A 72,089-nucleotide genomic window follows, 5' to 3' on the forward strand; every position below is an offset into this window, starting at 1 on the left:
CCATGACCCCCTTGGAGTGGGGTCTCGCAACTAGCTTGGGGGTAGCCTAGCGCGATCCTTCCTTTTATGCTGCTTGTTAATATTTTCAATTAGAGATCTAGATTCTAGCAAACACAAACGATCCTTTCAAATATATATCAAATGATGTAATTACAATCACACCATCATGCAATTCACAACTTCCATAGCCAAGGTAGACCTCTTATCCTAAGGTAACCTTACATTCTAATGAGAATTCTTCTCCCCATAAATAAGTATTGAGTACATCTCTTATGACATGTTGAGCAATGTATGAATTTTCCATTTGGGCTATCTTACCCAACATAAGTGAAATTCCTTAAAGAAATATATTGTGCCAATAACTTAATGAGATAACTTACAGATCCTTTAAATAGAGTTTCACTTTTTAAATGTTAGTCAATACTTAACCTTATCACATTTGACAATAATTATATCGAGTTATTTTACTAATCTCGAGTACATACAAAGTCATATGTGCAATAACCTCTTGTAACTATTTTCATCATGATTCCACGATTTCGAATCTCGATTAATCTAACTACAAATCATAGCAATTAATTGTTTATGCATATACTAGTATGCTTTCTATATGAAATTGTCAATTTGTGTAAGTGTAAAATATAGAATCTAATATTTTATATAATTATTTTATGTGGCAAAATAATAACCTAGTAATGAGTAACCTCAATTGGTACGACAACATTGGAAATTTCGTCTTTGCTCACGCTTGCATTCGCCACACTTGATATTCCATTGGCAGTGGTAACTCTGGCAACCTCGGGCACTCCCGTATCTCTGGCAACTCCCGTTCCTTGATCGATTTGCGGTGGTTCCCGTGGTCATTCCACCTCGTCGCTTTGGATCCATCCTTCACAAGTGGATTCGAGAGATAAAGGAGGAATGAATTTGAGATGGGAGAGCATAAGAGAAGATGGGTTAGTCAAAGACCGAGACAGGGGGATTGAGCTAACTCTTTCCCTTGCAGCCTCTTGCAATAACTCCTCTCTCTCTCTCTCTCTCTCTCTCTCTCTCTCTCTCTCTCTCTCTCTCTCTCTCTCTCTCTCTCTCTCTCTCTCTCTCTCTCTCTCAAGCACCTTCTTGGAGCCTCTTGGAGGGGTATCCTTCTACCTCCCTCTCTCTGGCAGCCTCTCAGGGTCTCCTTATGATTTTCTAAACTGCTCCCCATGCCTCATATTTAGAGGTGAATTAGAGAAGAAGGGTTTTGGATGAGAAGAAGAGCTCTTTGTGGAGGGGATCTTGGAAAAATCAGTGATCTGAAACTTCTAAGATTCAATCTGATGCTCAAATCACAAATCTGATAGTTCCATTAGCTCCAAAAGGGGGGTAAAACCCTAGGACACTTGATCAAGACACTTGGTTAGAAATCTTCCAGATCACTCCTTCTTCTCCATGTTCGAAGTGTTGTTTTCTGCCTGTGAACTGTGATCACGATACGCACAATTTCGCCAATCATTCTTTTTCTTCATTAAATCTTCAAAACTGACTAAAAAAAGTACTTGCTTTTTTTATATAACATCCTGTTCTAGAAATCTTCCATAGATTTTAGGATATTTACAACAGTAGCATATAACCTCTATAAACTGTGCAAATCAGTGCTCAATCCAAGCTCAAATCCATAAGCAAACCATAGGCATACATTCCCGTATGTATAGGCACCAACCGAGCATAATCGGGCATCAAATGCCAAGACTTGTAAGCATAAAATTGAAGTAATAGGTGGCTGCCCTATTTTGGACAGATCTGGGATTGTTCAAAACAGTCAATGACTGAGCTAAATCAGCTCCAAATGTGTCTCACATAAGAGGCATAACATCCACAAGTGATCCGGTATCAATAGACATTAGTAGAAACGTCACATAAGCCATAGGCATACAAGTACACGATGTCTCAGACATAAAATTTGTTGCAAAATATTTTTTCATCAGAATTTGGAAAATCTGGCATCACCATTGCGTCCAGAGCATGCCAAAACCCCAACTTAGACTCTTACCTTGCCTAAATCGGGTTCCAAATGCCCGAGATATGACAGAAAGAGTGATTTTTGGGCTAGATTTTAAAACAGACGTAAAAAAAACGTGAGCTAGCTGGGGGAGTCTGCTGTCCCACGTGTCAACAATGGGGCCCAAAGGGGGAACAAATGGGGGCCAAAGAAGGCCTACACCAAGCCTCAGCAAGCCTTGATAGGCTCGAAGCAAGATCCAGGTGAAGGAAGCTCCAAGAGGTGTGAGCTATGACTGCCCGCAACCTGTGAGAACCCTGTTTACCTAGACCTATGGACTGAGATAAATCTCTAAAATAATGAAGCAATACCTCAATGTGAATGCTCTGATGGTGCCTCAATAGGCCGGGAAGAAGCTCGGGAAGTTGGGGAGTGACGGGAGCTCAAGAGAATGAGCTATGGCTGTCGGAAAGGAGACCCAGTGCGAGTGGGGAGTCGATGGGAAGCTGAGAATGCCACAAGCCAAGCTCAAGAGTCGGAAGCTGTGCTCTGATACCAGTTGAAAGGTGAGAAGGATCGAAGCTTGCACTCGAGAGCTATGTCGGGAGAGCAAGAGCAAGAAAGAGAGAGACAAGAAATGGGAACTCCAACAGTTACAATGTGTGACCGGGCCTTCCTTTATTCAAACTGTCACTAAAAGAGTAAAGAATAAAGTGACGGTGACGGGCACCCGCCACCTGCAATGTGCAGTGGTGGTGATTGTCAGTGTAGTAATACACGGGCGGCTAGGCGGAGGCGCCTTTACCCCCAACACTTTATCATTGCACTTATCCTTGTGTGTTTTATGGCATTGGGAATGAATATGGCCTACCTTCCCATAGTAATGACAAGTCAATGAGGATTTATGGCCATGGGACTTACTATGAGACTATCCATGTGACTGAGAATGAGATTGTTGAAAGTCTGTCCCATGACAGTCATTACTGCTCCTACCATTATAGCCTCTAACTATCAAAGCATGAGAGCGAGAAGCATCAACATTGTTTTTGTTAACCTCTTCATTCAAGAGTGCATCCTCTACATCCTGTAACATTAACTCTTCAGTAGGCATGTTTACACATAGAGCAATACAAAATACAGCCCATAATTCAAGCAGTGTAACTAAGAGGAACAAGGGAGGAAGATTACCCTTAAATTCAGTCCCTTGTGAAGAAAAATGGCTGGGAATGGAATGAAATGCATTTAAGTGGGCTGACATGGAAGTGCCCTCCATGTGAAGGTCCATGAGTTGCTTCAACCAATACATCTAAGAAGTGCGGCTTTGCTTATTATAGACATTGTGAATCTTATCCCATAAGTCCCATGCAAACTACCCATCAGAGACAACATTATAGAAAATGTAGAAAACCTACTTAGAAAGGGGCAAAATGATTGTGGGCTTACATAGCTCATCCAATTCAGCCCAATCATTAACATCAATATGTTTGGGCTTGACATCCTCATGTTTCAAAGGCTTAATCTACATTTTCTTTGCACTAAAACTTGTCAAATTTGGGCCTTCTAATAGCTGTAGCTGGTGCCATCCAACTTGTTAATATTAAAGATAGCACTATTATTAGAACCACTAGCCATAATGGGACTAAGCAAGTGCATTTGATCCTTTTGATAATTTTTTGAAGATAGGCAAGTGGGTCAACACATTGATGAAATAGTAGACTCCACTTCGCATCCATAGACACTCCTAATATAGCAGTGAGGGATTATATATATGCTCCAATATTCTCATGAAGCGATCCCACCAATTAAAATCAAGGGAATGCATAGTGGAGATAAACATTGCTCAGAATACCAAGAATTTTCACCAATCTTCATTATTATAAAAGAGATTCCACTAATTGTTAGACAATGAATCATATTTGTATCAAACTTTTTCTTAAATAAGGTTGCAAACAATTCTTTCTATGCATTAATTTAGTTTTTCCTCTGATACCGCATGTGATGTACCCACTTTTAGATGTCCTCAGTGGTATGATGTAGTAGTTCATTGAGTTGATTTCCTAGCTGACACCGCTCGGTACTGTTTTGAATAACACGAGGTTTGTTGCCTAGACTCTCTCAAGTCCACTTTGCAATGGAAGGTGTTGGCTCCATTCCCATGAGAATCGATCTAAATTTTGGATTCTAAGTGCAAATTAACCAACATCGGTCTTTGAGTATCTACTTATACAAGATTGCTTGTCTCCTATTGCACTTGGTTTAAGGAGAGTGAGAAATGAGGGGGAGTATAGATACATCGACCCCTCTGACCGTAGGGAAAAAGTTTCATTCCATTCTCCTAAAACAATACGGTGTCAAGGTGCTAACTATGGTCAATGTTCTTTATATTATAATGCATTAAGATGTAGAGAAAATCTCAGCTTACCAAGACCACCCTATCTTAGAGTGGATTCATCAGGAATCTCGCCATTGCACTTTCCTCAATTGGATAGTTTTAGTTGCCTACTTACCTAACACATTTATTGCTATACAAATAAAATCATTTCTTAATTAATCATTTTAGTCATGGTGTTTGTTCACATAACTTAGGTCACAACACACAAATAATGAAAATAATCCTTTGGAGTACAACTTCTTTATTTTTTAAAGAATCTTATACAAGTGTTCACCTTCCATCCATATGGAATAATGATCTAAAGGCCTTTATTTTACCAAGATTTCTCCTTTAAGTAGTAACAAGACCCTTAGAAGTCCTTATGGAGTGACCTCTCACCATCGGGGCTAGTCTGAACCCTCTCAGGTGAAAAACCCCTCTTGGTGAAGGATTTCATAGCTAGCCTTAGGGGAGGTCTAGCATGCTTTCCTTTTATCCTATTGTAAATTTGGTATATTAAGATTTTGACCAATTCAATCAAACTTTCTAAGTGCATCAAGTCAGCTTGTATGCACCATTCACAAGCACAAGAAATTCTTTTTTAAGTGATATTTCTACACAATAGGGAGGCAATCAAAGTAATATTTTAACCTAACTCGATCTTCTCCCCTTCTTAGATTTTTTTAAGTTTCTCTTTGGATTTTTCTAAGTTTCCTTTGAATTCTCAATTCGAACTAGTCTTCTTCATTGGATCTTTTCTTGGTTATTATTCATTTGTGTAACTTTTTTTAACCTTTGCTCGCAACCTTTCTGAGTCTGAAGATTGGTCGATTGATCTTAGTATGAGTCTTGACTATCTTCCTAGACTTCTATGAGCTAGAATATGGTAAGGATTTATGGAAACCTTGGAATCTTGAATTCTACCTCAGAAGCTATGTAAGTCGACAAGTCAAGTATTTTTCGTGGAAATTTCACGCTTCTATTTTCTTGAAAGAGGATCATATTAGCTTTTTAGTTACTTCATGAACTAGGGTTCGTACTTTACTTTGTTATGTTGGTAAAGCAAGTCGATTGGAATATCCTAGGCTTCTAATGGCTACGTATGCAATTCAATACTTCATGATGGCTATGTATGCAATTTAATTTTTTTTACTTAACTAATAACAATGAGATTTTCTCTATTTAAGAGGGTACTTATACTCAATGAATTTAATGACCTACTTTTAACTAAACAAATTCTATTTTTTCTATATTTACATGATTCATAAATGCCAAGAAAAATATTCTTAATGCAATTACTTGATTCTTAATTCTTTCTAAAATTTATTGTGGATTTTTCTAATGAACCTTTCTGATGTGAAATATTAAATTTTCTTTTAAAATTTGGAAGAAACCTAAGATATTGTCGCATGAGATGGTGTATTATCCATGCTCAAATAGAATGCATAGAATTGAAATGACATGTTGTTGTAATAAAGTGCATCAATATGCAAACAATCAATTGTAAGAAACCAAGAAAATAAAAGCCAAGAAAAATCAACATTGAATACTTTCACAATTGCAGTGTGTCAATAACCATACATATGAGAGGCATAGACATCATACACACGGTAGGTCTCAAGATAAATGAAGAGAACATTTAGATGCGTAACCCACTAAGTAAGGCTCAATACATAACCCAAAGGCATATTTAAATACCACTGATGACACTCTAATAGACATAAGTATCATGTCCAAGATAAAAGATCAAATCAACCCATGATAGGGTAATTGCATCCAATGAGTATTAAGAGAGCATGTACATGTCACAGCGAGTCCGACACTCTCACTATAATGAGCTCAAGCTCAACTGTATAAGCAAGTTCTCTATAGTACATCCAAGTGTCAAGTAGCAACTCCCATTGGAACAAAATTAAAATACTAGATGAGGAAGCAAATCTCAAAAGCTCATGTGAGTAGTATCCATTCATCCTAGTTTCAAGTAACATACATTGAGAGCATCAAACCCAATGTAGTACGGCAAAGCACTTACTATAGCATCCAAAGAGGTAAATGACAACCAATGTCAAGTATCTAAGCTCCAAGATAGCTCAAGTGTTAGTCAGATGCAAAGCTCGATGTCTGTTATAACACAACCAAAAATGTATCATCCATATCAAAATACATCTAACAAATGTCTCATGTACCATCCAATGATAAGAAACATGAAGTGTCTCGAATGAATGCTTGCATGAGAAATGATAGTCAAATTCAAACAGACCGAGCTTCAATCTCAGCCCAAGAGCATTCCAAGAAGTATAACCAAGTATGTGGCATCAACCATAGACATTAGTCCCTCATGCATACCTTCACTCATCCTCCTAGCAATGCTCCCATCCACTACATAGGGGAGTCAACCAAAGAAGAGGAGTATTCAAACCTATATGTGACCTTTGATACACACATATATTCATGAATACCAAGAATTTTCACCAATCTTCATTATTATAAAAGAGATTCCACTAATTGTTAGACAATGAATCATATTTGTATCAAACTTTTTCTTAAATAAGGTTGCAAACAATTCTTTCTATGCATTAATTTAGTTTTTCCTCTGATACCGCATGTGATGTACCCACTTTTAGATGTCCTCAGTGGTATGATGTAGTAGTTCATTGAGTTGATTTCCTAGCTGACACCGCTCGGTACTGTTTTGAATAACACGAGGTTTGTTGCCTAGACTCTCTCAAGTCCACTTTGCAATGGAAGGTGTTGGCTCCATTCCCATGAGAATCGATCTAAATTTTGGATTCTAAGTGCAAATTAACCAACATCGGTCTTTGAGTATCTACTTATACAAGATTGCTTGTCTCCTATTGCACTTGGTTTAAGGAGAGTGAGAAATGAGGGGGAGTATAGATACATCGACCCCTCTGACCGTAGGGAAAAAGTTTCATTCCATTCTCCTAAAACAATACGGTGTCAAGGTGCTAACTATGGTCAATGTTCTTTATATTATAATGCATTAAGATGTAGAGAAAATCTCAGCTTACCAAGACCACCCTATCTTAGAGTGGATTCATCAGGAATCTCGCCATTGCACTTTCCTCAATTGGATAGTTTTAGTTGCCTACTTACCTAACACATTTATTGCTATACAAATAAAATCATTTCTTAATTAATCCTTTTAGTCATAGTGTTCGTTCACATAACTTAGGTCACAACACACAAATAATGAAAATAATCCTTTGGAGTACAACTTCTTTATTTTTTAGAGAATCTTATACAAGTGTTCACCTTCCATCCATATGGAAGAATGATCTGATGGCCTTTATTTTACCAAGATTTCTCCTTTGAGTAGTAACAAGACCCTTAGAAGTCCTTATGGAGTGACCTCTCACCATCGGGGCTAGTTTAAACCCTCTGAGGTGAAAAACCCCTCTTGGTGAAGGATTTCATAGCTAGCCTTAGGGGAGGTCTAGCATGCTTTTCTTTTATCCTATTGAAAATTTGGTATATTAAGATTTTGACCAATTCAATCAAACTTTCTAAGTGCATCAAGTCAACTTGTATGCACCATTCACAAGCACAAGTAATTCTTTTTTAAGTGATATTTCTACACAATAAGGAGGCAATCAAAGTAATATTTTAACCTAACTCTGTCTTCTCCCCTTCTTAGATTTTTTTAGTTTCTCTTTGGATTTTTCTAGGTTTCCTTTGAATTCTCAATTCGAACTATTCTTCATTGGATCTTTTATTGGTTATTATTCATTTGTGTAACTTTTTTTAACCTTTGCTCGCAACCTTTCTAAGAATGAAGATTGGTCGATTGACCTTAGTATGAGTCTTGACTATCTTCCTAGACTTCTATGAGCTAGAATGTGGTAAGGATTTATGGAAACCTTGGAATCTTGAATTCTATCTCAGAAGCTATGTAAGTCGACAAGTCAAGTATTTTTCGTGGAAATTTCAGGCTTCTATTTTCTTGAAAGAGGATCATATTAGATTTTTAGTTACTTCATGAACTAGGGTTCGTACTTCACTTTGTTATGTTGGTAAAGCAAGTCGATTGGAATATCCTAGGCTTCTAATGGCTACGTATGCAATTCAATACTTCATGATGGCTATGTATGCAATTTAAATTTTTTTACTTAACTAATAACAATGAGATTTTGTCTATTTAAGAGGGTACTTATCCTCAATGAATTTAATGACCTACTTTTAACTAAATTAATTCACTTTTTTCTATATTTACATGATTCATAAATGCCAAGAAAAATATTCTTAATGCAATTACTTAATTCTTAATTCTTACTAAAATTTATTGTGGATTTTTCTAATGAACCTTTCTAAATTAAAAATTTGTTTATTTGATGCACTTTTGCTTATATGTAGCTAAAGTGAGATTTAATTCAATGCATTGTGATGTTGTGAAATTTATCTTACCTTTTAATATTAAAAATGTTAAATTAGTTGTTCCTACTTCATTCTAACATTTTTGTCTTATCAAGGTTTTTAACTTACCTAAGTTGTGAAATATTAAATTTTCTTCTAAAATTTGGAAGAAACCTAAGATGTTGTCGCATGGGATGGTGTATTATCCATTCTCAAATAGAATGCATAGAATTGAAATGACATGTTGTTGTAATAAAGTGCATCAATATGCAAACAATCAATTGTAAGAAACCAAGAAAATAAAAGCCAAGAACAATCAACATTGAAGACTTTCACAATTGCAGTGTGTCAATAACCATACATATAAGAGGCATAGACATCATGCATAGGGTAGGTCTCAAGATAAATGAAGAGAACAGTTAGATGCATAACCCACTGAGCAAGGCTCAATACATAACCCAAAGGCATATTTAAATACCACTAATGACACTCTAATAGACATAAGTATCACGTCCAATATAAAAGATCAAATCAACCCATGATAGGGTAATTGCATCCAATGAGTATTAAGAGAGCATGTACATGTCACAGTGAGTTCGACACTCTCACTATAATGAGCTCAAGCTCAACTGTATAAGCAAATTCTCTATAGTACATCCAAGTGTCAAGTAGCAACTCCCATTGGAACAAAATTAAAATACTAGATGAGGAAGCAAATCTCAAAAGCTCATGTGAGTAGTATCCATACATCCTAGTTTCAAGTAACATACAATTTTGGAGCATCAAACCCAATGTAGTATGGCAAAGCACTTACTATAGCATCCAAAGAGGTAAATGACAACCAATGTCAAGTATCTAAGCTCCAAGATAGCTCAAGTGTTAGTCAGATGCAAAGCTCGACGTCTGTTATAGCACAACCAAAAATGTATCATCCATATCAGAATACATCTAACAAATGTCTCATGTACCATCCAATGATAAGAGACATGAAGTGTCTCGAATGAATGCTTGCATGAGAAATGATAGTCAAATTCAAATAGACCGAGCTTCAATCTCAGCCAAGAGCATTCCAAGAAGTATAACCAAGTATGTGGCATCAACCATAGACATTAGTGTAGCATGCCAAGTAGTCGGTAAGCATCAACAAGCACTAGGCATGAAGTTTCTCTAACAAAATAGCATTCAAACCTGCTTATTACAAGAGTGAAAAACCTCTTAAAACTAAGTGAATGGGTGCTCAAATCAGTCCAGTAGCATTCCAAGACATTGACATAGCATCCCCAAATGATCTAGCATCAAATAGACATCTTGGGAAGCATAATTGACCTCCAGACAATGAGTGAAGGGCTATCCAGAAGTGTATTATTACAAACTATCATAAACTGTGAGCTAATGGATGAACCCATGAGCTCCAATTGATGCCCAAAGTCATGCCAAAGGTGTCAAGTATGATGCCAAGTGATTTTGCAAGTCCAAAAGCAAATGCTAAAAGCTGGAGCCGAGGTGGGATGGACCAAGTCTAATAAAAAACGAGGGCTATCCAAGCAGTGCAAATTGCATCTACTATCCTGGGAGCTCTGCTAGTTGTGTTGAAGACAATGGGACTCAAGGGGAACTCAAGGGAAGGTTAATGAAGCTCTGGAACATGCCTTGACAAGTTGGAAAGCAAGTGAACCATAATACATACCACGTCAAGCTGAGCAATGGTTGCCATAAAAACTATGAACTATAAGTATTCTCCACAAGCTATGTCCGGTTGGTGCTCGTGCTCTTCAAGGAAGATGGATCTGATACCAGTTGAAGGGAGTGAGTCCTAAAGTGGAAGTAGGAGCAGAAGTAAGAGCTATGGTGGAAGAAGCAAAAGAGAGAGAGAGAGAGAGAGAGAGAGAGAGAGAGAGAGAGAGAGAGAGACGCAAGATGTGGGAACTCCAATAGTCACAATATGTGACACGGCCTTTCCTTTATTCAAATGTCATTGAAAGAATAAAGAATGAAGTGATAGTATTGAATGTTAATAGATCAACTCAGCAACTTGTTGATCATGGTTGATAAATGTATCTCTGTTGAGATTGTCAAATGTCAACCTATTAAACCACAACTCGTCAACTCGTCAATTGCCAATTGGTCAATCATCAGCTCATCAATTGTCAACTCATCAATCAAAAACTTCTCAACATGTTGGTTGAACATTGATCATCCCATCAATTTGTAGCTTCTCAATACATCAATTCCTTGACATGCCATTGACAACTTTTGACATCCAAAATTGTCAATTGTCAACCTATCAATTGTGTGACTCATCAATTTTGTCAACTTATTAATCAGCAACTCATCAACCTGTCAACTTGTCAATCAATAACTTATCAAATTGACAACTTCTTAACTCATCGATTTGAAAACTTTTCAAAAACTTCTCAATTCATCAAGTGATAACATCTCAGCTCATCAAATCTTAATATATCTAACCATAGCTTGTCAAGTGCTAACTCATCATTTTTTGACTATCAATGTTTCAATTGATAGCATCTTAATTCATCAATCGATCAATCCACAACTTGCTCAATAGTTGTTCCACTCAATCAAGGGTGCCTCACTTGGGTTTTAAAAATGACATTCTTGATCGTATCATTAGAACCTAATCGTAAGAATTTGTGTGATGTTAGTAAAAGAGAGAATTTTATTTATAAGTGCTATGGTATGAGTTGAGAGTGAAAGAAGAAGTTAATTACTCACTTTAAAAATCACAAGTTCACCTTGGAAGAAAGCATATAATAGGCTAATTGAACACAATGCACTGTTAGATTTTAAAATTGTTAATTGAAGTCAAATAGAACTCCTATAATTGAAACTAAAATTTTTGAAAGAACCCTCAATGATAAACCAAACAAGAAACCTTAAGGGTAGGTCTTAAAATTTTTGGTCAATAATGAATCAATTTTTTAACTAGGCTTGAGAACCTAGTCAAATAGCATTGCTAGAGTACAACACAATAGAGAAGGAAACATTATTAAGGGACATGCCAAAAGAATTGAGGTTAGCACTAGAAAGTTTATGAGATACTATCAATAAGGAAATTAGTGAGGTGTAATCGATAGGCTTGCAAGATCAATATAGTACCTTAGCTCACACAAAGCAAAGATATGTTGGATGAATTATTAGATCTATCATGAGAAAGAAAGCATGTAGCGAGAGATGGACAACATAAGGAGGCCATTCCAAAACACGAATGTTTTTGGATCCTCTATTGATTCATTGACCAACTTAATACAGTAGATGCTATTAGATAACTTGTATACCCTCCATATTCGGACACACATGGCCAACTCATTATTGGTAGTACTTGGCACGGTGCTAGGTTCTACAGACCAATAAAAAATCCCATTAGTCTCCAAGCAAATAGAAAGTATAGAGTTTGGACTAGTCACTATAGCTTTGTAGACCAATTTGAGCAGGATGTGAGGCCTATAACCTCATCACTGATGATGACAAGAAGACTTGAGCCTTTGGACTTTTCTTGAGCGATTAAAAAAAAATCTAGTACACATGACTAGACTTAAATGAGAAAGTGTGCATATCCAACCTCAAAGACTCGTTTATCATGTGATTTCAAGAAGTTGGTATGGGGGAAATCTCATCATATGACTCAAAAAGGATAGGTCTAAAAACAATGATGGATCATCAAAAAGCAGCACAACGCTTATCGTAGAACAAGATCTCCTCACAACATTCAAGTAACATCAAGCCAAGCTAGCTAGACTCATTGATGCCTTGAAAGAACTACGATTCTATCAGCAAAACATCCAATGCATGCATGTGGAGGTGACTGTCTCCCATCCAAGTGTTCTAGACCTCCTTAAGTTTGCATGAACTATGGATATATTGGACATGGTGCAGCCTATTGCCACGCTTCTAAATGCTAACCTTATGCAAACCATTTCAATAATAACTCATACTACTTGCAAAAGAATATCATGTAATACTATCCTAGGCCTCCACATCTAGCTTTGCTAACTTCTGTTAAATAAAAATCAGTCACACAAAGAGTTAAAATTAATCCCTCATGCATACCTTCACTCATCCTCCTAGCAATGCTCCCATCCACTACATAGAGGAGTCAACCAAAGAAGAGGAGTATTCAAACCTATATGTGACCTTTGACAAAGATGGCAGCATTGTCCTTATGGACTATCAACCCATATTAGTCATGATGCCAAGGTGAGGAAGAGGAAGAGCTCCAACTCAATTCAAAGACCCTATTAAATGCTAGGACAATGGATAGCTAGGACATCTATCCTCAAGATATCTATGGAAAACCAAACCCTCCAAGGACAGGCAACTTGACCAACAACTCAGGGAAGTTACTATATGTATATCCTCTACATCATGTGCATTCAAGGCCTATTTATAAATATCATTATCTGTGAATTTTTCCCGATTAAAGCATAACCCTTTTCTATTCAATATGTAAATAACGCCTTTAAATTACACCCCTCTATATGTAAAAAATGTATAAAAATGGTATTTTTAAAATACCTTATTTTGAACCCACGTGATGCACACATATATTCATGAGTAACTTACCTGAGACCTTGAGTGTGGAATAACACACATGTACCTTAACTATCCTAGGGGAAAAGATAGCATAAGCAAGGCCATTGTCCCATCAATGGCCCTCATGCTCTTTGGGGTAGAGATGATCTGTTATGAGGACACCATACCAATACCTATTAATGCCATTACAAGCACTCAAAGCAAGAAAGCATGTGTTAGTATCCTTGGACCATCCATTACTCATGGATCCATCATATTAAGGAAGCAAAATGCAAATAAAAGAAAAAAGAGAGAAGTTGAGAAACTTTTTTTGCAAAGCTAAACCAACTAACAAAGCCATACTAGTATCGAAAGCACCACTACTAATTGACAAGGTTGTGGCTCAAACGTAAGGGAGTATCCCAACATTGAACAATAGTTGGAAATAATTGACAAAGGCAAGAAAAAGATTCAAGAATCCCAAGAAGCTAAGGAAAAACCAAACTTTGAATTTGATATGAGTGTTGTTGACTTGTCAAGCACCATGCCATTGCCTTACACCCAAGATAAGAACTTGAAGTTGAAAAAGCCTCCAACCCACCTGGAATCAGGACAAGCCAAAGTCTTACAATCCAAGGGTAAAATTGCAACTAATCAAATCATGAGTTTCAATCTAAATATGTGAAACATGATCTTGTCACCACATTGGTTTTGACTAGTCTACTACTGCCATTTGGGTTATTGTTGCACAGTAATTCTAATCTTTGGGAAGCATTTAAACCATGGATAGAGGATGGGGCAAAACCCCAAGAATAATTATTACATGTAATTCAAGGGCACAAGGCAAACATTGAAGCAACTAACCTTTTGCTAAGAGCTCTTGGAGTCAACAATTTTTTAAAAGGAGATGAACATCATGCCATCCTACCTATGGAAGCTTTAGGAGAACTGTTGAGAAGAGAAATCATTGATACATCTACCAAAGCTAACTGTCAATCAATCAATGCTAGAAGCTTTGGGAGATTTGTCCATTGAAAATGTTCAATTTTACTAATAGTGGTTGTTGATAGCTACAAAGTCTAAGGATTGGGTGTATTGAAAGATTGACTAGTTAAAATTGCAAGAATCAGCTTCGTAATGAATTTTCTGGCTGTAAAAGAAATGGATTACAGCTTGCTTCTAGGCCTCCCTTGGATGCAAAACACCCAACTCATTGGGATAATGGACAAGTCTTCTTAGGGAACATGCAAGATGCAATATCTCAACACTCCCCCTCGAGCTCAATCCCAATTCCTGCACACCAAGCAGGTCTCTGAACTTGCGCAGCTTCTCTGCGCCCAATGCTTTCGTGAATATGTCAGCTACCTGATCCTCTGTACTGACATAAACTAGATCAATAAGACCTAGTAAAACCCTTTCCCGCACATAGTGATAATGCACCTTAATGTGCTTTGTTCTAGCATGATAGACTGGGTTATTTGCCAAGTGTATACTCCTCATGTTGTCACAATAAATGACAACTGGCCCATCTATAGGCTGATGCATATCATAAAGTAGCTTAAGCAACCAAGCTACCTCACATGCAGCCATTGCTACACCCCTATACTCAGTCTCTATGCTCGACAAGGCAACTGTAGGTTGTTTCTTGCTGCTCCAAGTGACTGCAGCACTCCCAAAAGAGAACGCATATCCATTGGTAGATCGTCTATCAGAAATACTACCATCCCAATCAGCATCAGTGTATCCATGCAACTGTATCTGAACCCCATTCTTATAAAGTAGTCCATACTGCAATGTGGACTTCACATACCTGAGTATGCGTCTAGCTGCATCCAAATGCGGTTTCCTTGGAGCCTGCATAAACTGACTTACCAATCCAACAGCATAGCTCAAATCTGGCCTGGTAATAGTCATATAAATCAAGCTTCCTACTATGCGTCTATACATACTAGGGTCTTTGAGAAGCTCACATGCATCTCCGCTCAGCTTCACATTCTGCTCTAAAGGAACTGAAATAGGCTTACAGCCTATCATCCCATATTTGGACAGCATGTCCAATCCATACTGCCTCTGAGCCGTATCCCACTTGGTGATCTAATCACCTCAATGCCCAAGAAATAACGCAGCTCTCCCAAATCCTTCATCTCAAATTTTTGCTTCAATAGCATTTTCACATGAATGATATCTTCATCACTATCACCTGTGATAATCAAATCATCAACATAAATGACAAGCAGCATAATGCATTTCTCTGTTTTTCTCACATAAAGTGAGAAATCTGCCTTCGAAATCTGAAAGCCAATAGTGACAAGATACTGTCCTATCTTGTCAGACCATGCTCTAGGTGCTTGCTTCAAGCCATACAAGGCTTTCTTCAACCTGCAAACAAACTCAAGATGAACAGCATGCACATAACCTGGTGGCTGCTCCATATAGACCTCTTCTTGCAAATCACCATGCAAGAAGGCATTCTTTACATCCATCTGATGTAAAGACCATCCCTTTGATGCAGCCATAGCAACGACTGCTCTTACGGTTGCCATCCTTGCAACTGGACTGAATGTTTCTTCATAATCAATGCCAAATGTTTATGCATACCCCTTGACTCCTAATCTTGCCTTGTATCTGTTCACAGAACCATCTGCATTGTGCTTCACCTTATAAACCCACTTACAGCCAATTGCATTCTTACCTTTAGGCAAAGGTACCAATTCCCATGTAGCATTTGCTTCCAAGGCATCCATTTCTTCATCCATGGCTTTCTCCCATTTTTCTTTTCCCATGGCTTGCTCAAAAGAAGTGGGTTCTGGTTCTTGTATCACTTTGACTATATATGCATAGTGAATGGCTGTAAATCCATCATATTTCAGCCTACCCACAGGATACCTAGCTCTGGTAGACCTGCGCAAAGTAGGTTCACTCCCAGGTGCTCTCAAAACATCCCTGGTCTTCCTTACTCCAGGTGTAACAATAGAAGGAATACCCAACTCATCATCAATGCTCTGTTCTGAGCCACTGGATTCACCATCCACATAAGAGTGACATGCATTCACATCAAACATGGGCTGATCTACCTTCTCTTTTCCTTTTCGTGATACTTGCATACCACTATCTGCATTGCTTTGAGAAGATTCTCCTGATCTCAATCTGCCTGTCCATGGCGAGGAATGTGAACCACTGCTAGAGGACGCTCCAGGTCCACTAATATTTTGTGACTGCTGCTGTGAATTCTGTGCAGCATTACCATTTTGTGCATCTACATTATCAATCACATTCACTAGTTTATACCAGCTACTCATCTCATCAAAAACATCTCTGCTCACTATAAACTTACGAGTAGAAGGGTTATAGCATCTATACCCTTTTTGCTGCAGAGAATAACCAATAAAGATGCACTTTTCAGCTTTTGGATCCAACTTGGATCTCAACTCATCTGGCACATGAACATAGACAATGCAACCAAAAATTTTCAAATGAGAAATATCTGGTTTCCTACCAGTATACCTCTCCTCTGGAGTCATGCCATGTATTGTTGCAGTGGGAGTCCTGTTCATTATGTAGACTGCTGTAGCAACTGCCTCAGCCCAGTAAAAGCAGTAAAAGTCTGGCAGGTCTTTTTCATTGAGCATGGCACGAGATACCTCTCCAGTATGCCTGTTTTTTCTTTCTGTAATTCCATTTTGCTGTGGGGTATGACTGCATGAATATTGCTGCTTTATGCCATGCTCCTGCAAGAACCTTGCAAACTCATTTGAGAGGTACTCTCCCCCTCCATCTGATCTTAGGTATTTTATTTGCAGGCCTGTTTCTTTTTCAACCACAGCTTTAAGAGTTTTGAAATGCCCAAAAACTTCACTTTTCTTTTTCATAAAATACACCCAAACTTTTCTGCTATAGTCATCAATAAAAGTGACAAAATAATGATAGCCTCCAAGAGATGCAGCTTTAGTAGTCCACACATCAGAGTGGATTAATTCCAATGGCTTCTTACTCTCTTGAACATGTCTAGGAAATGGTTTCCTTGCCTGTTTTCCAAACTGACAGGCTTCACATACCTTATGCATTTCTGCAACCTTGAATTTAGGTAATCCTGCAACAATATTTTGGGCCTGCATTGATTTAAGTCGTTGTACATTAACATGACCAATGCCTTTATGCTAGATATCAATATCTGCAACTACACAGGTCCCATGTGTAAACATTGCTGCACTCAATTCAGGCATGTCTGCATCCAATGTAAACATTCTGCCCTTCTTCTTTCCTTTTGCTATCAAGCGACCTTTATTCTTCATATCCTCAACAAAGCATCCATGAGGATTAAATCTGACCTGCAAGCCCTGCTCAACCATTTGACCAACAGAAATCAGATTCTTGGTGATATTCAGGACATGAAATACATCAGACAGGTATTTCTTTTTCCCATCCTGCATAGACAAAGGAATATTTCCAATCTGCACAATAGGATATGCAGTATCATCACCAATCTCCACAAATCCTGGTTTTTCCATTTTTCTTGCATCCTGCATCCATTCTGCATGACCTGTCATGTGGTTTGATGCACCTGAGTCAACATACCACACATCGCTACTTTCTTCTGCACTTGTCACAGAATTGGTCATGTGCTGCACCATAAACAAATGCTCATTTCTGTCATCACCCTGTCTACTAGAATATGCATAATTCCCTTGTTGCAGTTTTCCATTCATGATGTCATTCTGCTTTTTATAGCAGTCTTTAGCCATATGATCCATTTTACCACAGTAGTAGTATTCAACATTGCTGTTAGCATTTTGCCCTCTTTGCCATCCACCACGACCTCTTTGGCTCCCTCTGCCTCTAGAGTTACCACGTCCTCCTCCATAGGACTGGTTTTCTTGAGTTTGCTGCATATTCTGATTTCTATCACGGCCTCCAGATCGGCCTCCTCTACCTCTGCCTCTACCTCTTTCAGCATTTGAGTAGAAGACAGCTTCTTTTGAAGTTCCTCCTGAAGAAGATGCACTGCCATTTCTCTGCTCCTCAGAAATTAGAAGAGCAATCAACTCCTCAAAATCAGAAAATCTTTCACGGACGGAAATGGATGTTCGGAACTGTGCATAATCCTTTCCTAGACCATTCAAGGTCACAAAAACTAAATCATCATCTTCCACTGGCGACCCAATGGAAGCAAGTGCATCTGCAATCTTCTTCACCTTCATGTGATAGTCATTGATGCTCATACTTTCTCTTTGCACATTATGCAACTCTTGCTTGAGCTGCATTTTCCTGGCTTGCGTATTTGTGCTATACATTTTTGACAAAGTATCCCATGCCTCCTTTGGCGTACTTGCATCCTGAATATGCACAATCATAGAGTCTGAAATACTGATAGACAGCCAGTACATAACTTTTCTGGCTCTCTCATGCCATGCTTTCAATGCCTGCATTTGTTGTTGATTGGGAACATCAGGAAGAACTGGTTCTTTTTCATTTCCTGCAACAAATTCCCAGTATCCTTTTCCCATAAGGAAATTTGTCATTCTAAACTTCCATGCTTGGAAGTTGTTCTTGTCAAGCTTTTCAGTTACAACTTGTGAAAGAGAATCAGACGCCATTACAGAACACTGCAAAAAATTCTGTCACTGCAAAAAACACAGCTTCAGCCTCACAAGGGCAAATCTGCAAAACTGACGAAAGTGGTATTTGACCACACAGTCACTTCCTAGTGACGATTTTGCATCAACAGGCAACAAGGATGATTATGTAACTCCCAATGTCTCTGCGCACAGGCATACGATGTAATTTCTACAGTAACTTTTCACCGACCTGTAGAACAGTGGTCGCACAGCATAAAACTGGGCCTTTTTGTGAGTGCGTGCAGAAAACTTCCGTCTCCAAAACAGGCCCCGAAATGGCCTCAAATAAAAAAAACAGGGTCACCGAGGGCTAAAGCCCCATCCCGCAGCATGTACTTCCCTCTTGCTTCACCGCGAAGGGCGTCTCAACCTGAGACAATGCACTCTTGCACTTTCCGGCTGTGCTACCTGTAGAGACTTGCTCCCAAAACAGAAAAATGAAAGCAACACTGGTCCTCTTACCAGAACACCGTGAACTTGGCTTGCTTTCTTGAGCTCCTTACCACGAACAAGGCTCTGATACCATTTCAAGATTGTGGGAGAGAAGGAAGGAGTCTCACTTGTAGCTTTCTTGCTTGCACAATGGGGGAATACACACAAAGGTGGAGACTGAAAACAGTTTTCCTCTTCTTAGTTGTGTAAGCCAAAAAAAACTCAAGTACATAGAAATACAAGAACCCTATATATGGGTCTTAAACCAAACTCAACTAACTAAGGTGGCATACTAACTGAGCCATGAACTAGAGTGGATAAGGATAGCTGTCATCTAGCTATTATTCATGGGCGGTGTACCAACCGCATCTGCAACTGACAAGTCGGTGACATAAATGCACAATGGTCACCCTGGCATATCACGAGTGGAGCTCGATATCTCAACAATACTATCCTAATAAATTCCAAATGTCAAACCCATGAAACAAAGATCTATGCACTGAACCCAAGATATGCACATCTTGTATGAGAATAATTGGACAAGCTTCTCAAAGTAGGATTCATCTATGAAATAGGGCATATAGACTGAGTATCACCAATTGTAGTAGTATTCAAGAAAAATGGAAAAATCTGACTATGCATAAATTGCAAGTAAATGTAGCTACCAAAGGAGATCACTACCCCTATTACCCTACACAAAAGTGGGCAAGGAGACTTATAGCTTCCTCAATGGCTTCTTAGGGTATAATCAATCACAGGTTTACATTAACAACTAACACAAAACAACTTGAAATTAGGGATGTTTTCATATATCGTCATATGCTTTGGATTTAAAACGTGCATGCAACCTTCCACCACCTAATCTATGCAATATTTAAATATATGCTTTGCAAATAACTTAAAAGTGTTTGTCAATTAGCTTTGCATCAATTCCTCATGGAATGAATACTTAGAGAAACTTTGAGCTATCTTCCAATGGTGTACAATCTTTAAAGATATGCTTTGCAAATATCTTGAAGTATTTGTAGATTATCTCTACATTAATTCCTCATGGAATGAACACTTAGAGAAACTTCAAGTGGTCTTATAATGGTTCATGAAATATAAGTTATCTTCAAATCCATTGAAATGTCAATTTTGAATTAAACATGGAATCATTTTAAGATACTTGTATATCAAAAAATGGAATCACAATAGACACGTTAAAAATTTGGGTTATCTGGGAGCTACAACTACTAAAAAACACAAAGTTGCAATGCTTTCTTGATGTAATGTCCCTATTACTTAGTTTATTTTAATAAATAATAAAATTTGATTTATTTTGAAAACAAAATGGTAAAGATTGCACATTTTTAAAACTAGCTCTAACTATGAAGATAATTGATGAGGTATTATATGCAAGTTCATGGAAGGAAGGCTTGGAAAACCCTCCCAAGACAAGCTTATTAAAACTATGTTTGTAGTATAGAACAACAAAAAGAACTAGCCTAGTGGATAGTCAATTGGCAGTTAAGTGCACTTGGGTGATGACACTGCCGAGATGGGTGACCTCTCAAGAAGCTTTTCCTACAACTAGTGGGAGCTTCTCATGCGCAGCCAACGGTACCAACGAAGCATTCGTAGCTTGTTGCTAAGTATGCCAAGGCCAAGATGCCAAGGTCTACACCTTAGTCACTGCCTTAATTGTGAGCCTTGGAGTCATGCTCGCCCGACGACGCAACACGCGGTGCTCGCCTATATATTCATAAAATTTTATCTTCACGCTAAAAAATAGAGCCCCCTCTCTGATATCATCAATGATGTCATTGAAAATGCTAAAATCAAGCATTCATCGATTATGTCATCAAAAATGCTAAAAGCAAGCATTCTCTCTTTACCCCCCCTCTCCCTCTCCCCTCAATTACTATACTATATAAACAAGGATAGAGTGTCACGTCAAAAGAACAACCCTTATAGAAGTCTCTCTGTTGTTGACATGACGACGAAGCTCTACTGCAATCAGCCAAGCCTCTCTCTCTCCACACCTATGCGGAAGTGCTGCTCAAATGCATCAAGCTTCTTCCATGGCCCCCAAAAGACGTTGAGATGTTAAGCGAGGCCATGCTCGAAGAGCTCCCCAATGCAAGGAAGTAGTCACTCTGCTGAAGTGCAAGCGAAAGTTACCCCTGAATCCATTCAACCTGAAGGACCGGTTATTCCATAATAAACCAAGGTTGCGGTCATAACCCATAATCATGATGGAGAGCCGAACAGAGATAATCAAGTTTAGTACATAAGAAAATGATTACTTTTAAGCTATCTACAACTTCCTAATTTTTGTATTACTTTTTTTGCATCTCATGATAAAATGAGGGATAAGTTAGTAATGTTAGAAAAGCCCAAAGGATAAGTCTGTTACATAGATTATAATTAGTTAGAACATACTTAAACTTACAAAAACATGTTAGTATTATCAATTTCTTTTTAGGAAAGAACACGGAAATTAATGAGGGGGATAGATTCTATGCATCGCATATATTGACAAGTGTGTTAAAAATATTTTATGGTTATGACTACTTTTGAATTTGTGAATGATGAAATATGTCTCTTATGATCCCGTGCTTGCACAACCAAATGAGTTGTGGGTTGTGGTGGTTCGGGACATTGGGGTCTCCAATCCAATGCTCCCTAACACTCTAGGGAGTGTGGAAAAACTCATTTGCCGGGTGGGGATCCTATGCTCTCGAGGGAGGTAGGTGTTTTTGGTTTTTGATCACTCAAGCACCTGAGAGGGCAAAGGGCCAAGTGATAAGTGCCCCTACTATGTAGGATGGCTCCTGAGGCTCAGGAAAGCTTAGAGGGGCTCTGAGCCAGTAAATTCCATGTTGACCGTGGAGGGATTACGATCGCATACAGCCCAATCCCGAGGGATTTAAAGGTCCTATCCTAGGCAATGTCTTTCTGCAGAAAAGACGGATTTTGTACCACTCTGTGGAGTGATGGTTCTGCATGTTATTATGAAATAAAGTATTTGATTTCCAAATTGTTTGTTATGTGCTAAAGATTAAGTTTAACAAATCTGGTTTAACGAAATAATAATATGAAGTTATTTTTTATATGTCCAAACAGCATGGTAATATGCTTTGCTAATTAAAAAACTAAAGCAAACCCAATCGAGGAAAGTGGGAGGCTTTAATCTTGACATTGAACACCTATGGCTAGGTGGACCCAATAAGTTGGATAACTTTTCAACACTAGACAGAGCTGATTAAATCGTGATCCTCCCAATATTGTAGGATTAGTTACTAGGTTTAACGTTGTTTTAGGAGGGCAGAACTGAGATTTTACCTTATGGGTAGGGGGATCGAGTTACACTCCCCCCGTCTCTCACTCGTGTACTTAAGTTTTTTATGGGTATCATAGTGCATACTTGAAGGTTGATACGACTATATGTGTTGGAGGTGGGTCCCAATTGTGATGCCATGTGGATGGTTTACATGTGTGCAAGTGTGTGTTTCCATATGCACTAGGTGTATGCAATAAGTGAATGCACTATGTGCACATTTGGTTCCACACAATATGTGGGTGGAAGAAAAGTGCAATAGTGGTGTGCAAGTATATGCATAGTGTGTGGTGTGCACTATGTGTTATATGGATGTGTTGTGTGCTTTCGGTAAGTCTATAGGTGGAAGCACATTATAGATGGATGCACACAATGTAAGAGAGTAGATGCAATGTAGGTCTATGGATACATAAATGCGGTATGGATGCATGGTATGTTACTACAAGTGCATTAAGTAGTGAAGATGTATGCACAGATGCATGTGTGTGACATGAATGTGTCACCAAGGTGCCCTACTTTTCTCTCACTTCTTGCTATCCTCCCTTCTAGTAGGTTGGATTTAGGTAGTAGAAAAGGAGAGGGGTTATTGACGTGCATTAGTGTAAGAGGTGCCTACGTGTGTTAATGTACCTATGGGTGCAGTCACTATATGTGTGTACGGTGTGTGCATGTGTAGGCACATGTACTATGCAAGGGAGTGGGATGCACAGTGTTGTGTATGAGTGCTATTATGTGGGGGTGAGCGGGGAGTGTGTGCAATGCGATGCACTATGGGTGTATACGGATGCACTATAGGTGTAGATGGATGCACGATACACTATGGAAGCAAGTGCACAATGTGCATGCTTGTGCATGCATGGATGCACACACCCAAGTGTATCTCTAAGGCTCCTACCTCCTATCTCACTTCCCATCATCCTTCCTGCCCTAGTAGGTTGGATTTGAGTTGTAGATAGGGAGGTGAGGCTCTTAGATGTACACTTGTGTGTGATGTTTCTAGGTATATCAATGTGCTCGTGTGTGTGTATGACAGATAGATGCACAGTGCAATAGTGGATGGATGCACTATGTGGAGGCGTATGCACACAATGGGTGAATGCACAATGTAGTGGGTATGTGGGGTGTGCCACACAAATGCCACTTCCTGCTTCACTCCCCTACAATCCCTCCTTCCACTAGGTTGGAGGTTAGTTTGTGGAGGAGGAGAAGGGTCTCCAGATGCGCTCAGATGCCAATGTGCTTTTATGTGTGTGTAGTGAATTGTAAAGCAATTATGTGTGTATGTGTGTGGGTATGTGTAATGTGTGTCACAATGGGGTGAATCATTTATAGTGTGTAGTGTGTATCATCACATGTATGTCCGTGCAATTAGTGCACATAAGATATTCAATATAATGTGTGCAATCATTAACATGGGGATTGAGACACACCACTATGATGCATATATGCTCACATGCACCTATGTGTGGTAGTGGTGTATCAAGGCTTCATCCTATCTAACCACTCTTGTACCAATCCTTCCTCCTAGTAGGTTGGATGGCTGAGTGTGCAAGAAGGTGGGCTCTATGCTCACACGGCCATACTTGGGTGCATATGGATGCACACGTCAAGTGCTATACCATAAAGAGAAAATATTTTTTTCTAATTATAAATAAAAATACTTTCAACCCAAAGAATCACACCCACAATAATTGTACCACACAAGGATAGATGCCTATACATTTAATATTTTCTATCCACCATTGCATACACCTAGTTGCAGCTATTTAGGGCCCCTACTTCTTCCCGCAGTGCACTCCTTCCCCACCAAGAGGGGATAGAGTCACGTGTGGGTTTTGTGGGGTTCTTCTTGCCAACATGTGCTCCCCTTCTCAATATGATTAATGCTCAGCATAGGTGGTTCTAGTGCATACTTGTTGTTGTGTGGCGGCCATGGTGGTTAGGACAGGGTGGCTCCTCCTGCTCTCCTCACAATCGCTTCTCCTTCTCTACGAAGGTTTTTCTTTGTTGGTGGTGTGGCGTGTGACATTGTGTGGTAGATTCCACACAGGGATGAGGAGGAAGAGGATGATGGCGGTGTTAGAGATGAAGGTGATCTGGGTGATGGCATTGTTAGAGATGAAGGTGATGCAGGTGATGGTAGTGTTAGAGATGAAGGTTATGCGGGTGATGGCGATGATGAAGGGGAACTAACAAGGTGAAGACAATATGATAAGAGAAGGAAGCACAAGCAAAGGAGATGAAGAAGAGGATAATCTTGTTGATGTAGATGGTAATCCCAAGCACAACCTATGGAGCTGATGAAGATAGAGATGGTGAAGATAATCAAGCTACCCACTATTAGCAAAAAGTAAGAAGCACAAACTAACAGAGATCGAGATGATGATAATGCTGATACACACAAGCAGCAAGAAGCTCAATCTATAGGCCGTTATGAGATGACATTTTTGTACCCATGATTATGCATCCCATAACTTGTAGATGAAGCACAATCTGTGCAGACAAATATCATGATAGAACAATCCACGAACAGCAAAAACAATTAGGCGCAAACTACAGGAGATTAGAGTGACAATTTGCTACCCCAAGATGCCCATGATTAGCAGCAATATGGTGCAATTTTGCTATCTGTGATTCACAGAAGGAGAAGTAGCAGGCCACGATGATGATGTTGCCACAACTGCAGTAGGAGAGAAGGCATAAATTTCTGTAGACGATGACGATTTGGATGCTACTTATGTTGGCTATGAATAGCAGAAGAATCAAGTGCAAACTATTGAAGAAGTAGACAATGATGATGCTGCCTATGCTGGCCATGATTTGTCAACAAGAGAAAGATTAGGCTAGAATGATAGAATGATGTCAATGTTTCCACAATTGCAGTAGACGGAGGAGAAACATGTGCAATCTACTACTAATGAAGATATTGACGATATGCAATAGGAGTAGTATAGGGAAAAATCACAATTTGCTATCCACGAAATGCATAGGAGTAGCAACAATTCCACAAGTAGCAGGAAGCACAATAGATGATGAGTGATGATGACTACAAGGTTCAAGGACAGAGAGAACTTATGCTAAACTGGGAGTGGGATTGCTAAAAGCAACTACTGCTTTTCCTCCTCTAATTTTTTTCTCTCTTACTTTTCTTCAATATTCTCTTCCCAAATGCAAAAAGCAAACCTGCAAAGCAAGCAACCCAAGCTCCTCAATCTATAATACACACAGGGTGCCTTCATCTCATTCCACAATGATAATTTACAACTATGCCTTACAATCTTGAATTGGACATTGTTACTACCATTCTACCATAATTCCGATTGTAACTCATGAACCCAAAATCTCAATGATCATAAAATCCAAATGCATGTTTGAATCATGAAATACAAATCTAACAGGAATTAAATGGCATAGGTCTTCCCTCCTATTCCACAACATGAAGCATGCAAGTGACTTTGCAGTTAATGCATCCTCAGTCCCAAACAATGAAACCAAAATGTTGGGCTACACATGCTCAACGTATTTGGGATGTTTGGACTACTATTATTTTAGGAGCTTCAACCACTTAGTCGGTGACCCTCAGTCCAAGATGCACCTCCTAGATTCTCAAACCCTCCGCGACCTTCATCATGCTAGAGGAGAGCATGGTAAGGCAATTTTCCCAATACCATTGGGCATCCTATCCATATTTTGAACCAAAAAATGGTCTTCTCCTCTTACATGTACTTAAATCCATATTCATATGTTGAGTGCTACCAAATTTGATTATAACTTCAATGAAAGGGAGCCCACCAGCTCTTGTTTATAACAAGTGATTTCTTTTCTCAAAGCATAATAATTTTCAAAAAATTGAGGCTTCCATATTTTTCTCTTTCTTCATGTCTTCGAGTCTTCAAACTAGTTAGCATAAACTACAAAGGAGATTCAAGGAACCATTTTATTTAAATCAAACACAACGAAGAATCATTGAATAATTTTATTTAGGTTATTACAAGATTTTGGTTTCTCAACTATGGAATTCCCTAACATTTATCATGTTGTAAGTAGGTGGCTCTATGAAGACATTGAGGATCCAATACTCTGTAGGTTAGTCTAGAAATCCTTCTTTGTGATAGTTGTTTTGTCGAGATCGTCCCAATATTCCAAGTATTTGAGGAGATACTACTTGAGTTAGTCACTTATAGATATGGGGCAGCTTGGCGGACTCACTGATCCCTAAAGTGCAATGTAGCATTCACACTAGCTTCTTCAAAGATGAAGACCTTCACTAACTTAAGCTCCTCCATCCAGCAGATTTGCTTGAGATTTGCTTGAGATTCCTCAAAGAGGTAGGCTAGTCAACTTACATCAATGAGATAGTAGATTGGTGTCCACAACCATTGGTGCTCTACATAGAGGGGTCATGAGTTTTAGATCTTCTCGAGGATCCATCATGAGTTGACCCCTCTATTCGTAGTTTATAAGAATATTTTGGAGTACGTAAAGGAGAATATCAAAAAATAAGACCATGAATCTATCTCACTCCACCATAGAATTGGGAAAGTTAATCCTTCATTGTTTAGGATATATCTAAAGCTATTCGCAAAAATAGAACATAAGAAAAAAACTCTTTATTTCATCATGGAATATTTTTTGCAAGCTTAGGTAGGCTTAAGTATTGTTCAAACCTATAGCAAGATTTCCTAGGTTTTATAATCTATACTTTGGTGGATACTTTGTTTACATCAATGATTGTCAAGGGCTAGTTATAGATTTAGTATAAGGAACATAGATTTAATGTGGTCAAAATAAAATTCAATTAGGTTTTACACCCTTTTAGAGTTGGGAATAAAAATATTAGTTTCAATCAACAAATTGACAATCTATCACAACAAGGGCATTGGGATCCCTTATCTCAAAAAAATAAAAGGATTGCAAGAGATGTAATTCTTTTAGTATTGTTTCTCTTATCAAATCCTAGCACAAAGTGGTATGATTTCTTAAGATCAAGAGAAGGTACTAAAATCTACAATGCCATTCATTCTATATGAATAGGTAGTGCCCTTTTGTAGTGTTCCAAATTCATGACTAATGGCAGTAAAAGAACCAGAAGTGATAAATGCATGATTTGTAAGCCAAGGTATACATGGCTTTGAACACCTTGTTACTCATGAGATGGTAAAAAAGAACCTGAAAAGAATCAAGTGCTTCGATCATTTCTCAAGAAGCGCAATTTCACTTTCGATACTAAATCAAGCAAGATCAAATAGAACGTAGGCTTTTATCTTCTATTTTGGTTTGTGCTTTGATACCACGTGAAACATCCCTGCCCTAGGGTGTTAGAGAGAGCACATCTAGTAGTGATTTGGTACAACCTAGATCTAATAGAATTTACAAGTTTGCCCAATTAGGTTGTTTCTAGGTCTACCTCATAGGAGAACCATCTGGCTTGATCCACAAGGATCAATGCCAGGTACCTCATGACTGAACTAACTAACCTAACAAAAATCTAGTTTCGAGCTAGGAGAGATCACTTGCATGGTCAATCAAAGCTTGAAATGGACTCACATCACACTTGGTTTAATGAGTGAGAGACATTGGGAAATAAACATGTCAACCCTCTACATGTAAGGCAAACTCTCACCCTGGCCCCCTAAAACAGTGCTGAGAGGAGCCTTGTTATGTAGGTCAATACATTGGCCCTACTTATTTGATTCCTAGTTGAGAAGCACTCAACTTATTGTGTCCACCCTTTTATAGGAAATTTTTTTCAAGGAAGTAGTACACCCACTTTCCATGCACGAACCCAAGGAAATCTTTAGTTTTCTAATTAGCCTGACTAATTAGTTTGGACACTTACAAATAACTTCCTTAAATATCCTTTTAGGAAGTAGGTTCATTCACGTAATCTATTGCATCAACATAAAAAACAAGGAACAAAATCCTTTGATACAATAGCCATTTCATACTAAATAAAGGATTGATACATCTTATTTTCTAGTCATACGCTATCACCACAATAGTCCATGCACAAAACCACCTACACTAGGCATCCACCATCCGTCGCCTAGCTAGTGTGAGGAATTTTTGGAAGTCAAGCTTCCAAGGCACTTTTCCCTTACTAAAAATCCTGGTTGTGTCCCCAAAACCTCATTGGTTATTACCACAGTTCTCAAGAAATAGATCACCTTTGCAGAGAGACCTCTCATTGTAGAGCTAGATCCTAGTGCCTACAAGGGTAACTAATTCCTAGTGGAGGAACTTGACGATGAAATGCTTGGGGATAGCCATTTCCATCCCCGTACTATCTATGTGGAACCATCCGGTCAATAATTAAGGCAATCAAGACCATAGCAACTAATTTGACTCAAAGTATCCTTCCTATGGAAAAACAATCCTTTGTGAAACCAATCCTTTATTAAGAAAATAATAAATTCTTAAACTATTGCTTAAGAAAACAATTAAGACTTAAAGTGCTCAATATCCATAGCTATGTAGTTAATTAACTAGGTGCTTGGATCTTTGGGGAAAAATATTCCACATCTCTTTGGTTTTGACCATGGTTTTTCCTTGTGCTATTCTTGGTCTACTTAGCACAATTTTTTCATTTTCTATGTATGTCTCCTTTTGCAAGCATATCAAGACTTGTTTAGAGATAGGAAGATGAGAAGAAGAAGAAGTATAAATTTTTCTAAGCAAGATAAAAAGAAGAAGTGGAACATGCAGAATGATGAGTATCTTCTTCCCGTTTGGATAGCAAGGTGAGAGGAAGAAGAAGTGGAGAGGAAAAATGATAAGTAGCTTCTCTTCCTTGAGTTCCCCACTCTTAGGATATGGTGAAGCAAAGCACAAAGACAAAAAAGATAGAGAAGAAGGAGCTCTCAATAGTTTGCACAAGAATAAGCTTTGTATTTGCTTTTATATGTTACGTACATTAGGGTTAGAATTTCCACTTTAGATTGGGCACGCTCTATGCCTTTTTCCACTTGTGACCCATCCTCTTTTTTAAATTCTACTTTGGGCATTATGGGCAGAGTCTTGAGGTCAAAGAAAATAGAGCTTCCTACAATCTCCTCATCCATTGTGTGAATTTTGATTTAATAGCTTGCATGGCAATCTCTCCCTTTGTTTTTGCCAAAATATAAGATTCCCATATCTATAATAAGTAATGGATGAAAAAAGTACATATTCACCTAACAAACATATGATATCTAAAGTAACATACTGAAGGTCTCAATATTTATTTAGGCCTGGTGTGATGATTTAGAGCTAAAAGATGCCCCAATTACAAGTAGTTGTAGAGTCCCTCCTATACCATTCTAGACATTTCCTTCTTTAGGAGCATTTTTTAGTAAAGGTACCACCAATGTTGGCATTCGATACCATCAAGGCTTTACTATTCAAATTTGCTATCACCAAGGCACCACTCCTCAAGTTTAATCAAATTTAGATTGTATTGATGATATTGATAGAAAGCACTACATCAAGGCTATTGCCTTAGTATTGACTCTAAACTCATATATTGATTTAGATGTCAAAAGCAACCTACCATAGTAATTTCTTTGGGAGAGCTGGAGTATAGGGCATGTTATAGTGCCAACCTCGAGCGCTTATACCTTCATTAGTTTCTTTTAGAGTTAGGGTGCTCCCAAGGATCAACCTACCATGATCTAGCTAGAGTGTCACTACTCCAATAGCTCAAAACCAATCTTCCATTCAAAGAGGCCAACCACATCGGGGCTTATTAGGATCTTGTTCATGAGTAGATTAAGTTCATGACTCTCTAATTGGAGTGTCTCTCTATTTGGGACAATATAGCAAATGTGTCCACCAATATTTTGGCCCTCATTTCATTACATAGGTTTTTAATAACCCCTAAGATCATTTGAGTTCTTTCTTAAGATGTCATTAAAAGGGGGTTGGAAAATTTGCATCAAAAGTGGCCAACCCTTTCACGTGTCACATTTTAGGTCAAACCTATTTGGTTTCCAAAGAGAACGTACACCTTTTTCCTCAATTCTAGGTGGCCCAATATCTCTTCTAATGCCTACATACATGCTACTTCAATTGTACATACCTTTAGTTTAGGTGGTTCAAAGGGTCACTGAGAGGAGGATAATTCTATCAACAAGAGGCCCAAAAAAGAGAGCCTTTTGCTCCTTCAAAAATTATAAGACTCTGGCATCACGTGTCTATATGAAGTCATTAACCTTTATCCTAACGAAGACTTGAGACAATTGCAACATTGTGACTAGTTTAAATTTGAGTTTCAAAATATTTACCTTTAAGTGCCCTTTCTTTTGGGCACTATTGGGGGACTATTTATTGAATATTATGTTTGACCTTCTATTTAACTAGTAACATTAAATAGGATGGCCACAATTAGTGCTCTTATATATCAACCATTCAAATGGATGCTTGTAATCATTACTTTTATATGGTGTCCTTTACAATCTTCTTTCTCAACTTTTTGTTCAATGCTTTTTTTCACATATTATTGCACATTACTTCTTACCTCTATAGATCATAGCTTTTGTTCATGTGACAATCTTAACTCTTTATTACTTCTTACCTTAGATCATAGCTCTTCTTCACATGACAATCTTAACCCTTTGTTTCCCTCTTGAGTCGTGGCAAGACTTGAACTTTGACTAGTTCTTTTTAGAAATATTTAACATAACAAGCTCAAGTGAAATCTCTATGCTTTGATCATTGCGAGATTACAATGAAATCCTTAAGATAACAAGCTCTTCCAAAGCAAACAAGCTATCATAATGTTTCCAAAAGATTGTTTTGATGCAATAATCATTCTAGACTTGATAGACAAAGATTGAGTTTATTATTCCTATTGTTAAAAGCTTTAATGCTCTACATATAAATATGATAGATTTTAATTGATGAATGGCTTCTTACAATATAAAATTCAAAATCAACAAACTGATATAATTTTAAAAAGATAAATATATATAATACAAAAAAGATATTTTTGATCAAGTCATATCAACTCTTTACACAGGTTACTCCAACGTACCATGCCAAAAAGTCTCGAGCAATGTTCACAAAAAACATTTTTTATAAAAAATTTAAAAACCCTTAAGCTTTTGGAGGGACTTATGATCAAATTATGTCATTTTTATAATTAAGAATTTTGTAAAATTCAAGGCTTTAAATCTTTCTTAAATTTTGATCATATTTTTTGGTAATGTATTAATGTATGATGATGAAGGTACCGTGCAACTCCTAATATGGACAAGCTAGCCTTGACCACTTCCAAAGGATTTGTCAATCAAATTACATGTGTTTGTCATTTTTATAATTAGAAATTTTGTGAAATGCAATGTTTTAAACCTTCTTTAAGTTTTGAAGGCTTTTTTTAAAATGTGCTAATGTACGATGATTAAGGTACCATGCAACACCCAATGTGGGCAAGCTATGAGCTGCCTAGGGCTTAAAGTCAAGACAACTCACACCCATTTATTTTGAAGCTTTTTTGTAAAGTTTTGCACTTCATTTTACATTAAACCTCAATTTTTCATGAACATGAACACTAGGACTCTCTGGTCCTTTTACTCATGCCCCTCAAGCTGCACGTAATAAAACCTTGGCTCGACACACACTCTCTCTCTCTCTCTCTCTCTCTCTCTCTCTCTCTCTCTCTCTAACCCTTTTCTTGTATGTTCTTCCCACTGGGTCAACACACAGATTGTTCTAAAAACTAAAGCCAGGACTTTGATCCCAGCAATGGGATGGCCTATTTATTGCAGTACAGATTAGAGGTACTGAGGACCATGCCCGACTCATCTCAACACATTCACTTCTTAGATTCAACTGCAACAAAAGAATTAGATGCATAACACACAATTAAACACCAATGCACATAGGAGATTCTGATTCAGTCGTAGAGAGATGCTGACACCAAAATAAGCAACTCATAATATCAGTTTCTAATATCCTTCTACAAACAAAGCTATAGAGCACAAACTTGGGGGTCTAAGAAGCTTGATAAGTATCTTCCAAAACTGCAGGGCACAAATGTGGGTTTTTGAAGCTTTACAAGCATCTCCTAAACATCCATGAGATCCCTCTACAACTAGGACCACATTGGCAACCCACCAAGACAGACATATTAAAAATACTAGCAGAGGCCCATGTTGGGACAATGTTGATTCAATAAATAACTTAGCAGTCAGAAGTAAACAATCCAAGGGTATGGGTGCTAGATAATGGCTAAGCCAATAGCTGGCATTGACCTAAGCCAATTCTGCTTACAGTTAACATGCAGACCATTACAGTAATAAGACCTTCCCATATGCATCCGACAGTTAGTAGTACAACGCATCAGAGGGAAAGCTGCTTCTTTTTTCAAATTTGTTAACATGCAGACCATTACAGTAATAAGACCTTCCCATATGCATCCGACAGTTAGTAGTACAACGCATCAGAGGGAAAGCTGCTTCTTTTTTCAAATTTTTCTTGCAAACCTTCCCATATGCATCAGTCAATTCGTATGATAACACACGAACAAAATTCTTTCGGTTCAAAATATGTGCACCACTTCAACATGCAAAAAATCCAGTGCTGAGACAGTTTTCGGCCTAGTATGGCTGAACATTTGTTTCCACAATCAAGGGAAATGAATAAGTCTACTAAGAAATGTTGGACAAAAGAAAATTCTTAGAAAATTGTACTTCAATCAACTTCAATCATGCAAGTGGTTGAAATACCTCAACAGCTAACGCAATCTCAATCACCTTTTGCCTTTCCTGTGTTGATGCTTCGATCCAAAGACCTTTCTCCTCGAGTCTACTTTCTGTTGCAGATTCCTTTGGCTGTTGCTATCTGAATCATCTGCATCACTATCACTCCAAGAGAATAATGTTTTTGAAGCTTGCTGGAGTCCAGGACTAGTTGCTTTCAAGTCTCTTTTCTTAGTTGCTTTGGAGGGTTTTTCATTACTCTTTCCATCTACCACACTCCCTTTTGATGGACGCTTGCCAATTGGATTAGAAGTGGAAGATGAAAGCTTGACATCCTGGATTTTTGAAACTTTACAAGATCTGGGCATGTTTTTCATTTGCTTCACCCCCTTTTGAGAGGAAGATGCATTGGCTTTTGCTTCTTCATCTTCTGACCATCTAAAAATAGCCTTAGAGTTCTTGCCTCCTTGAACTTGAAATTCCAAGCGCGAAAACGCTTCATCTTCCTCACCACTGAGATCCATGTCACTATCGCTATTCTCAAGATCCAAGAAATCAAGAGAGTCTGAATCCGTCTCCTCCTGTGAAGCCTCATAATCACTTTCTAGAACCTGCTGAATAGATACCTTTCTTCTTGAAAGGTTGAGCTTCTGTACGTTATTACAGCTCACAGATCTAGAAGACCCCTTGCACTTACCAACTTCAGGCATGCCTTCAGGGTGACTCCCAACAGAGCAGCTTGATTCGCTTCTAGAAAAATGAGGCCTCTGTACAGTTTTACAGTTCAAAAGTTCAGGAGACTCTGCATGATAATGAGCATCAGATACAGTTGCATTGTCATTCTGCCCAGTATACCTGCCCTCAGAGCTCTTCTTAGCACCATGTAACTCCGTTCTGTCCTCATCCAGACTATTTCTCTCATGATGCAGGCTGGGACCTACATCCTTCCTGGTTTTCAGACCGAGTACTGAATGAACAAGTGGACATTCAATTCCACACTCTCGGCATTGTAAGTTCCTTTCAAAGTTCACATACCTACACCTGTCCAGTTATGACTCATTACTTAGTCATTCAAGGTTTGACTGGTATACAAAGCGCACCTAAAAGAATAAGGCCAGTGAATACAAATATGCCTTACTTGGGACACTGCCACTCTCCAGAAAGCGTCTGTTGAGGTGGTCGACTAACATTGCATTCTCGACAGTTTTTGTTTTTGGCAAAGTTCATGAAGTTACAACTGTGTTCCACAAGACAGGGGCACTTTTGAGTCGAAAACCACAAACAATCCTCAAACTTGCATGCAAAGAAGGAAGGGAAGACTATAAGAAAAGCAGCCTATAAGTTGCTGTGAACACCCCAATATTCAATAGCACTTACTTTGGACAACTCCAATCACCTAGCTTCATCATCACATCATCTCTAGGTTTCTTAGCAGTAACAGGTTTTTCTTTTCTGGACTTAGAAGGGACCTCTCGAGCCTGTTGTACTTCTGGGGCCTTTTCCACAAAAGACGGATCCCTGGGAAGTGCACCGAAAGTAAGAATCTCTTGCAATATTCTACGAACTGAAGTTTCAACCTCGCCAGGATATGACATGAATGACTCTTCACTAGGCAAGGCATTTACGGCAAATCCTGTAATAATACGAACCACATCAAGTGTCCGTGGATCTGGGGACGTGTCTTTTGGAGGATCAAGAAATGCCCTAGGACATGACATCTTCAAACTGCATCTTTGACATACCTGATGGCATACAAGCAAATTACGACTAATTCCCCAGATATCCACTCAAAACACTTAATTTGTCCAGTGCTCTGACCACCCAGATAATGCTCAGACTTCATATTTGACCGGTGCAAGTGCAGTATTTTACCTCCCCTTCTGGTATCCGGAACATAGTTCTTAGACGCTTGCTTGCGTTAGATGCTTTCGTGTCCAAGCTTGGACAGCCGTAATTTGCTATCACCTTTAAATCTTTTTTTGTCAAAGACCTGGAGTTGAAGCCAGACACTGAATTACCTAACATGGCACAACTTAGCGATTGTTAACAACTACCTGCAATCACGAATGTTCAAATTGATCACACTATAAACTTATTCCGGAACCTGAAAATGTCACCACGATCACGGCTGAATGCAATACTTGCTGTCCTGACACAAGAACCAGTCTCAAACACTGACTTTCCCTCCTCGGTCCACTTTTCCATGCCTGTAAAGAAGTTTCCAGCATAGAGAAACTGCAAGAACTCAATCCATTCTGGCCACGGATGCTTAAATTCAGTAGCCAGTGTCCTATCTACTGTAATCTCTTCCAAATCCTCTTTTGATTCTGCCAAATCACCACTGCAATCCTGTGACAAACTGAAAACATAGCTGTCAGGTCTTGTATCTTCCAAAGTCCCTTCTGATTCTTCTACAGTACCACTACAATCCTCTAATAAACTGGAAACATTGCTGTGAGCTGTTTTCTCTTCGAGGCAATCCTTGGCTGCTGCTGTAGAATCACTGGATAATCTGAAATCATTGCTGTGAGATTGTTTGACAGTAATTTTTTTCATGCAAGTCTCGCCAACACGAGGAAACTTGGCACCTGCTATCTTTGCTAATATCTCAGAGGCCTCCAATGCAACCCTTTTCATCTCCTCGGGGCTGGCAGTCCTCCGCACTTGCTGTTGTAGGGGAGGCTCCGAATCCACAAGCTGGTCCAGGACTGTGCTGTCAGAATAATTTCCCTTGTCCACTTTGCTTTTGACATCCTTGACAGCGGAAGAGAAGACTTTTCCATTTTCCTTTTTGGATTCCGAATCCTTGATAGGGCCGACTCTCTTCTGCATCCGGGGACGTGTAGCTACTTTGTTATTTTTCTTGGACGTTTGAAGCTCCTCACCGTCCTCGGTAAACCCTAGGCTCGCCAGGGTAAGCTGTTGCTTAATCCCGACACAGCGCTCCCCGGAGATGCAAGTCTCGTCCTTACGGCTGCTCTTGGCATCAGCCTCGTCAAAATGTACATCCCCATAAGATTCGGCTCTTTCCAAGAGGCTGAAGCTCGCAGGAGCACTAGCTTCGCTGGGCCGGGTCTCCGCTGAAATAGGCCTGAAGAACCCTTGGCATCTCAGACAGAAATCGGCGGGCGATTGCCATTGGAAGCCATGTCCACGGAAGAGCAAGGCCAGAGGCCTCCTGCAGCGCAGCAGCACGGCCGTCTGCATCTCCGGCTTCTGCTGCAGGGGGCGAAGGTTTACGGAGGGTTTTTCCCCATCATATTAAGGCTCCAACTCCCAGTATTTTGAAATTTTTGAGCTACCAATATCAAACCACGAGGGAGATTCTCGACTCAGCCCTAACCAAGATGGCCTCGCTTCACGAGAAATACAAGGCTTAGCAATTTTATAACTAGGTTGACATGTGCAGCTCGGTAAAGGAGTTTGAAGTTCTATATGCAGTTCTTGCATGTTTGTTATGTAGTAGTTTTACTAATGGTGTTTAGACATGCATCATGTTTCGAAGCAAAGTACGTTTGTAGATAAGTTTTTGCATTGTTTAAATACGTAGAGGATGTCGAGAGGAGAATATCTAAGCATATGTAGTTCGAGTCATTGATCGTGATTTTGAACGTTCACATTTCTTTTGGTCGTATAGGCACCATGGCCAAGTGGAAATAAGAACGGAAACACTACATTTTCCAAGGTGATATTTCTAGGTAAGGTGAGGTTCTTATAGGCAAGCCGTCCATCCTTAACGTTGTTATTCTTTCAACAAGATAGTTATTATTCTATAATGTGATGCATGCAAACTCGTGATGATCGGCTCCTTGGAATGCCTGACACATCAACTTGGCTCGACTACATTTTCGAGCAAACTATAACATCTTTCATTCTCGTGATCTGCTTGGAGCATTGGGTCGAATGGAGAGCCTTCATGATGGAGCCCTATAATCCTTTTGATGGATTGCATGTTCAAGATGCAAAGCCCTGTTCTTGGATGTGGATGTTCTACTATAACCATGTACTTCTGAATCAATGGATTATGTAGCATGTTGAAAGCAAACACATCCACAATATCAGATGTAGCCAAGTCAATTCTAGTAGGTGCCTATGAAAGCAATCCATCATTCCAAGAGACTAGAGGGTTATTGAGAATATATCAACGGTCCAAGATTCTATTTGCAATCGCTCTTGTCGTTTTGTAGACCGAGATGGATGTATCAATGATGCTCAATAGCTGAAGCTATAACAGCTTTGCTCATTTTGTGTAGTCTGGTAAGAGTGACATCACATATTTCTTTCTCTCTTTCTTCGCAAGACATGGTCGGCATTTAGTTATCATCATGTTGACTGCATGTTGTCGGTATTCAAGAATGAGAATAGTGCTTGACAAAGTCGTTGTAACTTGTATTTCTTCTGTAGATGGATCGTCCTTTTATGAGTTAACAACATGATGTTGCATTATGACTGTAGCACAAGATAGGCATATTGTTAGTCTTTCAATGATGCTTTCACATTCTGTCGCCCAAGATGATTCAAATTTTTCTATGTTGTACCGAGTTGCAATAAACAGTTTTAGTGATGTTTTTGTAGAAACCATAGTTTTCCTTTTTCTAGAAGTCCTGAAGGATGCCTTGTGACTTTGTTTCTTCGTAGTGTCCATTGATGTTGATGAGAACAATACGTTTTTATCATAAAATTGCAATACCCTTGTTCACAAAAAAATATGCTATACTTCGTAATTTTATTTTATTTTAATATAGTTTATTTTTTTGACGTGCAAGGATCATAATTTTTTTCTTCTTAATAGTAATTCTAATAAAATAAATAAATAAAATTGATAAACAATAACAGTACTTCAAAAACTAAATGAAATGAGAAAACATGCTGTATAGCATGCTGAAGAGTTGGCACAAATCTCTTCGTAATTAAATAATTATGGGAGAAAGTGTCATTCCCCCATCCATTCAAAATATCCGGTTTGTTGAAGTTTTACGTTTTCTTTTTTTTTAGTACATTTGAAAGTTCGTTACGCTTTCATTTTCACCATATGTTCAAAAGAACAGTTTCTTTCATTTTCATTTCACTACTAGTTACTAATTCTAAAAGGAACAAATGATGAAGATTTGAATCTAATCTTAATAAACTAAAAAGAGAAAGGACAAAATTATTTAAATTAATCCTAAAAAGAACGAATGACAAAGATTTGGATCTAACCTTTTAGCTTACAAACACGATGACCGAGGAACTGACATACATGTCTCCACGCACTTGTGTATGACCTTCCTATCTTCTCAAATAAGAGACAAATTTCATAATGAAGAGAATAGCCCATACTACTTAAGTCTCCGGCATAAGGCTTCCCAACGTTCAAAACTTTCCTTTAAGCTTTTTAAAGCTTTTGTAGTTTACAAACTTAAAAAGCCTAAAAGCTTTTAAACATTTAAGCTTTTCTTAAAAAGCTTTTCTTCAATTTCGATGTAAGCTTATGCTTTCCTTCTTTAATCCAAAAAAATAACAAAAAAGATAATTACAAAATGTCACATAGCTACACATTGTAACTAGGGTGCACAATCATGCTCAGAAGCTGTGTTTGCAACTAGTAAGACGTGCAATCATGCTCAATGTGAGTCATACACAATGAAGGAAAAACTATCTATAAAAGTAAGTCACATACAATAGCCAAGATGGAGCATAAAGCCAAAAAGAGAAGGGTGCTCTAAGTATCCAAACTCCTCCTGCAATTGGTCGCCATCCAAAAGCTCATCTCGATGCAATGGATCATCAAAATAACTTTGCAACATAACCAAATATCAATTCGCATTAGACAATGCATAATAAGAACTATAAATTTGCTACACTATTAAAAGAGACATGATATAATGGACCACTGTGAGCATAGAGCTTATCAATGAGTGTAGTTAGACCATGTCTTTTTGCATATCTCATTTTGAGGCCATTAGAACTTCAATTTGTGATGGCGTGCTACAAAGCAAAGAAGATAAATTAGTTTTTTTAGAATTATATTAGTAATACAAGCAACATTAAAAATAAGAAAGCTTTCATAACAAATAGAAAACTTACAAAATCCTCTAAGCAAGACTTGTAGTCACCACTCCCAAGGTGATGCACGACTCTCGTCTCTAGCCATGCCCTTGCCACCTCCCATTGCTGCCACCATCACTATGGAGAGGAAGTGGCCTCCTCTCTAAGCTTTCTCCAATCCTTGTAGTCTAGCCATGTGGGCTTTCTTGTGACATTCTTTATTGCCTTCTGCGCATTTGATCACTTATGGGACATGTAAGCATGCATCTACTCCATCATCCATCCTATGGAGAAATGATTAGTGGCGGCACAAGGTACTAGAAACCCCATATGCAAGGATGCAATCGCATGGTCCTTACTATACATTGTGCCAAAAGACTTGTTGATACAACTCGCACATATTGGTGAGGTAAGTCTTATATGCATCCTCTCTCCACTTGGGAGCATGCTACTGAGCATAAGCATGAGATTTCTAGACATCAAGTGTACCTATAGGAGTGGCACATGTAGGAGTGCAATCCATAAACAATTGAGAAAAGCCATGTGCCACAAGAGTGGTGATACCTATGTCCATTCCATCAATGTGGGAGGGGGATAGTACGTTTGTGTATCTTTAGCAACCATTGAAGCCACACTCCCTAGCATCTCGACAAGGGTGAGGAGTACCAATAAGCCACAAGATCGTAGCATTTGCATCTCTACACAACATCTTTGGGAACTAATCCTAGTATGACAAGGAGACACAACCTCCAAGTCTTCATAACATCCACTGACACCACCACCTCTCCTAATTAGGCAAGGGGTACCTAAGCCTCCCTCTAGGGCCAACCTCCTAAAGTGTTGACTATACCTACTAGAGATCGATATATCGAAGCATACCAAGGCAAAACGTAAGGATGTTGACTCTGACAATTCAATATTTGCTCTATCTCTTAAGTGTGTCATCTGATCTAGAGACATGAATGAAAATCTTCTTCAACTCCTCATCTATGTACTATCGTCTTGTAATGCTCTCTAGACCAAGTTTGATAATGTTCACAACTAAAAAGAGTTATCACTTAATTCAATGTAGAGATAAAAGTGAAAAACAATAACAACATATATGTGGACTTGCATAAAACTCAAAAAACATGTAATAAAGTATCAATATAAGTAAGGGGTCAATGACTCTAATAGTAAGTTATTGTAAACATGATCAGTTCTATGACTCCATGACTTCATATTAGCATGGCTCGACACACACTAGAAGGTTTATGCAAAGATCTTCACAAAAAAAGAGCCTAATTTACTCTCAAAGAAATCTTGTACATCCATCTTCTCCACTAGTTGTGTTGGATTTCCCAAGCTTTTGTCTCCTCCATTTGTTGCAAGCCCTCCTCATCCTCCATTAGTTGCAAGTCTTTCTCCAAGTTGCCAAAGTACTATATCTTATTCACTACAATATTTGGACCTATGGTCAGTCCACCATCGACTTTCCTACTCAAACTTTACCATGACAATACAAATCATCATCAAGTGCAATTTTCATGGGGTCTACTTGAAAATATCACGCATGTGATCATGCTCCATTTTAGACTTTGTATTGTGTATTGAAGCTTTAGGGTTAGCTGTCGTTTACATGTACTGGATATAACAATGATGAAAGCATATGTTTACCTTTGGACTACATCCCTTGGAGAACTCCCACTCCTCTCCTATGTCACTAGCTCACATTCATGTGATGCACTTATTAACTACTCATGCAACCACTTCATAGGCATGAGTTGTAGATTCTCTAGGCCCTTGAGATATCGAATATGTCGTTGATGCATATTATGCTAAAGTTCTAACCGTATTGTTGCTCATTCAACTTTGGCAGCCTTGTAACTTATGAAGCTACTTCTCCATGGATGCATGGTGTAGCAAATAAAAATTATTAACCTTCTTCTCCATGGTTCTATCCATCCTCTTCTCTATCCCATTTTCAATCACCTCATCGGTAGTTACTTTGTCTTTGTCATCCTTGAAGGTTCATAGTAATATATTGTTTGTATCCACCATCACACGCCACTCAAAAATAACTTTATCTTCTTTTGTGAGATCCATTGCCTTTATTTTGACAACTTATAAATGGATAAACACATCTTCGGAGTGAGACAATCCATGATCATGATCATTAGTACGAACTATCTCAATTTGAATACATTGTCTATCTTAGATCAACACAAAAATAGAAAAATACAAATAGCACTTAATCAAATCATTGACTATGTTGGTTAGCACAAACTTTGCACATCTTGTGCTAACCATGGGATTTGAGTCTTATTAGTTGGTCATCTTTGGTAAATGCAGCCTTGAGATAGCACATCACACTTGTTATCGTGTAGATAGACTTAATGATTTGCTTCACATTGCACTTCCCTTTGGTGGATAGAACCAAAGGAGCATGAGGTAGTTGTATACAAACATCCTAGCTTTCTTGTGGGCAATACACCTCTATCTTACCTATCTCTTTCAAGTACTCACGGATGAAAAAAACATCTTTAAGCAGGATACTCGACACCCATCATACAATGGCATGGAATTCTCCTCTTTCAATGGGTCAAAGGACTCAACATCCATGAGTAGTAATGCCTCAATCATTACTTCCACTCAAGCTCCCTTATGTGAGAATGGTTTGGATGGTCCCCAAATTCTTCTCCACCACAAGACACACCTTTTTGAGTATGCATATGCTTGGATGCTTCTTGCATGGTATGCCCATGAACTCTTCTTACCAGGTGTAGGAGATTGTTACTTGTGATGTAGCATCATCACTGTAAAAGATTTTCATAGACAAACAATACATTGCAAAATATTACAATTAGAGCTTGTCTTTGCACCATAATTAGAGCACATCTTTGCACATTTTATTGAACTAGTGCACGTTACAAATTGATGTACTTGTGTTGTTTGGATGCTATACAAGCATCTTGATCGGTGGAAGATGTACTATGTTTATAAGGAGTCATGCAACTGTTTAAGATTGTAGTGAATACATAGAGCTATCATTATGACAAATGCTAAAAGGTCAGACAATATCACTCAAGTAGTGGGTGAGAAGCTGGATAATAACAACTATGCTATCTAGAAATTCCATATGGAGAGCTTTCTCATCAAAAAAGTGTTGAGAATCAGCAATCACACTCAAACAGCCTCTTTGTATGGATTCTCAGGGTCAAGGACATGCAGGGTACATTATCCCATATGCACAATGGTGCCTACTGCAGTTTCCTACTTTCCTATAAAGCATTGTACTTGCTTCCTTTCTTAATGCAATGATAGTACTCTTTTCATTTCAGTAAAGTGTCAATGTCATTGTCCACATACACAAGATTGTGTTTATGAGTCCAAGTCTCAATCTTGGAACCTAATTCACTTGTGTAACAAACAGTGTCCATTCCATCATGAGTCTACACTTCTCCTTCCATCCTCCATAGCTTCCGGTTATGTCATGCTCTAGATCCCGCATTTCTAACATGGTATCAGAGCCCAGTTGGGCATGGCATTGCTTCTCCAGCCTCTCTTGATTCTTCTGAACCTCCATCCAGCTCAATGTCAGCTCATGACTTCATCTCCCAACTCTACTCTCACTGAAGCTTCCATGGCAGCCATAGCCAGCAGCACCCTATCAGATTGAACTGCTTATATCTCACTCCACAGGTCAAATCTCTTACAGCTTCCTTCTGGAAAAGTATTCCCCAACTCATAAAGCTTCTCTGTATCACATCAATCCAGGACATTGGACCATCTGGAGCTCAGCATTGTGAAAATCCCAAATCTCTGTTCTGTGTCTGCCATAGCCAGACAGGACCTACCTTGCTTGGAGCTTCCATAACTCTTCAACCAGGCCATTTTAGCCCACGATTTCTTCTGGAGAGTTGTTCCTCTGCTCAAGGCGTTTCATCTTGGCACAACAATCAATGACATTGATGCTCCCTGGCTCCAGCATTGCAGAAATTCGACCACGCTGTCCAGATCTGCGCCGAATCTGTTCGCGGCACCTGCGCGCCTTATACTGACCACGATCTGCACAATCTTCATGGGGCTTTGGTAGCCCATGACATAAGCTTCCTAGATATGTAAAAAGTTTTAAAAATGATGCACTGTAGCTCCTGCAATAAGCAAAAAACCAGGCCCCTGTCTCAGAAACCCTAAATCCACCATAGCCAAAAGCTTCAAAATTTTGACATTTTTCACTGTTTCTCTCACTGAAGTTATCAACAGTGATTTTAATCACTGAGCAATACTCTCTGAAGTTCGTTAAAGTACTGTCACTCAGATCTGACGACATCAGCATCAAATCAAGAAGGGGAAGATCACTTGGAGTAAAAGACTTTTGCAGATTTGGTATTCATTGACACTCAGTTAGTGCTTTTTAGCACTTGTGTCTCTCAATCAATTCTTCTGTTGCTCAAATCTAATAAAGTCTGAAGTTGATTTGCTACTGTTCCCGTAAATCTAACATGGGCAAAGACTCGCCAAATGCTCGATTCAAAGGAGTCGGATTCCACACTTGGCAAACCCGCATCAAGCTCATCCTGATGAAGAAGGGTCTCTGGGCCATCACAAATGGCAAAGAGAAGAAACCGAGGGACGCGGACCTTGCAACTACTTGGCAAAAGAATGATGACAGAGCCCAGGCCATTATCAAATTGGAGCTAGACGACAGTTATATCCATCATGTGGATAACTGTGAGACCTCACAGGATACATGGAAAAGACTTGACACCCTGTTCGGTGCACAATCTAAATCATCAAAGTATGGTCTCCTGATTGAATTCTTCAGGCTTGAAATGAAGTCCAGCACATCACTTGCCACACATCTCAATTACATGGAAGGACTCCTAACCCAACTTGCAGGAATAAACATTAAAATGGATGAAGATGTTTGCATCGGTGTTCTACTTAAGAGCTTGCCTCCTGAATATAATAACGTATCAACAACTTTAATCAACATGCCAAATCTTGAACTTGTTGATATCCAGGCATCACTGTTAGAAGAAGAAAAGAAGCTAAAAACTAAAGAAGAACCAAGTACCTCTAGAGATGAGCATGCATTATATGTTGGCAACAGGTACAAAGGCAAGAAAGATCAGCTCTTTTGTGACTTCTGCAAAAGGACCGGACACACCGAGAAGTTCTGCCACGCAAGAAAGAGATCCCAAAAGGCATATCTAGTCGCAGTCAAAGAAGAAGAAGAAAATGAAGCAAAGGAAGAAGATGAAGATGAAGACCACCAGGATCGGAAGGACAAGACTCATCAGTCCTTGTACTCTCATAATTCTGATAGACTGTTTTAATAGCCTTGTATTTTCCTTGCCCTAATGCTTCCTGCCATAAGCTTTGTAAACTCCTTATGTAACTTGGCATTACAGTCCCTGTACACTTTGTGAGGCCCCTGTTACAGCCTCTGGATGTCCACCATGTTTATGGTACCCACACTTAGCTTTTTTTTTTTTTTTGCAACAGCCTCTGGTGTTTTGCCATGTCTGTGGTATGCCCACACTTTGCAGGTGGTTCTCATTACAGCCTCTACACACTTTGTGCCTTTCCTAGTTGTGATTGAGGAGGGGTGTTGAGAATCAGCAATCACACTCAAACAGCCTCTTTGTATGGATTCTCAGGGTCAAGGACATGCAGGGTACATTATCCCATATGCACAATGGTACCTACTGCAGTTTCCTACTTTCCTATAAAGCATTGTACTTGCTTCCTTTCTTAATGCAATGATAGTACTCTTTTCATTTCAGTAAAGTGTCAATGTCATTGTCCACATACACAAGATTGTGTTTATGAGTCCAAGTCTCAATCTTGGAACCTAATTCACTTGTGTAACAAACAGTGTCCATTCCATCATGAGTCTACACTTCTCCTTCCATCCTCCATAGCTTCCGGTTATGTCATGCTCTAGATCCCGCATTTCTAACAAAAAGACTATTGGGATTTAGTGGTAGGTGCTGAAGTTGAGCCCAAGCTTCCTGAAAAGAATCAGCAAACTCTGCTAAACAATTGAGGGCACATCATGCTTGGATGGAAAGAGCCTGCAAAGTTTTACATTGACTATCACTATGTATTTCATATGCCATGGTAATGTAGATTATGAACTACAAAACACCAAAAGATGCTTGGAATATCCTAATGAGATATTATGGTACTACTACAAGCACAAGGAAGATACATCTAAAATAAAAGTTCAACACCATGGACAGGAAAGGACGTTCTATTCAAGAGTATGCAACAAAAATCAAAACCATTGTAGATCAATTGGCAATTATCAAAATTGAAGCAGAGGATGAGGATTTGGTTGCAGTGACATTGAATGGTTTAGGACATGAATACAAGTCATTTGACACATCTATCTTAGTGAGATCTAAAATGCTATGTTGAAATGTCAAGATTGTGGGAGAGAAGGAAGGAGTCTCACTTGAAGCTTTCTTGCTTGCACAATGGGGGAATATACACAAGGGTGGAGGCTGAAAACAGTTTTCCTCTTCTTAGTTGTGTAAGCCAAAAGAACTCACTTACAAAGAAATAGAAGAACCCTATATATGGGTCTCAAACCAAACTCAACTAACTAAGGTGGCATACTAACTGAGCCACGAACTAGAGTAGATAAGGATAGCTATCATGTAGCTATTATTCATGGGCGGTGTACCAACCGCGTCTGCAACTAACACGTCGGTGACATAAATGCACAACGGTCACCCTGGCGTATCACGAGTGGAGCTCGATATCTCAACACTCCCCCTCGAGCTCAATCCCAATTCCTGCACACCAAGCAGGTCTCTGAACTTGCGCAGCTTCTCTGCACCCAATGCCTTCGTGAATATGTCAGCTACCTGATCCTCTGTGCTGACATAAACTAGATCAATAAGACCTAGTAAAACCCTCTCCCGCACATAGTGATAATGCACCTCAATGTGCTTTGTTCTAGCATGATAGACTGGGTTATTTGCCAAGTGTATAGTACTCATGTTGTCACAATAAATGACAACTGGCCCATCTGTAGACTGATGCATATCATAAAGTAGCTTATGCAACCAAGCTACCTCACATGCAGCCATTGCTGCACCCCTGTACTCAGCCTCTATGCTCGATAAGGCAAGTGTAGGCTGTTTCTTGCTGCTCCAAGTGACTGCAGCACTCCCAAAAGAGAACACATATCTACTGGTAGATCGTCTATCAAAAATACTACCAGCCCAATCAGCATCAGTGTATCCATGCAGCTGTATCTGAACCCCAGTCTCATAAAATAGTCCATACTGCAATGTGGACTTCACATACCTGAGTATGCGTCTAGCCGCATCCAAATGCGGTTTCCTTGGAGCCTGCATAAACTGACTTACTAATCCAACAGCATAGCTCAAATCTGGCCTGGTAATAGTCATATAAATCAAGCTTCCTACTATGCGTCTGTACATAGTAGGGTCTTCCAGAAGCTCACCTGCATATGCGCTTAGCTTCACATTCTGCTCCAAAGGAACTGAAATAGGCTTACAGCCTGTCATCCCATATTTGGACAGCATGTCCAATCCATACTGCCTCTGCAAGAGCTGTATCCCACTTGGTGATCTAATCACCTCAATGCCCAAGAAATAACGCAGCTCTCCCAAATCCTTCATCTCAAACTTTTGCTTCAATAGCATTTTCACATGAAGGATATCTTCATCACTGTCACCTGTCATAATCAAATCATCAACATAAATGACAAGCAGCATAATACCTTTCTCTGTCTTTCTCACATAAAGTGAGAAATCTGCCTTGGAAATCTAAAAGCCAATAGTGATAAGATACTGCCCTATCTTGTCAGACCATGCTCTAGGTGCTTGCTTCAAACCATACAAGGCTTTCTTCAACCTGCAAACAAACTTAGGATGAACAGTATGCACATAACCTGGTGGCTGCTCCATATAGACCTCTTCTTGCAAATCACCATGCAAGAAGGCATTCTTTACATCCATCTGATGTAAAGACCATCCCTTTGATGCAGCCATAGCAATGACTGCTCTTACGGTTGCCATCCTTGCAACCGGACTGAATGTTTCTTCATAGTCAATGCCATATGTTTGTGCATACCCCTTGACTACTAATCTTGCCTTGTATCTGTTCACAGAACCATTTGCATTGTGCTTCACCTTATAAACCCACTTACAGCCAATTGCATTCTTACCTTTAGGCAAAGGTACCAATTCCCATGTAGCATTTGCTTCCAAGGCATCCATTTCTTCATCCATGGCTTTCTCCCATTTTTCTTTTCCCATGGCTTGCTCAAAAGAAGTGGGTTCTGGTTCCTGTATCACCTTGACCATATATGCATAGTGAATGGCTGTAAATCCATCATATTTCAGCCTATCCACAGGATACCTAACTCTGGTAGACCTGTGCAAAGTGGGTTCACTCCCAGGTGCTCTCAAAACATCCCTGGTCTTCCTTACTCCAGGTGTAACAATAGAAGGAATACCCAACTCATCATCAATGCTCTGTTCTGAGCCACTGGATTCACCATCCACATAAGAGTGACCTGCATTCACATCAAACATGGGCTGATCAACCTTCTCTTTTCCTTTTCGTGATACCTGCATACCACTATCTGCATTACATTGAGAAGATTCTCCTGATCTCAATCTGCCTGTCCATGGCGAAGAATGTGAACCACTGCTAGAGGACGCTCCAGGTCCACTAATATTTTGTGACTACTGCTGTGAATTCTGTGCAGCATTACCATTTTGTGCATCTACATCATCAATCACATTTACTGGTTTATACCAGCTACTCATCTCATCAAAAACAACATCTCTGCTCACTGTAAACTTACGAGTAGAAGGGTTATAGCATCTATACCCTTTTTGCTGCAGAGAGTAACCAATAAAGATGCACTTCTCAGCTTTTGGATCCAACTTGGATCTCAACTCATCTGGCACATGTACATAGGCAATGCAACCAAAAATTTTCAAATGAGAGATATCTGGTTTCCTACCAGTATACCTCTCCTCTGGAGTCATTCCATGTATTGCTGCAGTGGGAGTCCTGTTCATTATGTAGACTGCTGTAGCAACTGCTTCAGCCCAATAAAAATCTGGCAGGTCTTTTTCATTGAGCATGGCACGAGACACCTCTCCAATATGTCTGTTTTTTCTTTTTGCAATTCCATTTTGCTGTGGGGTATGACTGCATGAATATTGCTGCTTTATGCCATGCTCCTGCAAGAACCTTGCAAACTCATTTGAGAGGTACTCTCCCCCTCCATCTGACCTTAGGCATTTTATCTGCAGGCCTGTTTCTTTTTCAACCATAACTTTAAGAGTTTTGAAATGCCCAAAAACTTCACTTTTCTTTTTCATAAAATACACCCAAACTTTTCTGCTATAGTCATCAATAAAAGTGACAAAATAATGACAGCCTCCAAGAGATGCAGCTTTAGTTGTCCACACATCAGAGTGGATTAATTCCAATGGCTTCTTACTCTCTTGAACATGTCTAGGAAATGGTTTCCTTGCCTGTTTTCCAAACTGACAGGCTTCACATACCTTATGCATTTCTGCAACCTTGAATTTTGGCAAACCTGCAACAATATTTTGGGCCTGCATTGATTTAAGTCGTTGTACATTAACATGACCAATGCGTTTATGCCAGATATCAATATCTGCAACTACACCGGTCCCATGTGCAAACATTGCTGCACTCAATTCAGGCATGTCTGCATCCAACGTAAACATTCTACCCTTCTTCTTTCCTTTTGCTATCAAGCGACCTTTATTTTTTATATCCTCAACAAAGCATCCATGAGGATTAAATCTGACCTGCAAGCCCTGCTCAACCATTTGACCAACAGAAACCAGATTCTTGGTGATATTCGGGACATGAAATACATCGGACAGGTATTTCTTTTTCCCATCCTGCATAGACAAGGGAATTTTTCCAATCTGCACAATAGGATGTGCAGTATCATCACCAGTCTCCACAAATCCCGGTTTTTCCATTTTTCTTGCATCCTCCATCCATTCTGCATGACCTGTCATGTGGTCTGATGCACCTGAGTCAACATACCATACATCATTGCTTTCTTCTGCACTTGTCACAGAATTGTTCATATATTGCACCATAAACAAGTGCTCATTTCTGTCATCACCCTGTCTACTAGAAGATGCATAATTCCCTTGTTGCAGTTTTCCATTCATGATGTCATTCTGCTTTTTATAGCAATCTTTAGCCATATGACCCATTTTACCACAGTAGTAGCATTCAACATTACTGTTTGCATTTTGGCCTCTTTGCCATCCACCACGACCTCTTTGGCTCCCCCTGCCTCTCGAGTTACCACGTCCTCCTCCATAGGATTGGTTTTCTTGAGTTTGCTGCATATTCTGATTTCTGCCACGGCCTCCAAATCGGCCTTCTCTACCTCTGCCTCTACCTCTTCCAGCATTTGAGTAGAAGACAGCTTCTTTTGAAGTTCCTCCTGAAGAAGATGCACCACCATTTCTCTGCTCCTCAGAAATTAGAAGAGCAATCAACTCCTCAAAATCAGAAAATCTTTCAGGAACTGAAATGGATGTCCGAAACTGTGCATAATCCTCTCTTAGACCATTCAAGGTCACAGAAACTAAATCATCATCTTCCACTGGCGACCCAATGGAAGCAAGTGCATCTGCAATCTTCTTCACCTTCATGTGGTAGTCATTGATGCTCATACTTTCTCTTTGCACATTATGCAACTCTTGCTTGAGCTGCATTTTCCTGGCTTGCGTATTTGTGCTATACATTTTTGACAAAGTATCCCATGCCTCCTTTGGCGTACTTGCATCCTGAATATGCACAATCATAGAGTCTGAAATACTGATAGACAGCCAGTACATAACTTTCCTGGCTCTCTCATGCCATGATTTGAATGCCTGCATTTCCTGTTGATTGGGAACATCAGGAAGAACTGGTTCTTCTTCATTTCCTGCAACAAATTCCCAATATCCTTTTCCCATAAGGAAATTCGTCATTCTAAACTTCCATGCTTGGAAGTTGTTCTTGTCAAGCTTTTCAGTGACAATCTGTGAAAGAGAATCAGATGCCATCACAGAATACTGCAAAAAATTCTGTCACTCCAAAAAACACAGCTTCACCCTCACAAGGGCAAATCTGCAAAACTGGCGAAAGTGGTATTTGACCACACAGTCACTTCCTAGTGACGATTTTGCATAAACAGGAACCAATGATGATTCTGAAACTCTCAATGTCTCTGCGCACAAGCATACGATGCAATTTCTACAGTAACTTTTCACCGACCTGTAGAACAGTGGTCGCACAGCATAAAATAGGGTCTTTTCCTGAGTGCGTGCAGAAAACTTCCGCCTTCAAAACAGGCCCCGAAATGGCCTCAAATAAAAAAAAACAAGGTCGCCAAGGGCTAAAGCCCTCTCCCGCAGCATATAGTGCCCTCTTGCTTCACCGCAAAGAGCGTCTCAACCTGAGACAATGCACTCTTGCACTTTCCGGCTGTGCTACCTGCAGAGATCTGCTCCCAAAACAGAAAATGAAAGCAACACTGCTCCTCTTACCAGAACACCGCGAGCTTGGCTTGCTTTCTTGAGCTCCTTACCACGAACAAGGCTCTGATACCATGTCAAGATTGTGGGAGAGAAGGAAGGAGTCTCACTTGAAGCTTTCTTGCTTGCACAATGGGGGAATACACACAAGGGTGGAGGCTGAAAACAGTTTTCCTCTTCTTAGTTGTGTAAGCCAAAAGAACTCACTTACAAAGAAATAGAAGAACCCTATATATGGGTCTCAAACCAAACTCAACTAACTAAGGTGGCATACTAACTGAGCCACGAACTAGAGTAGATAAGGATAGCTATCATGTAGCTATTATTCATGGGCGGTGTACCAACCGCGTCTGCAACTAACACGTCGGTGACATAAATGCACAACGGTCACCCTGGCGTATCACGAGTGGAGCTCGATATCTCAACATGAAATGCATGGATCTAGAGCATGGCTATGGCAGCTTGTAGGCATAGAGTGAACTCATGATGATAGAAACAAAGACACTGTTTGTTACACAAGTGAATTAGGTTCCAAGATGGAACCTTGGACTCATAAACACAATCTTGTGTATGACTGACAATGACAAGACACTTAACTGAAAGTACAAAGCATCATGACATTGTATTCATTCTATATGAAAAGTGGTAGTCAAGTACAATGCTTTATAGTTGTTGGATGGGTAGCAATCTTCCCTCTCTGTGCATATGGGATTATTGGAGCCTGCATGTCCAAAGCCCAAATTGCCTCATACAAAGAGGCTACATTAGGTGTGATTGCAAATATCTCAAGATGCTAAAATTTAATGAGTTAATCGCATTTCTTATTCATGAGGAGGTGACACTAGGTTTAGCTACTAGCTTGAAAGGCAGATATGTAGTGTTTTATTCAAATTAGAGAAGCCGTGGTGGTCGTGGTAGGTCCTTTTGTGGTAGAGGGACTTAGCAAAATGCATATCAAAATATGCAAAATCAGCAAGGCCACAATGCTAGAGGTAGTGGATACTCCCGAGCAAGGGGGAGATCCAATTGGCAGTCATAGAGTATGCATGATAATGCAAACAAGGATAACTATGGGAAATATGGCCACATTGCTAAAGAATGTTGAAAAAAGCAAGCCAATCAAAGAGGCAAACAACAGGGTCACTATGTCTTGTCTAGTCATGTAGAGCATGAGAGTGGTGATAGGTTATTTGCCACGACTTATGTATGGAACAAGGCTACTCATCAAGAGAAATTTAATGATATATGGTATATTGATTCAGGAGCATCAAATCACATGACACCACATGGAGAGTGGTTTGATGAAATAAAAGCAAGTACAAATGGCTATGTATACACAAGAGATGACACTCAGCATCACATAGCTCATACAGGTGTTGTTTCATTGGATGCCTAATGGTAAGAAGAAGAAACTATATGTTGTTTTGCATGTTCCATCAATCACAAAGAAATTGTTATCTTTTGGCCAGATGGCTGAGCAAACTTGCAGGTACTCTTTAACAAAGATGGTTTTTTTATAGAGGAATATGGCAGAGATTACAAGCTAATTGCAAAGGGCAAAAGACATGGCAGAATGTTTACATTGGATGCAAATATTCATGAGCTAAAAGCTGCAATGTTTGCTCATGATGATGTAAGTGCTAGAGACATAGATATTTGGCATAAATGCATTAGACACATCAATGTTCAAAGGTTGAAAAATATGCAGCATAAGGAGATTGTTTCGGGTTTGCCAAAATTCAAATATGTTGATTTGGGACTAGTATGTTCAGCATGTCAATTTGGGAAACCAGCCTAGTTTCCCTTTGTCAGGAATACATGGAATAGTAGTAGACCCTTGTAGCTTGTTCACTTGGATGTATGGGGACCTGCAAATAATGTATCTCTTGGAGGGTCTCGATATTATGTGACCTTTGTGGATGATTCTAGTAGGTATACTTAAGTATACATTATTCTAAAGCATAAAGATGAAGTTCTAGATAGCTTTATGGATTTCAAATATCATGCAAAGAAAGAGTTCAACAGTTATGTATCATGCTTATGATGTAATGGTGGTAGTGAATATGTATCAAAGAAGTTTAACAGGTCCTTAACTAAGCATGGGATCAAGAGATATTTGACATGCAATTATACTCCACAATAAAATAGAGTGGATGAATAGAAAAATAGGGTCATTATGGAAGTAGCCAACATGGCAATGCTCAATGAGAAAGATATACCTCTTTCTTACTAGGCTGAAGGAGTTCTAACTGTTGTTTATGTCATTAATCTGACACCTACAGCTAGCATACATGAGAGGACACCATATGAGCAGCTTTATGGTTATAACTCTAACATTAGATGCTTGAAACTATTTGGTAACATTGCATTTGTGCATGTACCTAATGAAAAGTGGAAGAAACTTGATCCAAAAGTAGTGAATGCTATTTTTATTGGTTACTCACAGGAACGGAAGGCTTATAAGTGCTATGTTTCATCTACTTATGAGACTTTGATAAGCCATGATGTGGTATTTGATGAGCTAGCATCCTAGTATGGTGCTAAGTAGATGATAGTTCACGATGATGACTCTTCACAAAGTACATATGTTGAAAATGGAATGCACGATACTACTACTAGCGAATCTACACATGATGTATCTGCTAGTGTAAGTCCTTGGATAGGAAGATTACATAGTCATGGATCTCATTCCACTGGCCCAGATGTGTCAGTGGAGGGGTAGATTGGACATAGATAAAGGCAAAGAGAAGCGCACTTGATGATGTAACAAGTCCATTGACATTGGAATATGATTCCACTAACAGCTTGGATAGCGAGCTTGACATACCTGCAATTGTTACAATTGGTGGTAAACAAGCATATTACAAACATAGGAGTTCCAAAACGTTCATCCAAGATGCATAGATAGTTCACTATTAAAGTAGATAAGTTTCAATCCACTATTTTGATGACAATAAAACTCGGAAATAACCAATAAATTTCAGCTCAAGAACATGCCATACATTTTCTAACATATTTCATAACCTTTGGCAACAATAACAATGCATGCAAGTCTCATTGACTACGTAATAGACATGTATGCATGCTCTAGATTCACTGACAAACAACAATCTGTAATTACTAGTAGTGTTAAACTCTGCACAAACTAGAGCATTCTCAGCTCAAATCCCTCTTAAAGCATAGTAGACATAGGCCAATACATTTGGGGATCAACACATAACCATACAAGCATCAATACTTACTCAGTCTTCAAGTAACATTGATAAATGGTTTTTAGCCAGTTCCCTGATACAACCAACACTATTTCAATCTAGATCTGAGCATTTAATGCTCATTTGAGAGTAGAATTTAAAGCCCGTGAAAATGCAAGAAAGAAGTGGAGAAGAGCAAATTCAAAGAGGGAATTGAACCTCGTTGGAAGCAGTAGCGAGACAGATTTGGCAATTTTTATAAGTCGCGAAAGACGGGATTTGGAAGTAGTTTCGAAGAGCAGTTGCAGATTTTTCATAATTTTTTCCAAATGTTGGATCAAGCTAGAGCAAGTGTTCGGCAGTTCGAGACCTCAAGACGAACTGGTAGAAATTTCCAGCACTCGAAACGGATGACGGACGGGCAAGATTCGCAAGCTGAAAAGCAGAAGGGGAAAAAGGGCCAAAGTTTATAAACTTTGGGCATAGGCCTTTTGGGGGGGCCTTGGGACCCTAATTAAGAAAAAAAAGGTGATTTTGGGGGGGGGGGACAGTGTTTCAAAATGGCAGCAGCAAAAACGTGCCCCCCCTAAAGGCGACGATTTAGAGAAGAAGGCCATCTTAGGCTTGAGAGCAACCCCCCAATTTGACCTCAGCAATGGATTCTTCTATTTTCTCGCTCCTTATCGCCAGTCTTTTCTCGCCCAATGGCTGCCCGGTTGAAGAGCACATAATTCAGCCTTTTTCTCTCCTCCTCCTCTCTCCTCTAAGGCTCTGATCACACGATAGAAAATCAAGAAGGAAGGGAGATGAAGGATGCTTGTCTGGTGGGGACCAAAATGCTCCAAGATCGAAAGGATGAGAAGCAAGGTTCAGTGCTATCAGGGAACTGATGATGGGTCCGTTGGCTGCTTGAAACCATTTCATAAAAACACACAACATGCAAATAAGCGGTATGCTCAATTTTTACAAAGAAAATCTTATTGTTTTGATGGCTTGATGGCTTTAATGATGTGCATATGAAATAAAATTTGTATGAATCATGTTTGAATTATGTTTAAGGTTGTACATGATAAAATGCAGAACCCGTAGTCGTACATAGTCGTAATTAATAATTTAAAATTCGAAATGCGTCTTAAATGAGAGAAAATGAGGGTTTTTTCCATTTCGGATTGGGAAATGAAGTTTATATGGGATAAAAAACTGAAAAAAACTAGTGTTCAATTAATATGATCAGTCAAGACACATAAATAAAAAAATACCATATTTTTATAAATAAATAAATGAGAAAAAAGTAAAAATAAGAAAAAAAAATATTTTTTTGCACCTAAAAATTTAGGAAAAAAATAAATTTTGTGTTCGTGAACATATAAAAAGGTTGAAGTATGTTTTTTTAAATTGTTACATGAAAAATACATAAAAACGAATGTTACACCTACCCAATGAATGCAAGACCTAAACGGTAGGAGGAGAGAGGGATTGTGAAAGTGAGTGGTCACTAAAAATGTTTTAAATTCTGATTTATTTGATTATGCATAGAATATAGGACGATCACCGTTTGAATTTAAGAGATACTAGTAGCACGAGGGAACTCGATCCTAGTCTCTAATAACACCGCAATGACGAGTAGTCTCTAGTAACACCGTTTGAGCACAAGGTGTGTCATCCAACAATTGCATATCATATGGTGACTCCTAGATGCATAGCAATTGATTGCCAAACACATGACCTACGTGGAGTTGTGAGGAAACCCAAGCTATATGCTAGATATTCGAATCTTTGGGGAATTGTTAAGTGATGACATTTATATCCTGGAACTTTTGAGATATATAAGAGCGGAGTGTGTTCATATGTGCTTTATGTTAGAGCAACGCATCTTAGGACCAATCCCCGAGGTGTAGGAGAGTTGCAGTGGGGCCACGACATTTAGGTGAAGGGATACCTCCTTTATGTTTCTATCACGTTGGTGTACTACACCAAGATGTGTGGGATATCCCTCTGAGGAGTAAGGAAGGGCAATCATTGGACTACGTTCCACTACAAAAGCAATATCTACAATAGTAATTAGGGTGGTGTGTCCCTTGGACGCTCCTGGCTGCCCCGCAAGGCTGTGTGGAGTTGTCTTGTGAGGGTTAGAGAGGCCCCCCGACTAGTGCCTATAGCCAGTGTTGGGCCTATTTTAGGTTCTGACAGGTGGTGCATTTGTCGAAAGCCGCTAATAAGTGGCGGTTTCCGTACCTTGGCTGATTGGGACCTATTCTTTAGTGTATGCCAAAAATTAGTGAGCTAGACTCACAAGACCCTCAAGCAGAGCTCCAAAAGCAAGAAAGGGTTGAATGAGCTAGATGGCGGGCTGAGATAAATAGAAGATATTCTTTGCAAAGGAGTGGCCCAATATCTTTACAAGGGCGGGGCCTTAATGTTGAGATGACAAGCTCAACACATGCGGACATTAATGATAGACCACTTGGTTAGATGGGTCCACATGTCTACACTTAGCACGTCGGTGGTCATTATGACTCTCACATGGCCACTGACTTATTACTTATTATATTCAGGTTGTTACACCTATTTACAGCTGGCATAGTTATAGCGCCAGCCGACTAGTATAGTTGGTTATGCATTGTTTGACTTAGTAGGCCACTTTCCTTTATGTTGTATCTTATCTATACTTTCTGTACATTGTAAAGTGTGTGGAAGAAGAAGAAGAAACCAGCAAGAAAACATTTTGGCCTCCATCTCTCTTCTTGTCTCTTGAGTGAGCTTCTCCTCGTGCATTATGTGTGTGTTCGGCGCAGCATCTTAAGCAAGTCCCCCCGCCACGCGATTCGTGACATGGTATTAGAGTTGCACCACTGATTGAGGCTGGTTTTGAAGGCTAAAGCGAAGGAGAGGAGCCAAGGATTCGAGCAAGCAAGCAATGGGTAAGAAGCTCTTCCATTCTCTACTTCTTCTTGTGGACAGTGCCTGTGGAGGTGTCGAAAGCAGGGCAGAGCAAAAATCTCAGATTGCAGTGAGATTTGGTGTGCACAAAGAGCGCTATGTATTCTACAGATTAACCCTTCAGGGCTTCCTCGTCGTTGCTATTTTGGCCATCCGAGGTCATTTCAAGCCCTATTTTAGACTCGCAAGGTTGCGTACAGTAGTTCGAGGTATCCTGCAATTTCAGCTGTGTCTGCCGCATACATATGCACAGGTTACAGATTTCAGATATGTAAGTTCAAAGGTGTTTACCAGTGAATAAACACAAGGTTTATCTGCAAACTGGCTGTTGCAGATTGCATGTATTATTGAGAGACAGTGAAAAAGGCTATCTGGTGTATTGCTGTGCACTACAGGTCGAGGGTTGCAGAAGATTTACTTGCTGTTTGATATTAGTTTTGTGATAATGGCAGAGAACAGTAGAAACCCCATCATTGAGAAGCTCGACAAGAACAACTACCCTTCATGGAAGTTCCATGTCATGAACTTCCTTATTGGAAAAGGCCTCTACGAGTTTGTTTCAGGTGAAGAAAAGAAGCTGGAGGTGAGTGATCCTCCAACTGCAGAAGAGACAAAGGCACAGAAGGAATGGAATGCAAAATACAAAAAGGTCATGTATTAGTTGTCTACAGTAATTGAAAATAATATACTGGGACATATTAGAAATGCAGAGAATTCATATGCAGCTTGGACCATACTTGAAAGTATGTTTTCCGTAAATATGAAGGCACGAAAGATTCAACTCAAGCAAGAGTTGAATACATTGAAGAAAGGGAAGATGTCTATCAATGAGTATGCACTGAAGGTAAGGAGCATTGCAGATGCCTTGGCAGCGATTGATGCAATGCCCGATGATGATGATTTGGTGTCGTCTACCTTGGGTGGACTTAACAATGAAAAAGCTTGGAAGTCTTTTGTAACTACCGTATATGTTAGAATGCCATTTCCAGATTTCAATGAGTTGGTCTCCCTTATGATCACTAAAGAGATCAACATGCAAAGTGAGACATTTGAAAAAAGTGGTGAACAGGTCCAAGCTTTCTACTCCAATTCAGGAAGGGGACATGGCAGGTTCTCTTCAAGAGGCCATGGTACAGGACGTGGTAGTGACAACCAGCAAAACAGATTGAATCAGCAATTTGGTGATATGCAGGTTTCAGGAGGTCGTGGTAACTTTAGAGGCAGGGGGAGCTTTAGAGGAAGAGGTGGATGGCAAAACAGAGGTTCTAACAACTCTGGTATTGTGTGTCACTATTGTGGCAAAACAGGTCATTTTGTAGCCCAATGTTATGCTAAGAAAGATGATATTTGCAGTGGTAAGTTGCAGCAAGGAAACTATGCATCGTCTTTACGACAGAATAAAGACAAAAATGAACGTATGTTTGTTATGCAGCATATGTTGAATGCTGTTAAAGGAAAGGGAACACATGATGATGTTTGGTATGTTGATTCACGTGCATCCAATCATATGACCAGCCATGCACAATGGTTTGGAGAGATGCAGGATTTGCAAAATACAGGTTATGTGCAGACGGGTGATGATTCATGCCACCGAATTTCACACATTGGAAAAGTTCCCTTGTCCCCGAAATGATGGTAAGACAAAGAGTCTTTCAGATATATTACATGTGCCATCTATTACAAAGAACTTGGTGTTAGTCGGTCAGATGGTAGAGCAAGGGCTGCAAGTCAGATTTAATGCAAAGGGCTGCTTTGTAGAAGACTTCAATGACAAGTGCAGGCTGGCTGCAAAGGGAAGTGGAATTGGACGTATGTTTACTCTGGATGCTGGAATTCCTACTATGAATGCTGCTATGTATGCTAAAGGAAAAGGTGTTGTTGCAGATATTGAAATTTGGCACAAATGCATTGGACATGTAAATGTACAAAGGCTGAAATTAATGCAGTCCAAAGGGTTGGTTACAAGTTTGCCTACATTTAGAATTGCAGAATTTCATAAGGTATGCGAAGCATGTCAATTTGGTAAGCAGGCAAGACAACCCTTTTTACATAACAAAGATGTAAGCAAAAATATCCTTGATGTTGTGCATAAAGATATTTGGGGGCCTACACAAAATGTATCTCTTGGAGGCAGTTCATACTTTGTCACATTCATTGATTATTGTTCTAGAAAGTTATGGATATATTTTATGAAGGAAAAGAGCGAAGCGCTTGAGCACTTTAGAACTTTCAAGGCTACAGTTGAAAGAGAAACAGGCTTGAAAGTAAAGTGCTTGAGGTCAGATGGAGGGGGAAAGTACCTCTCGAAAAAGTTCAGTGATTTTCTGAGGTCTCATGGGATAAAGAGACAATTCACATGCAAGTATACCCCACAGCAAAATGGGGTTGTAGAAAGGAAAAACAGGCATATTGCACAAGTTGCACGTGCCTTGATGGTTGAAAAGAATATGCCTAAGCATTTTTGGTTTGAGGCTGTTCATACTGCTGTTTATATTATGAACAGAACTCCCACAGCTGCAGTTCATGGTATGAGCCCCGAATAATGTTTTACAAGTAAGAAGCCTAATGTCTCACACTTGAAAGTGTTTGGCTGTATTGCATATGTTCATGTGCCAGATGAGTTGCGGAAGAAACTGGATCCAAAGGCTGAAAAGTGTGTCTTTCTTGGATACTCTTTAGAGCAAAAAGGGTATCGTTGTTATAACCCTATCACATGTAAGTTCAGAGTGAGCAAGGATGTCATCTTTGATGAAATGAACAGTTGGTATGCATCTATTGTTGATGCATTGGATGATGATGATGATCATGACACTCATGTGTAGGCTGAAAAGCAAGAATCATGGACTCTTAGTGGACCAGAGACATCATCTAGCAGTCCTTGGTCTAGGAGACTAAGGAGTATCTCTACATCTTCAGGTGCATCTAATAGCATGACAAGTAAAGACAAAGGAAAGAATAAAGTGTCAGATGGCATTGATGCAGTTCTTGATGGAGACTCTAGTGGCTTAGAGAGCTTGGATGATGAGCTTGGCATTCCTTCAGTGAGGACTCCAGGTGTGCAGAGAGCACACATCAATGCAAAGACTCCATTGAGTGATCCAGTGGTACGCAGGTCTAGCAGGGTGAGATACCCTGTTAACAGATTTGGTTTTGAAGGTTATGCAGCTCACCATTATGCTTATATGGTGAAAGTGATTGAGGATGTTGAGCCCACATGTTTTGAGGAGGCTGTTGGTCATGCTCATTGGAATGGAGCAATGGATGAGGAGATGGCTACATTAGAGGCCAATAAGACTTGGGATCTAGTATCATTGTCGAAGGGCAAGAAAGCTATTGGATGTAAGTGGGTTTATAAGATTAAGCACAATGCAGATGGTTCTATTAGTAGGTACAAAGCTAGGTTGGTTGCAAAAGGCTATGCCTAGACATATGGCATAGATTATGAAGAAACCTTCAGTCCAGTTGCTAGGATGGCAACTGTCATATGTGTGATTGCTTTGGCAGCAACCAAAGGTTGGAGGTTGCAGCAAATGGATGTGAAGAATGCCTTCTTGCATGGTGATTTGCAAGAAGAAGTGTATATGGATTAGCCAGTAGGTTATGAAGATTTAGAGAATCCCACATATGTGTGCAGGTTGAAGAAGGCGCTCTATGGGCTCAAGCAAGTACCTAGAGCATGGCCTGACAAGATCAGAGAGTATCTTGTCAATATTGGCTTTTATGTTTCTGATGCTAATCACTCACTTTATGTGAGAAAGGGAGATGCAAGTTTGGTCATCATAGTCATCTATGTGGATGTCTTGATTATTACAGGTGATAGTGATAGTGGGATTGCTGAAGTTAAGGAATTTTTGAAGAAGAAGTTTGAGATGAAGGATTTAGGTGAGCTAAGGTACTGCCTTGGCATTGAGGTGATTAGATGTGATGATGGTATATGGCTGTCCCAAAGACAATATGACTTGGATATGTTGTCCAAGTATGGTATGACAGCATGCAAACCACTTTCAGTCCTGTTGGAGCAAAATGTAAAGTCGATGCTGATGTTGGGCATGAGATAGAAGACCCTACTATGTTTAGGAGGATAGTGGGGAGTTTGATCTACATGACCATTATAAGGCCAGACTTGAGCTACACTGTTGGTCTTGTGAGTCAATTTATGCAAGTACCTAGAAAGCCACATTTGGATGCAGTCAGACGTATATTGAGATATGTGAAGTCCACATTACATTATGGACTTTTCTATGAGGCAGGTATAGATGCACAAGTGTTTGGATACACAGATGCAGATTGGGCTGGTAGTATGTCTGATAGAAGATCTACCAGCAGATATATGTTCTCTCTTGGTAGTGCAGCAGTTACTTGGAGCATCAAAAAGCAATCTACAGTTGCTTTGTCGAGTACAGAGGTTGAGTATAGAGGTGCTGATGTTGCAGCATGTGAGGTAGTATGGCTGCAAAAGTTATTGGCTGATTTAGATGTGCAGGTGGAAGGTCCAGTTGTCATTTATTGTGACAATATGAGCAGTATACAGTTGGCTAGGAACCCTGTGTTCCATGCCAGGACAAAACATATTGAGGTACACTACCACTTTGTGAGAGAGAAGGTACTAGTAGGTGAGATTGACTTGGTGTATGTCAGCACACAGGATCAGATAGCTGACATCTTCACGAAGGCATTGGGTACAGAGAAGCTTCAAAAGTTTCGAAGCTTACTTGGAGTTGCAGAGATGTAGTTGAGCTTGAGGGGGAGTGTTGAGATGACAAGCTCAACACATGCGGACATTAATGATGGACCGCCTGGTTAGATCGGTCCACACGTCTACACTTAGCACATCAGTGGTCATTATGACTCTCACATGGCCACTGACTCATTACTTATTATATTCAGGTTGTTACACCTATTTACAACTGGCATAGTTATAGTGCGAGTCGACTAGTGTAGTCGGTTATGCATTTTTGACTTAGTAGGCCACTTTCCTTTATGTTGTATATTATCTATACTTTGCATACATTGTAAAGTGTGTGGAAGAAGAAGAAGAAACCATCAAGAAAATGTTTTGGCATCCATCTCTCTTCTTGTCTCTTGAGTGAGCTTCTCCTCGTGCATTCTATGTGTATTCGGCACAGCATCTTGAGCAAGTCCCCCCACCATGCGATTTGTGACACTTAATAACCCTAGCTTGGTGCACTGTCCGTTAGGGGCAGGAAGCTCTAGTACTTCCCCCCTCCCAATCAGTCCCTCCACTTTGAGTGGAGCTATAGTCGTGATTGCTTAAACCCTTGTAGCAAATCCGGTTGTTACCATGGAGGCACAACCTATTGTTATACCTACTAGAACAATGGATTTGCTAGCTTTGGGATTCCCTCTACCCATCTTTAATGGGTTAGTGGAAGAAGACATGGAACTGCAAATTAACGAATTCCAGAAGTTGATGTTCAACTTTCAAATTCAAGAAAAAGGACACTTAATGATGTTCTTCAATATGACTTTGAAAGGACGTGCCACTGTGTGGTATCACAGCCTAGAGGCTGGAACCATAACCACAATCGACTTATTCTTTGTGGCCTTTTGAAGAGAGTTTGCCCTTGAAAGGGGAGGTCATTATTGGCTACGTGTCCTTAATGTTACATGTCAAGAACCCCACCAGAACGTCCATGGGTATGCCAAGAAATTGAAGGAGGTATTTCAGGAATTGCAAACCTATATTCCCATTCCAATTGCTGCTCAGTTGCAATATTTTTTGAATGGATTAAACTTTAACATTCAAGTACAGTTGAGCAATGTCGCTCTTGTCGACATTGATACGGCCATTACACAAGCAGAAGAAGTAGAATTGCGATTACAAAGCAGCTTATGCCTCTAGGTCAAACTAGAATTCGACTTTAGGGTTTGGAAATGCTTTAGCCCTGAAAAATGGAGGTCAAGGGATGTGCATGAGTCCTCCTTATGCAAAAGGAAGCATAATTCCAAATGTACCCATGTTGCCAGTGCCAAGATTGTGGGAGAGAAGGAAGGAGTCTCTCTTGTAGCTTTCTTGCTTGCACAATGGGGGAATACACACAAAGGTGGAGGCTGAAAACTGTTTTCCTCTTCTTAGTTGTGTAAGCCAAAAAGAACTCTCATACAAAGAAATAGAAGAACCTTATCAAAACCAAACTCAACTAACTAAGGTGGCATACTAACCGAGCCACGAACTAGAGTAGATAAGGATAGCTATCATGTAGCTATTATTCATGGGCGGTGTACCAAGCGCATCTACAACTGACAAGTCGGTGACATAAATGCACAATGGTCACCCTGGCATATCACGAGTGGAGCTCGATATCTCAACACTCCCCCTCGAGCTCAATCCCAATTCCTGCACACCAAGCAGGTCTCTGAACTTGCGCAGCTTCTTTGCGCCCAATGCCTTCGTAAATATGTCAGCTACTTGATCCTCTGTGCTGACATAAACTAGATCAATAAGACCTAGTAAAACCCTCTCCCGCACATAGTGATAATGCACCTTAATGTGCTTTGTTCTAGCATGATAGACTGGGTTATTTGCCAAGTGTATACTACTCATGTTGTCATAATAAATGACAACTGGCCCATCTGTAGGCTGATGCATATCATAAAGTAGCTTATGCAACCAAGCTACCTCACATGCAGCCATTGCTGCACCCCTGTACTCGGCCTCTGTGCTCGACAAGGCAACTGTAGGCTGTTTCTTACTGCTCCAAGTGACTGCAGTACTCCCAAAAGAGAACACATATCCACTGGTAGATCGTCTATCAGAAATACTACCAGCCCAATCAGCATCAGTGTATCCATGCAGCTGTATCTGAACCCCAGTCTCATAAAATAGTCCATACTACAATGTGGACTTCACATACCTGAGTATGCGTCTAGCCGCATCCAAATGCGGTTTCCTTGGAGCCTACATAAACTGACTTACCAGTCCAACATCATAGCTCAAATCTGGCCTGGTAATAGTCATATAAATCAAGCTTCCTACTATGCGTCTGTACATAGTAGGGTCTTTTAGAAGCTCACCTGCATCTGTGCTCAGCTTCACATTCTGCTCCAAAGGAACTGAAATAGGGTTACAGCCTGTCATCCCATATTTGGATAGCATGTCCAATCCATACTGCCTCTGCAAGAGCTGTATCCCACTTGGTGATCTAATCACCTCAATGCCCAAGAAATAACGCAGCTCTCCCAAATCCTTCATCTCAAACTTCTGCTTCAATAGCATTTTCACATGAAGGATATCTTCATCACTGTCACCTGTCATAATCAAATCATCAACATAAATGACAAGTAACATAATACTTTTCTCTGTTTTTCTCACATAAAGTGAGAAATCTGCCTTGGAAATCTGAAAGCCAATAGTGACAAGATACTATCCTATCTTGTCAGACCATGCTCTAGGTGCTTGCTTCAAGCCATACAAGGCTTTCTTCAACCTGCAAACAAACTCAGGATGAACAGCATGCACATAACCTGGTGGCTGCTCCATATAGACCTCTTCTTGCAAATCACCATGCAAGAAGGCATTCTTTACATCCATCTGATGTAAAGACCATCCCTTTGATGCAGCCATAGCAATGACTGCTCTTACGGTTGCCATCCTTGCAACCGGACTGAATGTTTCTTCATAGTCAATGCCATATGTTTGTGCATACCCCTTGACTACTAATCTTGCCTTGTATCTGTTCACAGAACCATCTGCATTGTGCTTCACCTTATAAACCCACTTACAGCCAATTGCATTCTTACCTTTAGGCAAAGGTACCAATTCCCATGTAGCATTTGCTTCCAAGGCATCCATTTCTTCATCCATGGCTTTCTCCCATTTTTCTTTTCCCATGGCTTGCACAAAAGAAGTGGGTTCTAGTTCCTGTATCAATTTGACCATATATGCCTAGTGAATGGCTGTAAATCCATCATATTTCAGCCTATCCACAGGATACCTAGCTCTCGTAGACCTGCGCAAAATAGGTTCACTCCCAGGTGCTCTCAAAACATCCCTGGTCTTCCTTACTCCAGGTGTAACAATAGAAGGAATACCCAACTCATCATCAATGCTCTGTTCTGAGCCACTGGATTCACCATCCACATAAGAGTGACCTGTATTCACATCAAACATGGGCTGATCAACCTTCTCTTTTCCTTTTCGTGATACCTGCATACCACTATCTGCATAGCTTTGAGAAGATTCTCCTGATCTCAATCTGCCTGTCCATGGCGAAGAATGTGAACCACTGCTAGAGGACGCTCCAGGTCCACTAATATTTTGTGACTGCTACTGTGAATTCTGTGCAGCATTACCATTTTGTGCATCTACATCATCAATCACATTTACTGGTTTATACCAGCTACTCATCTCATCAAAAACAACATCTCTGCTCACTGTAAACTTACGAGTAGAAGGGTTATAGCATCTGTACCCTTTTTGCTGCAGAGAGTAACCAATAAAGATGCACTTCTCAGCTTTTGGATCCAACTTGGATCTCAACTCATCTGGCACATGTACATAGGCAATGCAACCAAAAATTTTCAAATGAGAAATATCTGGTTTCCTACCAGTATACCTCTTCTCTGGAGTCATCCCATGTATTGCTGCAGTGGAAGTCCTGTTCATTATATAGACTGCTGTAGCAACTGCTTCAGCCCAGTAAAAATCTGGCAAGTCTTTTTCGTTGAGCATGGCACGAGATACCTCTCCAATATGCATGTTTTTCCTTTCTACAATTCCATTTTATTGTAGGATATGACTGCATGAATATTGCTGTTTTATGCCATGCTCCTGCAAGAATCTTGCAAACTCATTTGAGAGGTACTCTCCCCCTCCATCTCACCTTAGGAATTTTATTTGCAGGCCTGTTTCTTTTTCAACCATAGCTTTAAGAGTTTTGAAATGCCCAAAAACTTCACTTTTCTTTTTCATAAAATACACCCAAACTTTTCTACTATAGTCATCAATAAAAGTGATAAAATAATGACAGCCTCCAAGAGATGCAGCTTTAGTAGTCCACACATCAGAGTGGATTAATTCCAATGGCTTCTTACTCTCTTGAACATGTCTAGGAAATGGTTTCCTTGCCTGTTTTTCAAACTGACAGGCTTCACATACCTTATGCATTTCTGCAACCTTGAATTTAGGCAATCCTGCAACAATGTTTTGGGCCTGAATTGATTTAAGTCGCTGTACATTAACATGACCAATGCGTTTATGCCAGATATCAATATCTGCAACTACACCAGTCCCATGTGCAAACATTGCTGCACTCAATTCAGACATGTCTGCATCCAATGTAAACATTCTACCCTTCTTCTTTCCTTTTGCTATCAAGCGACCTTTATTTTTTATATCCTCAACAAAGCATCCATGAGGATTAAATCTGACCTGCAAGCCTTGCTCAACCATTTGACCAACAGAAACCAGATTCTTGGTGATATTCGGGACATGAAATACATCGAACATGTATTTCTTTTTCCCATCCTGCATAGACAAAGGAATTTTTCCAATCTGCACAATAGGATGTGCAGTATCATCACCAGTCTCCACAAATCCTGGTTTTTCCATTTTCCTTGCATCCTCCATCCATTCTGCATGACCTGTCATGTGGTTTGATGCACCTGAGTCAACGTACCACACATCGTTGCTTTCTTCTGCACTTGTCACAGAATTGTTCATGTGCTGCACCATAAACAAATGCTCATTTATGTCATCACCCTGTCTACTAGAAGATGCATAATTCCCTTGTTGCAATTTCCCATTCATGATGTCATTCTGCTTTTTATAGCAGTCTTTAGCCATATGACCCATTTTACCACAGTAGTAGCATTCAACATTGCTGTTTGCATTTTGGTCTCTTTGCCATCCACCACGACCTCTTTGGCTCCCCCTGCCTCTAGAGTTACCACGTCCTCCTCCATAGGACTGGTTTTCTTGAGTTTGCTGCATATTCTGATTTCTACCACGGCCTCCAAATCGGCCTCCTCTACCTCTGCCTCTACCTCTTCCAGCATTTGAGTAGAAGACAGCTTCTTTTGAAGTTCCTCCTGAAGAAGATGCACCACCATTTCTCTGCTCCTTAGAAATTAGAAGAGCAATCAACTCCTCAAAATCAGGAAATCTTTCACGGACGGAAATGGATGTTCGGAACTGTGCATAATCCTTTCCTAGACCATTCAAGGTCACAGAAACTAAATCATCATCTTCCACTGGCGACCCAATGGAAGCAAGTGCATCTGCAATCTTCTTCACCTTCATGTGGTAGTCATTGATGCTCATATTTTCTCTTTGCACATTATGCAACTCTTGCTTGAGCTGCATTTTCCTGGCTTGCATATTTGTGCTATACATTTTTGACAAAGTATCCCATGCCTCCTTTGGCGTACTTGCATCCTGAATATGCACAATCATAGAGTCTGAAATACTGATAGACAGCCAGTACATAACTTTCCTGGCTCTCTCATGCCATGCTTTGAATGCCTGCATTTGCTGTTGATTGGGAACATCAGGAAGAACTGGTTCTTCTTCATTTCCTGCAACAAATTCCCAATATCCTTTTCCCATAAGGAAATTCGTCATTCTAAACTTCCATGCTTGGAAGTTGTTCTTGTCAAGCTTTTCAGTGACAATCTATGAAAGAGAATCAGATGCCATTACAGAAGACTGCAAAAAATTCTGTCACTGCAAAAACCACAGCTTCACCCTCACAAGGGAAAATCTGCAAAACTGGCGAAAGTGGTATTTGACCACACAGTCACTTCCTAGTGACGATTTTGCATCAACAGGCAACAGGGATGATTCTGCAACTCCCAATGTCTCTGCGCACAAGCATACGATGCAATTTCTACAGTAACTTTTCACCGACCTGTAGAACAGTGGCTGCACAGCATAAAACTGGGTCTTTTTCTGAGTGCGTGCAGAAAACTTCCGCCTCCAAAACAGGCCCCGAAATGGCCTCAAATAAAAAAAACAGGGTCGCCTAGGGCTAAAGCCCTTTTCCCGCAGCATATACTACCCTCTTGCTTCACTGCGAAGGGCGTCTCAACCTGAGACAATGCACTCTTGCAATTTCCAGCTGTGCTACCTGCAGAGATCTGCTCCCAAAACAGAAAATGAAAGCAACACTGCTCCTCTTACCAGAACACCGCGAGCTTGGCTTGCTTTCTTGAGCTCTTTACCACGAACAAGGCTCTGATACCATGTCAAGATTGTGGGAGAGAAGGAAGGAGTCTCTCTTGTAGCTTTCTTGCTTGCACAATGGGGGAATACACACAAAGGTGGAGGCTGAAAACTGTTTTCCTCTTCTTAGTTGTGTAAGCCAAAAAGAACTCTCATACAAAGAAATAGAAGAACCTTATCAAAACCAAACTCAACTAACTAAGATGGCATACTAACTGATCCACGAACTAGAGTAGATAAGGATAGCTATCATGTAGCTATTATTCATGGGCGGTGTACCAACCGCATCTACAACTGACAAGTCGGTGACATAAATGCACAACGGTCACCCTGGCATATCATGAGTGGAGCTCGATATCTCAACAGCCAGCTCCTCCTAGTGTGACCATGCCAATAATGAGTCAAATAGCTCCTCCCACTATTGGAAGCCCAACAATAAATCTTATCGCCATTCCAAGGAATCAACAGCCAATTCCTAATCAAGTGGCTAGACCAATGGAACGACAGGTAGAGAATCACAACTATGAGTCAAGTGCCTCGAATGTCCTTGGCGAAGTTAAGGATATGATGAAGCACTATACTGATATAATTAGTGAACAATATAGACAAATAGCAAAAGTGGTAGAAATTTTCGACACTCGAAACAGACGAGATTCGCAAGCCGGAAAGCAGAAGGGAAAAAAGGGCCAAAGTTTATAAACTTTGGGTATGGGCCTTTTGGGGGGGCCTTGGGCCCCTTAATTAAGAAAAAAAAAAGTGATTTAGGGGGGGGGTGCCATTTCAAAATGGCGATAGCAAAAACATGCCACCCTCCCAAAGGGGACGATTTAGAGAAGAAGGCCATCTCAAGCCGCCGGAGAGCAACCCCCTCGATTTGATCTCAGCAATGGATTCTTCGATTTTCTTGCTCCCTATCACCAATCTTTGCTCATGCAATGGCTGCCTAGTTGAAGAGCACATAATTCAGTGTTTATCTCTCCTCCTCCTCTCTTCTCACACAACAGAAAATCAAGAAGGAAGGGAGATGAAGGATGCTTGTTGCCGGGGAGACGAAAGGAGGATGAGAGTCAAGGTCTAGCACTATTGGGGAACCGATGATGGGTCTATTGGTTGCCCAAAATCATTTCATAAAAACATGCAACACGCATATAAGCGGTATGCTCATTTTTTACAAAGAAAATCTCATTATTTTGATGCTTGATTGCTTCAATGATGTGCATATGGAAAGAAAATTTGTATGAATCATGTTTGTAGTATGTTTGAGGGCTGTATATGATAAAATGTAGAACCCATAGTCGTACATAGTCGTAATTAATGATTTAAAACTCGAAATGTGTCTTAAATGAGGGAAAATTATTTTCATTTCGGGTTGGGGAATGAAGTTCATATGGGATAAAAAATTGATAAAAACCAATGTTCAGTCAATATGATCAGTCAAGACATATAAGTCAGAAAATGCCATATTTTTATGAACAAATAAATGAGAAAAAATAGGAAAAATAAGAGAAAAATTAGTTGCTGCATCTAAAAAATTAGAAAAAAATACATTTTATGTCCATGAACATATAACAAGGTTGGAGCATGAGTGATAAGCCTCAGGTCTTGTTTCTATGTTAGAGTATGTTGTTTTTTATTGTTACATAAAAATTATATAAAAATGAATGTTACATCTACCCAAGGAATGCAAGACCTAAAAGGTAGGAGGGATTGTGAAAGTGAGTGGTCGCTAAAAATGTTGTAAATTTTGATTTATTTGATTATGCATAGCATATAGGACGATCACCGTTCAAATTTAGGAGAGACTAGTAGCACGAGGGAACTCAATGCTAGTCTCTAGCAACACCACAATTATGAGTAGCTTGGAAATAATTAAAAGATTGGTTTTGCACTTCATGTGGCTATTTTTTTTCATAAAATGTTTGAGTACGAGGTGTGTCATCCAACAATTGCATTATGCATATCATATGGTGACTCTTGGATGCATAGCAATTGATTGCCAAACACATGACCTATGTGGAGTTGTGAGGAAACCCAAGCTATAGGCTAGATGCTCGAATATTTGGGAAATTATTAAGTGAGGACATTTATATCCTGAAACATTTGAAATATATAAGAGCAGAGTGTGTTTGTATGTGCTTTATGTTAGAGGAGCGCATCTTGGGGCCAATCTTCGAGGTGTAGGAGAGCTGCAGTGGGGCCATGAAATTTAGCCGAAGGGGTGTCTCCTTTATGTTTGTATTACGTTGGTGTACTACACCAAGCTGTGTGGGATATCTCTCTAAGGAGTAAGGAAGGGCAATCATTGGACTACGTTCCACTACAAACACAATATCTACATTAGCAATTAGGGTGGTGTGTCCCTTGGACGCTCTTGGCCACCGCAAGGCCACGTGGGGTTGTCTTGCAATTAGAGAGGCCTGGCTAGTGCCTATAGCTAGTGTCGGGCCCATTTTAGGTCCCACTTCATTGCATCCACAAAGCATCCCTAACTCACGTGGCAAAGAGCCAAGCATTTGCAGGTACCAATCAAGCTTCACAAAGCTTCAGAGTTTCAAGTGTAAACTGACATACATTTAGAACATATTTCAACCTACTATTACATTTTAGATCTGAGTATTTACTTCCTCATTCTCATCTCAAGTGCTCAAGATTGAATTCATATATATTCCCAAACATTTTAGATGGTTTAATGTACCATTTACAAGTATCTATGGTTGGCTGAAGTACATATGCCAAATGCTCACAGAAAACCACGTGCAAATTCCTATGCCGATCACTCTCAAACGGGATTGTTGTTGCTACTCTTGATGATGATGCAGTATACTTGTGGCTGAATGCCAAGCTTGAGTAGTGCTCAATGGTGTTAAGTATGCTCTATGTGATGAGACTCACAACTCTTTATTATTGGTTCACATAAGCACTCATAGTGTTGCCCCTTCTCTGCATTTGAAAATATGTACAAATATGCATAAACATGTTGACTTACTGATTGTAAATGATAGTCTTTGTGAATGCTCTTCAAGCTCCAAATTAGGCCAATGGAATCTCTCTACAAGCCTCCACAAGCTCTTCCAATGTAAGGCAAAAAAACTCTCATACATATTAGTCCAAGTATAGCTATGGTTTCCAATGAACCTTTGGAGGTCAAATGCAGTTCATGTCCTTAGATTCCAGCTCTCGTGATACCAATGCTGAGCTAATAGGCTCTCAGGGTCTCATGGCTTCATAGCTCTGATACCATGTTCAAGATTTAGAGAGAGAGAAAGAGAGACAAACATTGAGCAAGCTCAAAGAGAAAAGTACTCTTGTTTCTTCTTCATTATTCATCCATCTAACTTACACACCTTACACTAGGGACATAACAAAGGATAAGTCACACTAGGTCTAATTGACTATCATACTAACTAGAGTTAAGTCTAATCTACCCGAATTATTTAACACACGCACATCCAAGTGACAACTAAGGTCTACATTGTCATGTCGGGTATGACAGATGAGCCTGATTCTTCACACAATGGCTATGCATTAAAGATCAAGAGTATTGTGGAAGCTCTTGGATCTATCAATGTAGCAATTGTTGACAATGATGATGATGTTGTGCAAGCATGTTTAGATAGACTTGGAGATGAGTACAAGAGCTTAAGGTCATCTATGAATACTAGGGATGATATCCTTGACTTTATAGATTTGATTCTATGTTGATAATTGAGGAGAAGAACCTTAGCTTGGATTCTTCTTCTTCTCAAAGTAAGAGTAAGTTTGAATAGGTGTTTTACTCTAGTAGAAGAAGTATTCATGGACAAGGCCAAGGTGGTGATTGTGGTTAAAGTTCTAGTATACACAAAAGTAGAAGAGGATAATCTCGAGGAAGAGGGAGCCAAATAGGGCAA

The 72,089-nt window shown here is 39.6% G+C and overlaps 1 protein-coding gene across 2 annotated transcripts; it reads right to left on the reverse strand.

Moving 5' to 3' along the window:
- Positions 1 to 33,260: 33,260 nt before the first annotated feature.
- Positions 33,261 to 36,650, reverse strand: LOC148039097 (uncharacterized). 2 transcript variants are annotated; one of them, XM_087674985.1, is made up of 6 exons: positions 35,406 to 36,650; positions 35,174 to 35,291; positions 34,679 to 35,043; positions 34,440 to 34,538; positions 34,157 to 34,342; positions 33,831 to 34,068 (listed from the first exon to the last, which is right to left on the reverse strand). In XM_087674985.1, the coding sequence occupies exons 1-6, from the start codon at positions 36,506 to 36,508 to the stop codon at positions 33,969 to 33,971; spliced, it is 1,971 nt and encodes a 656-aa protein (XP_087531111.1). In that variant the 5' UTR covers positions 36,509 to 36,650; the 3' UTR covers positions 33,831 to 33,968. The 2 variants fall into 2 exon arrangements, with proteins under 2 accessions (XP_087531110.1, XP_087531111.1); XM_087674984.1 differs by having other exon boundaries at positions 33,261 to 34,342; positions 35,406 to 36,646.
- Positions 36,651 to 72,089: the final 35,439 nt, after the last annotated feature.

Source organism: Lygodium microphyllum, chromosome 3 (genome assembly GCF_053477565.2).
Source record: "Lygodium microphyllum isolate KBCC chromosome 3, Lygodium_microphyllum_v1.1.10, whole genome shotgun sequence".
Classification (NCBI taxonomy): Eukaryota; Viridiplantae; Streptophyta; class Polypodiopsida; order Schizaeales; family Lygodiaceae; genus Lygodium; species Lygodium microphyllum.

Coding starts and splice junctions, on each gene's coding strand:
- LOC148039097 (XM_087674984.1), bottom strand. CDS start 36,508: ATGCAGACGGCCGTGCTGCTGCGCTGCAGGAGGCCTCTGGCCTTGCTC. Junction 35,044..35,173: donor TCCGGATACCAGAAGGGGAG/GTAAAATACTGC, acceptor GTATGCCATCAG/GTATGTCAAAGATGCAGTTT. Junction 34,539..34,678: donor GGTGATTGGAGTTGTCCAAA/GTAAGTGCTATT, acceptor TGTGGAACACAG/TTGTAACTTCATGAACTTTG.